At 45.5% G+C, this 71,502-nt stretch overlaps 2 protein-coding genes across 2 annotated transcripts; both read left to right on the top strand.

Moving 5' to 3' along the window:
* Positions 1–25,954: 25,954 nt before the first annotated feature.
* On the top strand, positions 25,955–32,124 carry CTU1 (cytosolic thiouridylase subunit 1). Its single transcript, XM_010586978.1, is given in 5 exon segments — positions 25,955–26,127; positions 26,599–26,995; positions 26,997–27,117; positions 31,578–31,655; positions 31,658–32,124. Coding segments are annotated over 5 exon segments (1,236 nt in total).
* A 19,508-nt stretch (positions 32,125–51,632) lies between these two features.
* KLK14 (kallikrein related peptidase 14) lies at positions 51,633–57,026 on the top strand. The gene is made up of 5 exons (XM_064293451.1): positions 51,633–51,672; positions 52,683–52,854; positions 54,873–55,126; positions 55,419–55,555; positions 56,498–57,026. The coding sequence occupies exons 1-5, from the start codon at positions 51,633–51,635 to the stop codon at positions 56,645–56,647; spliced, it is 753 nt and encodes a 250-aa protein (XP_064149521.1). The 3' UTR covers positions 56,648–57,026.
* The last annotated feature ends 14,476 nt before the right edge of the window (positions 57,027–71,502 follow it).

The following is a 71,502-nucleotide window of genomic DNA, read 5'->3' as shown; positions in this document are numbered from 1 at the left end:
TCCAAATTCAGAGTGCCAGCTCTAAGGGAAGGCTTTCTCTTTCTGTCAGCTCTGGAGGAAGGTCCTTGTCATCAATCTTCCCTTGGTCTAGGAGCTTCTCCATGTAGGTGCCTCAGGTCCCAAGGATGTGCTCTGCTCCTGGCACTGCTTTCTTAGTGGTATGAGGTCCCCCATGTCTCTCTGCCAGATTCTTTCTTTTATGTCTCGAAAGAGATTGGCTTAAGACAAAATTTAATCTTGTAGATTGAATCCTGCCTCATTAACATAACTGCCACTAATTACATCTCATTAACATCATACAGATAGGATTTACAACACATAGGAAAATCACATCAGATGACAAAATGGTGGACAATCACACAATACTGGGAATCATGGCCTGGCCAAATTGATACACATATTTTTGGGAGACACAATTCAATCCATGACAACCATGGACTGCCAGAAGAAGGAACAAGTCTGTCCTGGAAGAAATACAGCCAGAGTGCTGCTTGGTAGCAAAGATGGTGAGACTTTGTCTCACATAATTTGGACATGTTTTCAGGAGGGATCAGTCCCTGGAGAAGGACATCACGCTTGGTAAAGCAGAGGGTCAGCAAAGAAGAGGAAGACCCTAAATGCGATGGACTGACACAGTGGCTGCAAACAATGGGCTCAAACATAGCAACAATGGTGCAGGATGGTGCAGTACCAGTCAGTGTTCTGTTCTGCTGTGTATAGAATCACTATAAGTCAGAACTGACTCAACGGCACCTAACAACAACAACAACTGACCACGAGAAAATAAAATTCTGTTTGTTAAAGTCACCCACTTGCAGTATGTCTGTTATAACACTACTACATAACTAAGACAGAATTGGGTACCGAGAAGTGTGGGTGCTGCTCTAACAAATACCTACCATGTGGAAGTGGTTTTGGAACTGGTAATGCTTGGAGGCTGGAAGATTTTAAGATGTCTAATAGTAAAAGCCCAGAAACACTGGTGGTGTAATGGTTAAGTGCTACAGTTGCTAACCAAAAGGTCAGCAGTTCAAATCCATCAGGCACTCCTTGGAAACTCTATGGGGCAGTTCCACTCTGTCCTATAGGGTCACTATGAATCTGAATCAACTCAATGGCAATGGGTTTGGTTTTTAATAGCAAAAGCCTAGAACGCCTGGAAGAGACTGTTGGTAGAATTAAGGACATCAAAAGCAATTCTGGTGAGGGCTCAGAAGGAAGTGAGAAGAGCTATAGGAAAGTTTCTATGATCTTAGAGAACACGTATGTTGCCAGTAACAGAATGTTGCTAGAAATGTCAATGCTAAATGTGCTTCTGGTAAACACTTAGTTGAACAATGGAGGAAGGGTGATGCTTTTTATGCAGTAGCAAAGAACTAGTCTGAATTATGCTCAAATATTTGGTGGAAGGTAGAACTTATAAATGATGAGCTTGAATATCTGATTTAGGAGATCTTTAAGCAAGATTAAGTGAGTCGTGTGGTTTCTCCTTGCTGCTAATAGTAAAATGTGAGAGAAAAGAAATGGATTTAAAAATGAACTGTGCAAAATGAAAACAAAACTTAAAGATTTGTAAAATTCTGTTCTACAAACTAAGGACACGTGTCCTACAATGTTCACTAAGGGCATGGTTACACAATGTTTTCTTAAAGAGAATAAGCCTGGTGGGCCTAACCAACCACTACAGCAGAAAACCCATCAGCTTAGGCCGAAGGGGGCAGGGGACAGAGAAAGAACAAAAGGAAAGAACATTTTCTGCCTCTCAGAATTCTACAGGCAGGAAACAGGTCAAAGGAGCTACATTTGCTGTCCTCCAAAAAAAGAAAAGGACCATCCCCGAAGCAGCTAAGAGATCAGTAGAACTTTCGGAAAGAGCTTAGGAAGCAGGGCCTTCTCAGTTTCAAAGGGTGGGGCCATGGTCTCCTGGATCTTAAAAGGCGGGGCCTCCCAGATTTCAAAGAGCCGGATCTTCACCAACTCTGTTCTGGAGCATAGGGCTCCTGGTAAGGTGTGCCAGGGTGACGGGGCCATGCCCAGAGTTGAGGGAGTAGGACCGCCATGCCCAAGGGGCAGAAGAATGGGGCTTGCCAGGGCCAAGAGGGCAGAGTTGCCACTCAGATGGACTAGGAGAATGGGGTTTCCCAGAGTTGCCACCCCAGTGGGCCTGTAAGGTGGACCTGAAGCCCAGAGCCAAGGGGCTTCCACCCAGAATCCAGAGAGCATGGCCAACACCCAGAGTCTGGAGGGTGGAACTATTGCCCAGATGATCTCAGAAAACAGAGGATTATTTTCAAGACTTGAGAGCTAATGTAAATTGTTCTGCTGGGTTGTGGACTTGTTTGGTACTTGTTATTCCTTCTTGGACTCCAATTTCTCCCATTTGTAATGGAAATGTCTTCCTTGTGCCTGTTCTACCATTGTACTTTGGAAGTAGATAACTTCTATTCTAGATTTCACAGGTTCACAGATGAAGAGAAATTCTGTCCCAGGATGGAATACACCTAAAGTCTCACTCATATTTGATTCAGATGCTTCAGAAGATGAGATTTTGGACTTGGAGTTGATTTAAGACTTTTGGGATGATGTGATGGGGTGAATGTGTTTTGCATGTGACAAGTACATGAATTTTAGGGGGACAAAAGGTGAAATGTTATTGACTGAAATGTGTCCACCAAAATATGTGTTTTAAATTGTAATCTCTATGCCTATGGTTATAATTCCATTTGGGAATGGTTTGTCTTTGTTATGTTAATGAGGCAAGATTAGTGTAGGGTGTATGTTGAGTCAATCTCTTTTGAGATATAAGAGAGATTATATATCAGAGATGGTGGAAGAGAGATGCCAAGCCACATGAAAACTGCCCAGGAGCAGAAACTCACAGAGACAAGGACCTTCTTCCAGAGATGGCAAAGAGAAAAAGCCTTCCCCTAGAGCTGGCACCCTGAATTCACACTTCTAGCCTCCTAAACCATGAGAAAATAAAGTTCCACTTGTTAAAGCCACCCACTTGTGGTATTTTTGTTATAGCAGCATTAGATAACTAAGTCATTGATTCAGTGGTAGAATTCTTCCTTTCCATGTTGGAAACCTGGGTTCAATGCTTGGCCAATGCACCTCATGCGTAGCCACCAGCCATCTGTCAGTAGAGGCTTGTGTGTTTCTATGATGCTAAACAGGTTTCAGAATAGCTTCCAGACTAAGATGGACTAGGAAGAAAGGCCTGGCAATCTACTTCAAAAATAAGCCAATAGAAACCCTATGGATCACCAGGGTCTGATCTGCAACCAATCATGGGGATGGTGCAGGACCAGACAGCATTTCATTATGTTGCGCGTGGGGTTTCCACGAGTCAGGGCCCAACTCAACAGCAGCTAACAACAACAGTCCAGGGTCAGGAAAATGAACATGTCAGATACACTGGGTAGAACCCAGGGTCATCTGGAAGAAGGGAATATGGGGAGTGGTAGACCTGGATACTGATCTGGGCTTCTCTCTGTGTTCCTCCTCCTTGTTCCCCCATCCACCCTCAGAAATGTCCTGTGGACAATATCAGGCTATTGTCACCAGGTTCAGGGGCAGAGAAGATGAAGGCTATACGGTTTCCCTTTACTTTAAAACCAAACCAAACCCACTGCCATCGAGTGGATTCCAACTCCAAGAGACCCTATAGAACAGAGTAGAACTGCCCCATAGTGTTCCCAAGGAGAAGCTGGTGGATTTCAACTGCCGACCTTTTGGTTAACGGCCAAGCTCTTAACCTCTACACCAAACAGGGCCCCTTTATATACAGTGTCCCATTTCGTGCTTCCAACATCACTGACAGAGAAGGGTCATTCTCCTTATCTGGTTGAGGAGGTAGCTGACACTCAGAAGGGTGAGTGGTTATGGTAATGTCTTAGTTATCCAGTGCTGCTGTAACAGATATACCGCAAGTAGGTGGCTTTAACAAACATAAATTTATTTTCTCACTGTTTAAGAGACCAGAAGTCCGAATTCAGGGCACTGGCTCTAAAGGAAGACTTTCGCTCACCGTTGGCTCTGGGGGAAGGTCCTTGTTTCTTTTCAGCTTCTGTTTCTTGGTTCCTTGGAGATCTTATGTGGTGTGGGATCTGTCTTTCCCCAACTGCTCTTTTGCTCCTTGATTAAGCAGCTCTCTTATATCTCAAAAGAGACTGACTTAAGAAACAAAAGCATACTAATACTGCCTCACTAACATAACAAAAAAACCAACTCTAAATGGGGTTATAGCAATCTGTATAAGAATTAGGATTTACAACCTGTCATGGATTGAATTGTGTCCCCCAAAAATATCTGTCAACTAGGCTAGGTCATGATTCCCAGTATTGTATGATCGTATACTATTTTGTCACCTGATGAAATTTTCCTATGTATTGTAAATCCTATCACTATGATGTTAATGAGATGGATTAGTGGCAGTTATATTGATGAGATCTACAAGATTAGATAGTGTCTTAAGCCAATCTCTCTGAGATATAAAAGAGAGAAGCAAGCAGAGAGACAGGGTGACCTCATACAGCCGAGAAAGCAGCACAAGTAGCAGAGTGCGTCCTTTGGACCCGGGGTCCCTGTACAGAGAAGCTTATAGTCCAGGGGTATACTGATGACAAGGACCTTCCTCCAGAGCTGAGGTAGAACAGAAAGAATTCCCCTGGAGCTGATGCCCTGAATTTGGACTTGTAGCCTACTAGACTGTGACAGGATAATTTTCTTTGTTAAAGCCATCCACTTGTGGTATTTTTGTAACAGCAGCACTAGACGACTAAGACAACCCATATTTCTGGGCAACATAATTCAATCCATACCAGGTATTTAATAACCAAAGGTGGCCCCAAACAATTCCAGCCCTCCCTATACAAACATGGTGCTTGTCCCATTACAAGAGGGAGTTTCTTTCTCCTCCACTTGAATCTGGACTCGGTTGTGATGCTTTGATCAATAAAATATGGAGGGAAAGATGTTCTGACACTTCTGAGGCTCAGTCATTAAGAAGACCCGACAGTGGAAACAACCCAAGTGTCCACCAAAAGATGAACAGATACACAAGATGTGGAACATACATACAATGGAATATTACTCAGTCATAAAGAAAAACGAAGCCCTGGTACACATTACAACATAGGTAAACCTTGAAAACAGCATGCTGAGTGAAGTAAGTCAGGCACACAAGGACAAATTTTGCATGATGCCATTTATATGAAATACCTAGAAGAAGCAAATGCATAAAGGTAAAAGTTTATTAGTGGTTACCAGGGGCTGGAGGAAAAGGAGACACTGTAACAGTAGCCCACACAAGTTATAGCTAATAGGGAAAAGTTGGGAGTTGTCTGTTTCCTAGGATGGCCGTAACAAAATACAGGCAGTCCCGCATTACCAACTAATTCTGTTACTAAATCTGTCTTTAAGTTGAATTTGTATGTAAGTCAGAACAATTAGGCATAGTTCGTATCTAACATCAATGAGTCAAATGTTTGTCTTAGTATATAATGTGCCTTTTCTACTGATAAAAAACACTAAAGAAACAGTTCCAGATACACTAAAACATCTTTAACATAATGATACAGTTATAATGTTTTAATGCATATCGCAAAGTATCACCCTTTTTTTATTACCAACCATCGTATATACCTCAAATTTTTAATATAATAGGACTTACAGGACTTGGTTCCTAAGTACTGCTTCTATGTAAGTCGGACATTTGTAACCTGGGGACTGCCTGTGCCAAGGAGTGGTGGCTTTCAAAAACAGAAATTTATTGTCTCACAGTTCTGGAGATTGGAAGTTCGAACCAGATTCTCGGCCATGTTGATTCTTTCTGAGGCTCTGAGAGACAGAAACTGTTCCATGCCTCTGTCCTAACTTCTAATGGATCCCAGCAATCCTGGGCTTTCCTTGGCTTGCAGCTGTGTTGGCCTTCATTGTCACCTGGCTCTCTTTCCTCTGTCTATGCCTGTCTCTGTGTCTGTTCTTCTATTTTATAAGACACCACTCAAATGGGATTATGATCCACCCTACTTCAGCAGACATTGTCCCAGGGTCTCTCTGACCTGATAACAAGGGCAATTTGCCTGTTCACAGAGCCCTGTCTTCCAAGGGGAAATGGGTGTGGGCTGAGTGTTTCCAAGGAGAAGCTGATTGTGATGTCCCCACTTCTGTCCACCTGGTCTCCATATCCACACCTCAGTCCTCTCTTGAGAAGGGGGGGCTCAGTCAGCCCTGCTCTGCTAGTGGTCTCCACATCTGCAGAGAAACCCGGGTCTCAAATCAGAGTCGGTTACCTTAATTCTAACTCCAGGAATTTGAGGTCCATCACTGGGCTTCCCTGGAAAAGGGCAGGTGTGCTCACCTGGTGTAGTAGATCCAGATGAAGCCATAGGTGAGGAGGAAGCCAGCCCCCAACAGGGGCCAGGACCCCTCCTGCTTCACAGACACAGAACGGCAGCAAGAGGGTTTTCCTGGGGGAGGAAAAGGGAGGTGAGGCTCTGTCCCCTGGCCTCCACCCCTCCCACTGACCAAACAATCCCCTGACCAGGTTGCCTGCCCTCAGCACATGCCCAGCAACTCACTATACACAGAGAGGCTCAAAGAAATGTGCTGAGAGCCCACAGAGTTCTGAGCCAGGCAGGTGAATTCCTTTTCATCTTCAGCTTCCCCTTGGGGCAGCTTCAGGACCCCGGGCGCGGAGGGCTGGAAGGTGTTCAGGGATTTTCCCTCACAAGCCCAGCTCAGCGTGGCAGGGGGATTGCAGTCAGCTGTGCAGGCCAGAAGCAGAGGCTGGCCCACCAGGACAGGGGGCAATGAGCCCTTACTCAAGGTCTTCGGAGCTGTGGAGAGAGAGAGGGCAGAGGCTCAGCTAGGGAACGAGGGAACGAGCCTGGAGTGAATGGGGTGAGTGGGCAGGTCCAGGAGTGAGGGCAGTGACTAGGTGGGGTGAAAGAGAGATCAAGAGGCCAGGGATGATGGAGGTGAGAGGGCAGTCACTCCTTCACCTCCCACCCAAACAGAAACAGAGAACACATGACTAATGACACTTACACTCAGATATATACAACTCTGTAACCTGACCCAACAAATGCCAGTAAATTTCCATTAGTCCTTAAACTATCCCAAGCCAGATTAGGCCTGCCGCCACATGTGCAGAAGGGCCAGCTGTGACCACTAACTGACCCCAGCAGAGGATGTGACAACAGAAGGAATGAATCAGAGGGAAAATCATCACCCAGACCCGATTCTGAAGTCAGAGGTCTGACAAGAACCACATCACTTCCTGTTTTCCAGCTTACTTCTAGAATTTTCCCTCCCCAGTACACCTGTATGGTCGCCATCTTGCTGCCCAAATCACATGTAAGCCCTGCTTGCCCGTAGCTTGGTGAGCCAGACCTGAGGAACTTCCTCCCAACTCCTTGCTCTGCCCATTACAATAAAGTTACTTTCCCCTTCTCAAAGACCGGTGTCCAGATAATTGGCAAGTCTGAGCACACTGGACAAGGACCCACTTTCTAGGGTTCAGTAACAACTCTAGTTTAAAGATCCTGGAGTTCAAAATGGCTGAGGCACCCTGGAAGAGGAGAGGCTGAGCCAACATGGAAGGCAGAGAGGAGCTACTTACCTTCCAGCATCTCAGTTGGAGAGAAAGTGATGTGCAAAGACACTGAACAGCCTGGCAGACAAAGGGAACTGCACATATTTCTGTGGTCTAACAAAAAGGGCATGGAGGTTTTGGGACATGAGGAGCTGAGGGGTTGTGGCTTTGTCCTGGGGGCACTGGGGAGCTATGGGGGGGGCTTCGTGAGCAGGTGAGAGGTGGGGTCAGTGCTGAGTGTCAGGAAAATCTAGTCCTGTGCTTGAGGGGAACAGGTTGGAGATGAGAAAGCTGGGGAGGAAGATAAAGCAATGGGGAAGGCAGAAAAGGGCGAGGCCTTGTGGATGGAAAGAGGATTGGACAGGGCAGAAGGAGGATGAGGAAGGAGGTGGGATGTTTACGTGTGTTTTGTTGACTATGCAAAGGCATTCCACTCTGTGGATCATAACGAATTATGGATAACACTGTGAAGAAGGGGAATTTCAGAACACTTAATTTTGCTCATGAGGAACCTGTACATAGATCAGGAGGCAGTCGTTCAAACAGAACAAGGAGATATGGCATGGTTTAAAGTCAGGAAAGGTGTGCGTCAGGGTCGTATCCATTCCCCATACCTATTCAATCTGTGTGCTGAGCAAATAATCCGAGAAGCTGGACTGTATGAAGAAAAATGGAACATCAGGATTGGAGGAAGACCCATTAACAACCTGTGTTATGCAGGTGACATAACCTTGCTTACCAAAAGTGAAGGAGACTTAAAGCACTTACAGATGAAAATCAAAGACCACAGCCTTCCGTATGGACGACACCTCAACATAAAGAAAACGAAAATTCTCACAAGTGGACCAATAAGCAGCATCATGATAAATGGAGAAAATATTGAAGTTGTCAAGGACTTCATCTTGCTTGGATCCACAATCAACACCCATGGAAGCAGCAGTCAAGATATCAAAAGACCCATTGGATTGGGGAAATCTGCTGCAAAAGACCTCTTTAAAGTGTTGAAAACAAAGATGTCACCTTGAAGGCTAAGGTAAACCTGACCCAAGCCATGGTGTTTTCAACTGCCCTGTATGCATGCAAAAGCTGGACGATGAATAAAGAAGACTGAAGAATTGACACCTTTGAATTGTGGTGTTGGTGAAAAATATTGAATATACCATGGACTACCAAAAGAAAGAACAAATCTGTGTTGGAAGAAGTACATTCGGAATGCTCCTTAGAAGTGAGGGTGGCAAGACTATGTCTCATATACTTTGGGCATGTTATCAGGAGAGATCAGCCCTGGAGAAGAACATCATGCTTGGTAGAGTAGAGGGTCAGTGAAAAAGAGGAAGACCCTCAATTAGATGGATTGACACAGTGGCTGCAACAATGGGCTCAAGCATAACGATTGTGAGAATGACAAAGGATCAGGCAGTGTTTCATTCTCTTGTGCATAGGGTCACTATGAGTCAGAACCAACTCAACAGCACCTAACAACAACTATAGGAATCGAAGTTTACAGTTGTTGTTAGGTGCCAAGGTGTTGTCGAGTAGATTCCTATTCATGGCAACCACATGTCACAGAACAGGTGCCCTACAGGGTTTCCTAGGCTATCATGTGTACAAGAGCAGATCACCAGGGAGAGTGAGAAAAGGAGGCACCTGGGGTAAGTCACAGGATTCTCTCAGGGTAACTGGGGGGATGGAGGTGCCATGGCCAGAGATTTGGGGCTCGGGAGAGAAAGATGGAGGAGATATCAGGGTGAAACTCAAAGTGAAGCCAGAGGAATGGATAAGCCCACCTATGGTGAGTGCAGAGGGGGAAAGAGTGGCCCAGGGCACAGCTGGGAGCACTCATACTTGGGCAGATGGGTGGAGATTGAAACAACTTGGCCAGGGAGGGACAAGGTGTAGAAGACCAAGAGAGAGGTGACTTGCTAAGTCAAAGAAGCCAGACACAAAAGGTCACATATGGTATGATTTCATTTGTATTAAATGTCCAGAATAGTTAAATCCATAGAAACAGAAAGCAGACTGGTAGTTGGCCTGGCTGGGGAAGAAGGGGAAATAGGGACAATTGCTTAATGGGTAAGCGCTTTCTTTTTGTGTGATGTTTAAATGTTTCGAGAGGTGGTGGGTACACAACATTGTGAATGCACTAAATACCACGGAATTTTTCACTTTAAAATGGCTAATTTTATTTTATGAGAATTCAACTCATTGAAAAATATTAGACAGACAGAAAGAGAGAGAGATGGAGAGAAAGGGTGACAGATGGAAAGAGAGGAGAGAGAAAGGTGTGGCAGTCAAATTTGGCAATGAATTTGACAATAAAGAGGTAACAGTGAGCTGGAGACTGGAGTCCCCGTGTGGCAGAAACAGTTAAGTGCTTGACTACTAACTGAAAGGTTGGTATAGTTCGGAGTCACACAGAGGTGTCTCAGAAGAAATGTCTGGCAATCTGCTTCTGAAAGGTCACAGCCTTAAAAACCCTATGGAGCACAGTTCTACTCTGACACACAGGGCAACCAGATGGCAACTGGTTTTACTGGTTTAGTGACCTGGAGGAAACCCTGGTGGCGTAGTGGCTAAGTGCTACAGCTGTTAACCAAAGAGTAGGCAGTTCGAATCCTCAAGGCGCTCCTTGGAAACTCTATGGGGCAGTTCTACTCTGTCCTTTGGTGTCGCTGGCTATGAGTCAGAATTAACTCGATGGCAATGGGTTTGGTTTTGGTTTTAGTGAGCTGGAGAGAGTTGTGTGGGGGGAGGGGAGGAAGACAGGCCTGATTTAGGGGAAGGAGGAGAATGGGACCTGTAGGGGGCTTCTTCAGTCAGATTTAAACTTCATCTTATTTTAACTCTGATACAACTTCCCTTCCCTAAGCTGAAACAGATCCCACTCTTAGCCACATCCCAGCCCCCAAGAAAGACAGGTCATTCCTACCTGCACAGTTTCCCCAGGGAGTGTTGATGGTTACAAACTGTGGAGCATCTGTGATAGAAAAATGTGGTAGTTCCTACTTCAGTCGTTGGGTACAGTGTGGACATCGGCTTTTTTCTCCAGGAGGAACAGAACCTGAGAAGGGGTGGTGTGTGGTGATCTGAGGCCCTCCCCAGCCTGGGCTCTAGATCGAAAACATCAAGGATTCCGGACTCTGGCTCCTCTGAGGCTCCAGTGCCCCCTCAGGGACACAGACATCCTGTCCCAGCACTTACAGAAGACATTTAGCTGGACACTCCTCTCTGTGTTCACACCTGCTCCAGGTAGAGTTGCCTGACAGGTAAGCTTGGTGTTGTGGTATTGTGGTTGTGGGATGAGTGTCCAGAAGAAATTGGGGGGCCCCTCTCTCACAAGCCCACGGCACAGTGCAGTTCAAGTTTGCACGGCATCTGGACACCAGCGTCCTTGGGACGTAGATCTCAGGTTTCTGGGTCAGAGCTGAGGAAGAGAGAGAGGGGTTGACCTCAGTTATCTCCCTTCACTCCCAGGGTCCTGAATGCCTCCCCCAACCCTGGCTGAGGAGAAAATGCCCTCCTTTTCTGTGCCTTTATCCTACCTGTCACCAGCAGGAAGAGCTCCTTTACGAAAGTGTGTTTCATGTAATCACCTCTCTCCAATCGAAAGATGTATGTCCCCCTGTCCTCCATACGCACATTTCTGATGCTCAGGGAGCCGTCATAACTCTGGGGGTTCCCAAAGAATTGGAATCGGTCCCGGATTCCCTCCTGCACTGTTCGCTTGCCGTTGTTTGTAGCCACCAGGACTCTCTGTCCAGTAGCGGCCTCAGTGTTGTGCCAATAGCCATAAGCTGGGTCTGAGTCTGTCCAATGGTACCTGGGGTAGGAGACGATGCAGGGCACAAGGACACACAGGCCCTCCTGCACCGTCACCGATCCCAGTATTTCAATGTTACAGTCAGGATCCTGAGACAAAGCCCCTGGAGAGAAAGAGACTCCGACTCAGACTGTCCAGACTCACCCCTGGGCCCCTCTAGCCTCTGACCCCCTTCTTCTTGTTAGGTGCTGTTGAGTCGATTTCGACTCAGAGTGAGTCCATGTGACAGAGTAGAACTGCCTCATAGGGTTTTCTAGGCTGTAATTTTTATGGGAGCAGATCACAAGGTCTTTTCTCCCACAGAGCCACTGGGTGGGTTCAAACCCCTAACTTTTTGGTTAGCAGATGAATGCTTAACCGTTGTGCCACCAGAGCTCCTCATAGCAACCCTACGTGACAGAGTAGAACTGCCTCATAGAGTTTCCTTGGCTGTAATCTTTATGGGAGCAGATCATCAGGTCTTTTCTCCCACTGGGTGGTTTGAACAACCAGCCTTCCAGTTAGCAGTCAAGCACTTAACCGTTGCGCTACCTGGGCTCCTTGTCTGACCCCCTCACCTTCCCACAGCTTGAACAGTAGCAACACCAGCAGCAGCAGAAGCATCTCTTGAGCCAGAAGTGCCAGACCCTGGCCTGGGACAGTCTGATCTCCAGGGCTTCTCGGTCTGGGAAGAATCAGTGGAAAAACAGGCTAAACCTCAGTAGGAAGTTAGTGGGTGTGGACAGAATGGTAACTGTGCATAAAAGTGCAACTTCAGACTCACAGCTGCCAAAGATGGGGGGGTTATTGGAGGTCAGCCATTAACACTTCCTTAGTCCGCAGAGAGTCTCTGAGTGGTGCGAATGGTTAACTACTAACCAAAAGGGCTCCAGTCCACCCAGAGGTGCCTTGGAAGAAAGGCCTGGCAATCTACTTCTGACAAATCCGCCCTTGAAAACACTGTGGGGCACAGTTCTACTCTGACACACATGGGGCCGCCATGAGTCAAACTCAACTCAGTGGCAACTAGTAGGCTCTGCAGAACTTAGTGAGGTCTAGAGAAAGAAAAAGATTTACCAGAAGTCCTACTTGATGTGTCATTCATATTTGGAAGAGTTTATGAAAGATTGGAATTATTTCTGCCTTGCATATTCAGTAGAACATGCCAGTGACTTTTGTTTTTCCTGAGAAGTGATGTTGACTACTGAATCAATTCTTTTAAGGATACAGGGCTATTGGGGGTCTTCATTTCCTTTCGAGACTGCATTGATAAATTACATTTGGGCTTAATCTTCTGTTAAATCACGAATTTTTTACTTTGTTCTCGTTTTTTCTTTTCAAATCTCCCAGGTCACTTTTTAAAAAATTTTTTTTAATGTGATCAAATATGTATATCATAAACTTTGCCATTCAATCATTTTTAAGTGTGCAATACAGTGACATTAATTACATGCACAATGTTGGGAAACCATCGCCACTATTTGTTTCCAAAACGAAACATAAGCTCAGTACCCATTAAGCAATAACTCCTCATCCCTCCTTCCCCCACCCCCTGACAGCCACTGATAAACTTTTGTCTCTGCATATTTGCCTATTCTAGATATTTCATGTAAGTGGGATCATACAATATGCGTCTTTTTGTGTCTTGCTTATTTCACTTAGCATAACTTTTCAAGGTTCATCCGTGTCATATTGTAAAAATGGGAGTGTGGCAGCATCTGACTTCCTCTAACTTCAGGAGGTGGAGGAGAAAGATTCACCATCAAGATGACCATCCGGCCAAGGCTGATTCCTATGAAGAAGAGGTCAAACGTACCTCTGCCCTCCAAACTTTCTACAAATTTTGATACCAGCTGTCCCTTCCACATACTTTCTACTTCTCTGTTGGGTTGGTAATTAGTTGCAATGGCCAGACGGAACTCAGAGACAATACTCACAATTATGAGGTTTATTAGAGAAGCAACAGGTTACAATTCAGGATCAGGAATGACTCCAGATTCTTCAGTCAGGACAGCTTCTCAACCATGCCTGCAGCAGGCCTCTCCAGGGCCGTCAGCCTCTCAGCATCCCGGGCCCTCGGGCCTCTTGGGCCGGCCTGGCCTCTGCCCTGCTTGGGCAAGTGTTACAAAGCTCTTTAGTTCTGCCAGTAAGTGCCCAGAGCACCCCACTCTGCCAGTAAGCCTCGTCCCAAAGGCGGTCAGCCCTCTCGCTCCATGGGTCAGCACACACACTGTAGCCGCCCTGCCCTGGGGCCCAGGAAGCCCACCGTGCTGTCTCACACCAGTCTCCTAGTTCTGCTGCCAACATTTCTCCACCACTGCTTCTCGACATCTCACGCCATCTCCAGTGTTACAGCTCTCTCTGTTGTGTGGGTCTAGGAAGTTCTTAGCACAGGAATCTGAGGTCCAAAGGATGCACTCCACTCCCAGCTCTTTTTCTTGGTGGTAATGAGGCTCCCCTTTGCTCTGGGATTGGTTCTCTTTTAAGCCTACCAGGATGGCAAAACTGAACAATCTCCTTGTCAGGGTTCCATACAACTTATTTATATATTTCCACCCTTCAAGATTTCCATACACCTTATTTGCGTTATTAGCAGGCTATCCAATTCCCTTAGTGGGCTGCAAGCACCTTTTTTGCATAGTCCCACCCAATTATCACAAAACCAAGAATGACTGAAAGTGCCATATTAAGTAATTTACTGCACTGCATGTGTCAGAACTTGATTTCTTTTTATGGCTGAATAATATGTATATATATTTATATATCATATGTTATTTATCCATTCAGCTGTTAATGGGCACTTGGTTTGTTTCCACCTTTTGGCTATTGTGAATAGTGCTGCAACCAACATTGGTATACAGGTATCTCTTTGCATTCCTGCTTTCAGGTCATTTGAGTATATACCTAGGAATGAAATTGCTGGATCATATGGTAACTCTATGTTCAGCTTTTTGAGGAACCACCAAATTGTTTTCTGCAGTAGCGGCACCATTTTACATTCTTATCAGCAATCTATGATGGTTTTGATTTCTTCACAGCCTCACCAACACTTCTTATTTCCATTTTTCTGATTATAATCCCAGGTCACTTTTTATAAGTTGTTATTTTTTCTATTTTCACGTTTGTCTCTTGTCCCTTTAAATATAGTTATCATAGTTTACAATTTTTGTTCGATAATTTCGACAATGAAAATCTTTGTGGATCAGTTCCTATTATTTGGTTTTGCTGCTGCTTCTAATTCGTGCTGTCTCATTTCCTTCTGTGCTTGGTTCTCTTTGTACATGAGTCATTATGATTAAAATATCATTCTAGTACATAATTTTGGAAACTCTGGTGGCATAGTGGTTAAGAGCTACTGCTGCTAGCCAAAAGGTCAGCAGTTCGAATCCACCAGGGGCTCCTTGAAAACCTTATGGGGCAGTTCTACTCTGTCCTTTAGGATCACTATGAGTTGGCATCAACTCGATGGCAATGGGGTTTCCTTTCTTTCTTTTTTTTTTTTTAGGCAAGGAGAACTTCTCCAGAAAGGTTGTAAAGTTTCTTCTCCTTTCTACAGTCTTAAGGTAAGGTGGTTACACAAGGGGCCCTGATGGCGCAACGGCTAAATGCTCAGCTGCTAACCAAAATGTTGGCAGTTCAAACCCACCCAGTGGCTCCACAGAAGAAGGGACCTGGTGATCTGCGGCCATAAAGATTACAGCCCAGAAAACCCTACAGGGCATTTCTACTCTGTCACATGGACTCGCTATGAGTTGAAATCAACTCGACAGTACCTAACAATTTCTGTAACAAATTTAGGGATTTGCCAGCTTCCCAAATCTAGAGTACCTGGGGGAATGCAAAAATTGGAAGCAAGAAATATAGTGAGAGTTAGTGGAAAGGTGAATAGAGCAGGAAAGTGGAGCTGACAAAGGACTCTGAGTTCGGGAATAAGACTGAAGCCAGAGCGTGGGTAACTATGCCGTCCAGAATATCCTGGCTCTCTGGCTTCATATTTCTTGGATGCCCTATTTGGGGGATACATGTTGTAATTATCTATGTCCATAGAAGGAGCCCTGGTGGTAAAGTGGTTGATTGCTTGGCTGCTAACCAAAAAGTCAGCAATTACAGCTTCTTCCGTAAAGAGTACAGCCTTGGAAACCCTATAGGGCAGTTCTACTCTGAGAAAAGATAAGAAAAATTGCTGCTTTGTTGCAGTTATCAGAAATTGGGTGGATTCCAATTGACAAAAGAGCTGCGAACAAGTTCTTTCTACTGTAGGGAAATTTTAAGAAATCACAACGAGACACAACTGAAATGGTTATAATTGGTCAGTTGAGTAGAGACTTTGTGATTTCCAAAGCCAGTTAATAAAATCTTTAAGAGCTAAAATTAGATTGGGAAAAATATGAGAAATAGTAAAAGTTGAATAAAAACTTAGAATGTTTAAACAGACTTTCCACAACCATTATGTTTTATGGTATACAGGCTTAAGATAATTTCCAAAAACTTTTAGGTAACTTAATGATATTAAATTGAGTTAATAGATATTTATTATAAATTAACCTCAAACACTTTTGCTTTTTATGCCACAAGAGAAAGAATATATATATGTCTGCAAATGAATGAGTTCATTTTTGCCATTTTAAAGAGATATGCAACAAAGACAATATTTAAGAGGTTTATTAAAAATAAATTTATTCAATAATCGTCAAAAATTTTATCTGACTGAAATTTAGTGGTTTAATTTATGACAGTTTTAGAAGCTTCGATGTTAAACAGCGTATAAAACAAAGAATTAGGTTTCTCGCTGTTAAAATAACAAAATTTTCTTTGATTTCTGAGTTGAAAGATTAATTTATTTGTCTAATCTAAGACAAAGGTTTGGCCTCTCATTAGAATAAGATTCCTGAGTCAAAAATCAAGCCACATGGCTTTAGGGGAAAAAAAAGTTAAGGTCTTTACCTTTAAGATCTTTGGTTAAATAAAGTATTGTTTCACGGTAACTTATGATAAACTCCTCACGGCTTTGAAACATCATGGAAAGCCACAAAAATTTTTTTATAAAGAAATAGAGTTAAAAAGGTTTATTTAACATGTTCTACATTATATGGAATGTGTTGTCAAAATCAAGAGAAGAGCCTGATTCTCTTTGAGTTAAAATTTATATGTTAGTATTTTCTCTTATGTTTTTGCCTAATGTTAGACAAAAAATACATAATATCATATCATTTTATTATTATTTCTTTATTGTCAACTTGGTCACAACGTTAATTTTATTTTATTTTAATCTAGCATCATCAAAGCCAATGGTTTGATTGGGGAATACACATCATTTACCTATGAAGTTTTTGTTTTGTTTTGTTTTTTAATGCAGGTATTTAGAGACTTGATAATCTTGGTATATTCTTGGTATAGCCTGTCTATATGATATTTGGTCTCAAGGTATTATGTATTACATCTAAATTTCTTTCAAAATATGGTGAGTGGTTATATTTATAAATATTTTTGCCTTGGTGTTCTTCACTCTCCTTTGCTCCAGGTGGGTTGAGACCAATTGATGCATCTTAGATGGCTGCTTGCTAGCATTTAAGACCCCAGGCACCACTCTTCAAAGTGGGATGCAGAATGTTTTCTTAATAAATTTTACTATGCCAGTTGACTTAGATGTCCCCTGAAACCATGGTTCCCAGACCCCTACCCCTGCTACGCTGGCCTTCGAAGCATTCAGTTTATTCAGGAAACTGCTTTGTTTTTGGTTTAGTCCAGTTGTGCTGACCTCCCCTGTATTGTGTGCTGTCTTTCCCTTCACCTAAAGTAGTTCTTATCTACTATCTAATTAGTGAATACCCCTCTCCCACCGTCCCTCCCTCCCCCCTCTCGAAACCACAAAAGAATGTTTTCTTCTCAGTTTAAACTATTTCTCAAGTTCTTATAATAGTGGTCTTATACAATATTTGTCCTTTTGCAACTGACTAATTTCACTCAGCATAATGCCTTCCAGGTTCCTCCATGTTATGAAATGTTTCACAGATTCCTCACTTTTTTTTATCGATGCGTAGTATTCCATTGTGTGAATATACCATAATTTATTTATCCATTCATTCGTTGATGGGCACCTTGGTTGCTTCCATCTTCTTGCTATTGTAAACAGTGCTGCAATAAACATGGGTGTGCATATATCTGTTCATGTAAAGGCTCTTATTTCTCTAGGATATATTCCAAGGAGTGGGATTGCTGGATCATTTGGTAGTTCTATTTCTAACTTTTTAAGGAAGTGCCAAATCGAATTCCAAAGTGGTTATACCATTTGACATTCCCACCAGCAGTGTATAAGTGTTCCAATCTCTCCACAGCCTCTCCAACATTGATTATTTTGTGTTTTTTGGATGAATGCCAGCCTTGTTGGAGTGAGATGAAATCTCATTGTCGTTTTGATCTGCATTTTTCTAATGGCTAATGATCGTGAACGTTTCCTCGTGTATCTGTTAGCTACCTGAATGTCTTCTTTACTGTGGTATCTATTCATATCTTTTACCCATTTTTTAATTGGGTTATTTGTTTTTTGCAGCTGAGTTTTTGCAGTATCATGTAGATTTTAGAGATCAGGCACTGATCAGAAATGTCATAGCTAAAAACTTTTTCCCAGTCTGTAGGTAGTCTTTTTACTCTTCTGATGAAGTGTTTGGATGAGCATAAGTGTTTGATTTTTAGGAGCTCCCACTTATCTAGTTTTTCTTCTACATTCCTTATAATGTTTTCTATACTATTTATGCCATGTATTAGGCCTCCTAAAGTTGTCCCTACTTTTTCCGTGATCTTTATCATTTTAGATTTTATATTTAGGTCTTTGATCCATTTTGACCTCGTTTTTTTGCATGGAGTGAGGTATGGGTCTTGTTTCATTTTTTTGCAGATGGATATCCAGTTATGCCAGCACCATTTGTTAAAAAGACTGTCTTTTCCCCATTTAACTGTTTTGGGGCCTTTGTCAAATATCAGCTGCTCATATGTGGATGGATTTATGTCTGGATTCTCAATTCTGTTCCATTGGTCCATGTATCTGTTGTTGTACAAGTACCAGGCTGTTTTGACTACTGTGGTGGTGTAATAGGGTCTAAAATTAGATAGAGTAAGGCCTCCCACTTTGTTCTTCTTTTTCAGTAATGCCTTGTTTAATCCGGGGCCTCTTTCCCTTCCATATGAAATTGGTGATTTGTTTCTCCATGTTATTAAAGAATGTCCTTGGGATTTTGATCAGAATTGCATTAAATGTATAGATCGCTTTTGGTAGAACAGACATTTTTATAATGTTAAGTCTTCCTACCCACGAGCAAGGTATGTTCTTCCACTTTTGTAAGTCTCTTTTGGTTTCTTGCAGAAGTGTACTGTAGTTTTCTTTGTATAAGTCTTTTACATCTCTGGTAAGATTTATTCCTAAGTATTTTATCTTCTTGGGGGCTACTGTAAATGGCATTGATTTGGTGGTTTCCTCTTCAATGTTCTTTTTGTTGGTGTAGAGGAATCCAACCGATTTTTGTATGTTTACCTTGTTTCCCTATACTCTGCTGAACTCTTCTATTAGTTTCAGTAGTTTTCTGGAGGATTCCTTAGGGTTTTCTGTGTATAAGATCATGTCATCTGCAAATAGAGATACTTTTACTCCTTCCTTACCAATCTGGATGCCCTTTATTTCTTTACCTAGTCTAATTGCTCTGGCTAGGACTTCCAGCACAATGTTGAATAAGAGTGGTGATAAAGGGCATCTTTGTCTGGTGCCCGACTTCAGTGGGAAAGTTTTCAGGCTCTCTCCATTTCGGGTGATGTTGGCTGTTGGCTTTGTATAAATGCCCTTTAATATGTTGAGAAATTTTCCTTCTATTCCTATTTTGCTGGGAGTTTTTATCATGAATGAGTGTTGAACTTTGTCAAATGTCTTTTCTGCATCAATTGATAAAATCATGTGATTCTTGTCTTTTGTTTTATTTATGTGGTGGATTACATTAATTGTTTTTCTAACGTTGAACCATCCCTGCATACCTGGTATGAACCGCACTTGGTCACAGTGAATTATTTTTTTCATAGGTTGTGGAATTCTATTGGCTAGAATTTTGTTGAGGATTTTTGCATCTACACTCATGAGGGATATAGATCTATAATTTCCTTTTCTTGTGGTTTCTTTACCTGGTTTTGGTATTAGGGATATGGTGGCTTCATAGAAGGAGTTTGGTAGTATTCCATCCTTTCCTATGCTCTGAAATACCTTTAGTAGTAGTGGTGTTAACTCTTCTCTGAAAGTTTGGTAGAACTCTGCAGTGAAGCCGTCCGGACCAGGGCTTTTTTTAATTGGGAGTTTTTCTCTTCTTTTGTTATTGGTCTATTTAGTTGTTCTACCTCTGTTTGTGTTAGTTTAGGTAGGTACTGTGTTTCTAGGAATTCATCCATTTCTTCTAGGTTTTCAAATTTGTTTGAGTGTAGTTTTTCATAGTAATCTGAAATGATTCTTTTAATTTCCATTGGGTCTGTTGTAATATCGCCCATCTCATTTCTTATTCGGGTTATTTGTGTCCTCTCCTGTTTTTCTTTTGTCAGTTTGGCCAGTGGTTTATCAATTTTGTTGATTTTTTTCAAAAAACCAGGTTTTGGTCTTGTTAATTCTTTCAATTGTTTTTCTGTTTTCTATTTCATTTAGTTCAGCTCTAATTTTTATTATTTCTTTTCTCCTGGTGCCTGTGGGTTTCTTTTGTTGCTCTCTTTCTGTTTGTTCAAGTTGTAGGGATAGTTCTTTGATTTTGGCCCTTTCTTCTTTTTCGATGTGTGCATTTATTGATATAAATTGGCTCTGAGCACCACTTTTGCTGTGTCCCAAAGGTTCTGATAGGAGGGGTTTTCATTCTCATTGGATTCTCTGAATTTCTTTATTCCATCCTTAATGTCTTCTATAATCCAGTCTGTTTTGAGCAGAGGATTGTTCACTTTCCAAGTGTTTGTTTTCTTTTCCCTGCTTTTCCTGTTATTGATTTCCACTTTTATGGCCTTATGGTCAGAGGAGATGCTTTGTAATATTTCAATGTTTTGGACTCTGCTAAGGCTTGCTTTATGACCTCATATGTGGTCTATTCTAGAGAATGTCCCATGTGCACTAGAAAAGAAAGTATACTTGGTTGCTGTTGAGTGGAGTGTTCTGTATATGTCTACGAGGTCAAGTTGGTTGATTGTGGCATTTAGATCTTCCATATCTTTATTGAGCTTCTTTCTGGATGTCCTGTCCTTCACCGAAAGTGGTGTGTTGAAGTCTCCTACTATTATTGTGGAGCTGTCTATCTCACTTTTCAATGCTGATAGTTTGTTTTATGTATCTTGCAGCCCTGTCATTGGGTGCATAAATATTTAATATGGTTATATCTTCTTGGTGTACTGTCCCTTTAATCCTTATATAGTGTCCTTCCTTATCCTTTCTGATGGATTTAACTTTAAAGTCTCTTTTGTCAGAAATTAATATTGCCACTCCTGCTGTTTTTTGATTGTTGTTTGCTTGATATATTTTTTTCCATCCGTTGAGTTTGTTTGTTTGTGTCTCTTGTAGGCAGCATATTTACAGATCTCGTTTTTTAATCCATTCTGCCACTCCCTGTCTCTTTATTGGTGCAGTTAGTCCATTTACATTCAGGGTAATTATGGCTAGGTCATAAAAAAGAAAAAAAAATTTTTTTTTTCTTTTTATGAACTTAGTGTTATCATTTTGATGTCTTTTTTTGTGTGTTGTTGACAGTTTCTTTCTCCCATTTAATTTTTTGTGCTGAGTGGATTATATATTGTCCTTTCCTCATATTTATTGTTTTTTATTTTGTTTCTGCTGAGTCTGTATTTTTTTCTTGTATTTTATTTTGATGATAGGATAGTTTGTCTCCTTTGTGATTACCTTATCATTTACCCCTATTTCTCTAAATTCAAACCTTACTTTTATTTCTTTGTATCGCCGTATCTTCCTCTCCGTATAGAAGGTGCATGGTTACATTTCTTAGTCCCTCTTTATTATTCTATTGTTGTCTCCTTTTATGTAATAACATTGCTGTTACCCTGTTTGGGCTTTTATATATATATGTAATATTGCTTTGTTTCTTTGGATTTCCCTGTCTGGGTTGACTTCTGGTTGTTCTGCCCAGTGTTCTAGCCTTGGGTTGATACCCGATATTATTGATTTTCTAACCAAAGAACTCCCTTTAGTATTTCTTGTAGTTTTGGTTTGGTTTTTACAAATTCCCTAAACTTGTGTTTATCTGTAAATGTCTTAATTTCACCTTCATATTTAAGAGACAGTTTTGCTGGATATATGAGTCTTGGCAGGCAGTTTTTTTCCTTCAGTTTTTTAAATGTCATCCCATTGCCTTCTTGCCTGCATGGTTTCTGCCAAGTAGTCTGAGCTTATTCTTATTGGCTCTTCTTTGTAGATGACTTTTTGTTTATCCCTCGCTGCTCTTATAATTCTCTCTATATCTTTGGTCTTGGCAAGTTTGATTATAACATGTCTTAGTGACTTTCTTTTAAGATCTACCTTATGTGAAGTTTGATGAGCATCTCGGATAGATATCTTCTCATCTTTCACGATATCAGGGAAGTTTTCTGCCAGCAAATCTTCAACAATTCTCTGTGTGTTTTCTGTTATCCCTCCCTGTTCTGGTACTCCAATCACTCGTAGGTTATTTCTCTTGATAGAGTCCCACATGATTCTTTAGGTTTCTTCATTTTTTTTTAATTCTTTTATCTGATTTTTCTTCAGATATTTTAGTACCAAGTGATTTATCTTCAAGTTCAGAAATTCTAGCTTCTACTTGCTCAATTCTGCTCCTCTGACTTTCTATTGAGTTGTCTACTTCTGTAATTTTATTGTTAACCTTCTGTATTTCTGATTGCTGCCTGTTTATGGATTTCTCCAGCTTATTAAACTTTTTATTATGTTCCTGAATAATCTTTCTAATTTCTTCAGTTGCTTTATCTGTGTGCTTCTTGGCTTGTTCTGCATATTGTCTCATTTCCTTCCTGATGTCTTGAAGGGTTCTGTATATTAAGCTTTTGTATTCCACATCTGGTAATTCCAGGAATGCACTTTCATCTAGAAAATCCCTGAATTTGTTTCAAGAGCCTGTTGAGGTGATCATGGTCTGTTTCTTTATGTGACTTGATATTAACTGTTGTCTCTGAGCCATCTATAAGTTATTGTATTAGTTTATGCTTACTTATTGTGTTATAGCTTCTTGCTTTGTTTTGTTTTGGTATACCCCTATGGGTTGCTTGCCGTCTCAAGATCTTTAATTTAATCACACATGCAAAGCCCCTATTGCCATGTAAGGTAACATACTCACAGGTTCCAGAGATTAGGACATTGATATCTTTGGGGGCCATTTTCAGCCCACCGAGAGTGTTGAGACCCTTGTGGAAATCCGAATATATCGGCCAAGAGAAGCCAGGCTTGGGGTGATCTATCCTTAGGAATGGTTGTGAATTTGGCTGAAAAAACGTGTATCTGGACTTGGAGGCAGGGGGTGGGCACAAGTCAGAAAGTGGTTGTTTAGGGTGCTGGGTATTCCTGGCTGGTTGGTCCTTGGTGAATTTGTGGGCTTCAGATCTGTTTTTCAGTCTCTCTGTTCCAGATGTTTGATGTTATGGGTTGTTATGTTCAAGTCCTAACCCCTGTTACCTGTGAGTGTCACCATTATTTGGAAATAGCATCTTTAAAGATGTAATTAGTTATGTTCACATGAGGTCATACTGGAGTCCATACATTCTAGGACCACGATCTGTCGCCCTGCACCTTATAGTTTTAGGATATCTGAGAGTCTGGTCCCTTCCACCTTGAGAAATTTTGAGCCCCTATGTTGTGGGTATCTGGGTTCTGGGGCCCCTGAGTCTCCATGGTCTGGTTTCTGGGCCTGGGATGTCCAGGTTCCAGCATCTCTGATATCTAAGTCTTTGAATCCCTCTGTCCCAGAGGTTTGAGTCTCTGAGGGCCTCCAGAGCCCTTGTTCGTGGGTGGGTGAGTATCTCAGGTCCCTGGGTCTTGGAAGGTCTGTAGTGCCCTCCTTCTCTTGACTACTTAGATTTCAAGTGCCCGAGTTTAGACCCCTTGATCTCAGAGCCCTTGGGCTCCAGGGGAGGGACTGAGGGGGGACAGAGGTGGCGGAACAAGTCTGAGTCTTTCAACCCTCCGATCCAGGGGATCTGGGTCTCCAGGTCGCCAGGCCCCTGGGTCACTGGGACTCATGGCCTCCATGACCTTGGCCCTAGAAGCTTCTGGGTCTCAGGAGTCTGAGCTTTTAAATCTCACAGTCTCAGAAGCAGGAATCTCTAGGGTCTCCTGGCCTGGTCAAGACCTGTCTCGCCTACCACCCATTCTAGTGCTCCACCTTCTGCAGCACGAAGTGGACCCTCACTACCATAGGCCTGCACAGTAGACCTCAATTGTACTCACTAGACAGCAGGAAGCGCTTGCTTGCAGAGACCTTTAACCGCTCACGTGCATTATTACCCTCCCCATGCAGGGTGCACCATAGGTTCATTTGGAATCCCTCCTCCAGAAACCTTGGCCCTGCACATGTGCCAGTTACCCAGTCACACTGGCCACTGATCCCTGCAATGCTACTTTAAAGGGTGGGAGTCATAGGCTCTATAACCCCTTTAAAAAAAAAAAGAAAGAAAGAAAGAAACCATAGTGGTCCACAAAATCAGAAAATCCGGATCCAGCCATTTCATCTGTCAATGTGCATGGTGACAGCGCCCTGCCAAAACAATATCTTGGCCACAACACGTGCTCGTGCACAGGCACAGAAAGAAAATAGGGAAGTAAGGCCTCTATTAGTGCATTTTGGGAGTTGTAGGCAGTGAGTGGACTGGTCACTCCTGATAACATGTCAACAGCACATGAGAGGAAGTCTCGCCACCCTTCCTTCTAAGGAATATGCTGGCTGTACTTCTTCCAAGACAGATTTGTTAATTCTTCTGGCAGTCCACGGTAGATTGAATATTCTTCGCCAACACCACAATTCAATGCCATCAACTCTTCAGTGTTCCTTATTCATTCTCCAGTCGCTGGAGAAAGACATCATGCTTGGTAAACTAGAGGGTCAGCAAAAAAGAGGAAGACCCTCAAGGAGATGGATTGACACAGTGGCTGCAACAATAGGCTCGAGCATAGCAATGGTTGTGAGGATGGCACAGGACCAGACAATGTTTCATTCTTCATTCTGTTATACATAGTGTCACTATGAGTCAGAAGTAACTCAATAGGCACCTAACAAGACAAAGCATCTGGTGGCACAGTGGCTAAAACACTAGACTGCTAACTGGAAGGTTGCCAAGGCAAAACCACCAGCTGCTCTGTGGGAGAAAGATGTTGGCAGTTTGCTTCCCTATAGACTTACAGCCTTGGGAACCTCATGGCAGGAGTTAAAACACTCTGTCCTGCAAGGTAGGTAGGAGTCAGAATGTACTCCCATGGGTTTTGTTTTTTTTTTAGGCGGAAGAGCACTAAGGCAGGGTGGATGGGCTGCAGGCCACAAGGATTCCTGGGAGTTGTAAGCCAAACGTCCCAGGAAACCCAAGAGCTCTGGCAGGGCTGTCGCACAGGCTTCTGGGAGATATAGGCAAGATAGCCCCACTGCTTTCTGGGAGTTGTAGTCTCCTGAGCCACTTCCGGACTAGGCTTCCGCGTGTTACGCAAGGCGGAGTCCAGAGGTCCCAGGTCAGTATCTTCTGACGGGCTCACTCGTGGATCCCGATCCTTAACTGGAGCGTGGCTCTTGGGTTGAGGGTTTTTCTCTGTGCTTCTCCAACGCCTGTGTCTTGTCAGGCTTCTTGTGGAAGGCTCTCCTGGCTGATGACCTCTCTTTAGAAACTGCTGTTCTGCCTGACGCCTGCCCGCCTACTACTTTCTCCAGGGCAAGATATGACCATCTCCTTGTCTTCAAGCCCAGTCGGTTACGTCCGGCCGGCCCTTCCTCTGTTCTAGAATCTTTGTCCCGATGGAAAGATGTCACACACAACCCATTCTCTGACAAGACTGCAATCCAGAGGCCTCCTCGGCTCCAAGTTCAGCCTTACGGTCACATTTATTGTTCTCATCCTACAGATATTTACTGAGCGCTCACTCTGTGCCAGTCCGTGTGGGGCAGGAGGAGACAGTGGTGGACGAGCCTGACCCACCCCCTACTTCTAGAGAGCTCAGAGGGAGAGGCAGACCTATCACCAGTGGCAGCCGGAGCCAGGGGCAGGGTTGGACTGGAGGCATCCTCGCAGCTGCAGGAGCCCACAGAAGGCGCCTGACCCACCCGGGGGGGTGTCCATAAGGTCTTTGAGGGGAAGGCGCCCAACAGTCACTTCACAGCTGACATGCCCAAATGGCATCTTTTGTCCCCAACCTGCAGTCCCAGCCTTCCCCCCTCACTAAATGGTCCTGCCATCCTGGGTGTTCAGCCGAGAGGGGTCAAGGGCAGGCTGATCTCTGTCTTGAAGAAGCCACAGAATCTTGTGAAAGAGACTGAAGGATGGGAGATTCTGACAGCAGAGAAGGGTTGAGCTCAATGTTCGGGGCCCACGTACCCCCACCCCGAAAACAGGGAGCAACCCGGGTTGGCTTCCTTGGAGGTGTGATACAGGCTGCCTGGGTCTTCGTGGAGGTGATCACCTGCTTTTGGAGGATGCAATCGAGCCCATTCCTGGAGACAGTGCCCCACCCCAAAGTGAAATATGATTGGTCTTTCCTGTTTACCTCCTCCCTGTCCTTAGAGTCCCTGACCTTTCTCTAGCTCTCTGAACAGCCCTGAAGGCCCAGGTCACCCTGCCCTTCTGATCAGGGCTGTAATAGGGGGGCCTCCCTGGAGGCCTCCCTGGTGCTTAATAACCATCCCCGGTCCTCTAGATGGAGTACAGTATGCGCTCAACCTAATTCTGGTTCTCTTTCTCTTTCCCCCAAAAACCGGCTCCTTAGCCCCCTTCTCTCTATGGCGCCTGCTGGTGCAATCCAAAAAGCCTCCCTGGAAGCAGGGGTTCTCAGTAAACCGGAACCCATGTATAACCTGTCCCACTCCGGAAGAAGCCTGCTCTTCCCACACCGACCTCTCCAGGGTCTACTCAGGCCAAGGGTGCTATCCAGGTGGACCTTCCAGAAACAGGGAACCCACAATCCTGAATCCACTGTAACCTGCCCCCTCCTCTCCCTGTTCAGGAGAAGCCTACTTCTCCCGCCCCTTGCCCCCCCCTCCCCCCCGCCACGCGCCGCCCTCCGCCGCCCGCGTTCAGTTCAAGCGCTGTGCGGCGCCTGCTTCTGTGTCACCTTCGAGGCCAAGGTGCTACACACTGTGCTGGCAGGCTGCCTGCTGCCCCCCGGGGCCGTGGTCGCCCTGGGCGCCTCGGGCGGCAAGTACTCCACGGTTCTGGCGCACGTGCTGCAAGAGCTTGGGCCGCGCCTGGGCGTACCGCTGCGCCTCGTGGCGGTGGACGAGGGCATCGGCGGCTACCGGGATGCGGTGCTGGAGGCCGTGCGGCGCTAGGCAGAGCGCTGGGAGCTCCCACTCACCATCGTGGCCTACACGGACCTCTTCGGGGGGTGGACGATGGACGCCAGTTGCGCACAGTACGGCAGAGTTGGGCCGAAGCTGCGCCTGCTGCACCTTCTGCGGGGTGCTAAGGCGCCGGGCACTGGAAGAAGGTGCGTGCCGCTTGGGAGCCACGCACATCGTGACAGGCGAGTGCACGCGCCCAAGAGAAGGTGGTGGGAAGGAGTGGGACGCATGCGCAGGCTAGGGGTGCCCGCCCACCTTCTTAAGAGGCTTATTGGAGGGGAGTTGAGCACATGCCCAAGAAATGGTAAAGGATACCCAGTTGTTGTTAGGTGCCCTGAGTTGGTTCTGACTCCAAGCGACCCCATGCACGACAGAACAAAACACTGCCGGCTTCTGCATCATCCTCACAATGGGTGCTGTGCTTGAGCTCGTTGTTGCTGCCATAGTGTCAATCCATTTCGTTGAGGGCCTTCCTCCTTTTCGCTGACCCTCTACTTTACCAAGTATGATGTCTTTTTCCAAGGACTGGTCCCTCCCGATAACATGTCCAAAGTATGTGAGACGTACTGTCCCCATCCTTGCCTCTAAGGAGTATTCTTGCTCTACTTCTAAAAGATTTGTTTCGGTCTTTTGATAGTCTGTGGTATATTCAGTATTCTTCGCCAAAACCATAATTTGAAGACATCCATTCTTCAGTCTTCCTTATTTGTTGTTCAGCTTTCACATGGGTATGAAGTGACCGAAAACACCATGGCTTGGGCAAGGCACACCCTAGTCCTTGAAGTGACATCTTTGCTTTTTAACACTTTCTAGAGGTCTTTTGCATCAGATTTGCCAATGCAGTGAATTGTTTGATTTCTTGACTGAGGCTTCCATGGGTGTTGATCGTGGATCCAATTAAAATGAAATCCTTGACAAGTTCGATCTTTCCTCTGTTTATGATGATGTTGCTTATTGGTAAAGTTGTGAGGATTTTCATTTTCTTTATGTGGAGCTGTAATCCTGCTGATGACTGTAGCCTTTGATCTTCATCAGTAAGTGCTTTAAGTCTTCTTCACCATCAGCAAGCAAGGTTGTGTCACCTGCATATTGCGTGATGTTAACAAGTCTTCCTCCAATCCTGCTGCCACTTTCTTCTTCATATGGTCCAACTTCTTAGATTATTTGGTCAGCATACAGATTGAATAGGTATGGTGAAAGGATACAACCCTGACACACACCTTCCCTGACTTTAAACCATGCAGTATCCCCCTTGTTCTGTTTGAACAACTGCCACTTGGTCTATGTACAGGCTCCACATAAGCACAACTAAGTGTTCTGGAATTCCCATTCTTTGCAATGTTATCCATAATTTGTTATGATCCACACAGTCGAATGCCTTTGCATAGTCAATAAAACACATAAACATCTTTCTGGTATTCTCTGCTTTCAGCCATAATCCATCTAACGTCAGCAGTGATATCCCTCACCCATGTCGTCTTTGGAATCCAGCTTGAATTTCTGGCAGTTCCCTGTCAATGTATTGCTGCAACCATTTTTGAATGATCTTCAGGAAAATTTTATTTGTGTGTGATATTAATGATATTGTTTGATAATTTCCACATTCTGTTGGATCACCTTTCTTTGGAATGAGTACAAAGATGGATCTCTTCCAGTCCGTTGGCCAGGTAGCTGTCTTCTAAATTTCTTGGCATAGATGAGTGAGTGTTTCCAGCACTGCATCTGTTTGTTCAGGCCCTGGGCATGTCTCGAGGGGAGAATCCTGACAAGGAGAAGGGCGAATGTGTATGCTCCAGTTTGGAGCTGGAGCCTGCTGAAGGTTCGAGACCAGGCAAGAGGATGTGCCTTGGTTTTAGGCCACTATCAGATCTACACGGATTGACAAGTAGAGGGCGTTGGGGTTAGTCTCTGGGGATTAGGTCTTTCATTCTTTACTTTTTTCTAATTTCTCTAACATTCTTTGTCTTTCATGGTTCCTGGCTGCCTCCCTTCAGAATCCATCTGTCTCTCTGAGAAGCATCTCTGTCTTACTCCTTCTCTTTGTTGGCCTCTCATCTCTTATGTGTTGTTGTTCCAACTTGTCACGACCCCATGTGACAGAGTATAACTGCCCCATAGGGTTTTCTAGGCTGTAATCTTTACAGAAGGAACCCTGGTGGCACAGTGGTTAAGCAATCGGCTGTTAACCGAAAGATGTGTGGTTCCAACCCTGAAGCTGCGCCAAAGGAGAAAGATGTGGCAGTCTGCTTCCGTAAAGATTTACAGCCTTGGAAACCCTATGGGGTTTTAGTTGGAAATGGGCTCGATGGCAAAGGTTTATTTATTTATTTAGGTTAATCTCTATGCGAGCAAATCACCAGGTCTTTCTCCCAGGGAGCCGCTAGGTGGATTCTAACCACCAGCTTTTCAGTTAACAGCTGAGTAGCTTAACCATTGTGCCACCAGGGCATTCTCTTTACTTCATCCATTTCTTCAACAGTTACTGAGTATCTGCTTTGTGCCACATCCAAGCTGTGTGGCCAATTGCTTAACCTCCATTTTCTCGTTTCTAAAAGGGGAATATCAATGGTACTCTGCTTATGGACTTGTTATGACAATTGTGGAGGTTAGTAGTCCAACATGGGTCTCACTGGGCTAAAATCAAGGTGTCGGCAGGGCTATGTTCCTTCTAGAGGCTCTAGGGGAGAACCTGTTCCCTTGACTTTCCAGCTTCTAGATGCCACCTACATTCTTTGGCTCATGGTCCCCTTTCTCCATCTTCAAAACAGCAATGGCAAGTAGAGTCCTTCTCATATCACATTGTTCTAGGACAAGGCTTCCCAGCTTGGGACCAAGTCCCGTTTTAGGTTCTTGCCTTCTACCGACCAAGAATGACAACAAGAGGCTCAGAAGTTCCACACAAAGGTTTATTAGTGACAGAGAAAAAAAGAGCTCTTGAGGGAGGGACGGAGAGGGGCTTCTGCCTGTGCTAGCCTCCAATCTCTCCCTGAATGGAGGTTTTCTTGGAGATTATAAGGGTTTTAGGCAGGAAGGATCTCATGTTTTATTCATTGCTTTCTGGGGAAAAAGGTGGGGCTTTCTGAGAAATAGAGGGATTAAAAAAATTAGGTGCGTTCACATCTGGAATCCAAGGTGGAGTCAGTTTGGACAATGTCACGTTGCACTGCACAGTCTCAGTGGCCACTTGACAAGACTGTAAGGTCGCACCCGTTCTCACTGCGCATGTCCCGGGGATCAGCTGATTCTGTTCATCTTTGGAAAGCAGCTTGTAGGGAAGATATGTGGAACTTCATGCCTAAGAGTCCAGGTGGGTCATCTTGTAACAGCATCCCCTGTGGTGGGGTCCTGAAAAAACAACTTACAAGAGAGAGATGCAGGACGCCACCCCCATAGTAGGGTCCTGAAAAACAACTTGAGAGAGATATGCAGGATGCCACCTTCATAGTGGAGTCCTGAAACACAACTTGGGAAAGAGATATGTAATACTTTGTACATCACGGGCTGCGTGTGTGGGTTGTCTTGTAACATCCCCCATGGGATAGATTCCCAGATCTACAGGCCTGTTGTTCTGGCCTTGAGGCTTTCCAGCCTTCTGTCCCTGTCTCTACGTAACTCTGACCTTGCTTCCATCTCCACATCTCCAATTCTGACTCTTCTGCCTCCCTCTTCCACTTTATGAACTCTGTGATTACATTTAAGTTCCCTGGATGATGCAAACAGTTTGCTCTCAACTACTATCCTGAAGATTGGTGGTTTGAGCCCACCCAGTGGCACCACAGAACAAAGGGCTGGTGATCTGCTTCTGTAAAGATAACAGCCAAGAAAATCTATGGAGCAGTTTACCCTGTAGCACATGGGCTCACCATGAATCCGAATCAACTCAATGGCAGTGGGGTTTCGGTTTTTTGGGGGAGTGATTACACTGGGCCCACCTGGAGAATCCAGACTGATTACCCTATTTTAAAGTCAGTTGATTAACATCCTTAATTCTCTTTTGCTGTTCAACCTAACAGATTCACAGGTTCCGGGGATTAGGAGTGAACACGGTTTTTTTGGGGGGTGGGGCGGGGGGATGGGGCATTATTCTGCTTATCACAACAACCCTCTTGAGACCCTCCATTAAATACCGTTTTTACTTCTGTACAGTTTGAACTGGGGCTAAAACGGTATTTGCAGAGTAAAGCACTTTTGCTCCCTATGTGGAAGCGCACCTTAGCATAGGGCTTGGTACACAGTAGGTGGGCAATAAATGGGTGTACCCTAATAGCTCTACTGCAGCCTGTGTATGTGCTCTTCTCTCGTTTCTTGCTGTACTCACTTCCAGCTTCCACTTGGCTGCCCCACGGGTGCCCACGCACCGTGACCCCGGCCCCTAGGTCCCACCTGCTCCCGGTCTTTGTATCCGGGTTGTACCATGGGGCTTGGGCGTCTCCATGACTCCCATCCCCCACGCCCACCTACTCCCCATTTCTATGTGCTGTTCACGCCAGGTATGTGGAGGGGTCTGTCCATGACTCGCACCCCCCTGCCCCCACTGCTCCCCATCTCTGTGTCCTGGCCTCCTCATGGTGCCCGGGGGTCTCTTTGACCAGCAGCCGCCTCCTCCCGCGCCCACCTCACGCGCTCCGGTCTCTCCCCGCAGGCCACAACGCCCACGACATGGCGGAGACCGTGCTCATGAACTTCCTGCGGGGCGACACTGGGCGGCTGGCGCGGGGCGGCACCTGGGCTCGCCCGGCGAGGAGGCCGCGCTGCCCCGCTGCAGCCCTCTGCAGCTCGCCTCGGAGAAGGAGGTGGTGCTGTACGCGCACTTCCACCGCCTGGACTACTACTCCGAGGAGTGTGTGAACGCGCCCGAGGCCTTCCGCGGGCACGCTGGAGACCTGCTCAAGCCCCTGGAGGTGGTGTGGTCGTCAGTGGTGCTGGACCTCGTGCACTCGGCTGAGCACCTAACGCTGGCACCCACCGCGCAACCCGCACCGCCCGGTGCATGGACCCGCTGCGTGAGGCTGGCCAGCCGCCCGCTCTGCCAGGCCTGCGCGCTGCTTGACGGGCTGGACCGCGGCGGGCCATCTGCAAAGCCCGCAGGGGTTGCCACGGGCCGGACCCCGGACCCCTCCTTCCGCGATCCTCCCCGCCTTCTAGTGCCTGGGGTGCTCCGGCAGGGGTCCCCATGCTTGGGACGGTGATGGCCGCCTGTGAGCACTGCAGATAAACTCGAATTTCCTCTTCCCGGCTGTAGGGAGACAAGATTTCATCATGGCCGCACTATGGCAATCCCTTTGCCATGGTCAAGTCGATGAGAACTGGCCCGGGTCTTAGAACAACTCTCGGCCTTGGATCCCAGAATAACAGCTCCCGTTAGCCTTGAGGGCATGAGAAGAAGCCGCCCTCGCTGAGTTTGACTTTGTTTAACGCTTGGGTCTTAGAAAAACAGCTGGGTGCATCTTTCGTTTTTGTTCCCCTTTAAATTTCTCTGTTTCTTTGGCTCAGCGCGGGGAAATACTCCAGCCACTGGAAAGCAGCTGCTTGCCGGTGTAAGTAAGTTTCCCTGAATAAATGTAAGAACCTGGAAAGGGCTACGTGTAGGTTTTCAGATTATCTGCCAGGACGCACAGTGAGGGTCTTTCTTTGCTGAGGCTGTCCTCCAACACCGGATTCCATGTTGACAGGAGATAGGGACCAGTTACTTGTAAACACAGCAGAGTTCTGGGTCTGAAAAAGGAGGGAGCTGGGGCCCAGACTCCTAGATCTGAGGGAGGAGGGGGCCTGGGGGCCTGAACTCTTGGGTCTGAGGGAGAAGGGGCTGGAGCCTTGGCTCCTGGGGTGGAGGGAGGAGGGGACCTGGGGGCCTGAACTCTTGGGTCTGAGGGAGGAGGAGTTTGGGCCCTGGACTCCTGGGTCTGAGGGAGGAAGGACGGGCAGGAGGCCTGGACTCCTGGATCTGAGGGAAGAGGTCTGGATTCCTGGGCCTGAGAGGGGAGGGGGCTGGGACATCGGACTCCTGGGTCTGCGGAGGAGGGGGTTAAACAACCTTGGATTCCTGAGTGAGTGGGGATTAGGGAACTGCTTGCCTAGTGCCTCTGCTGGGTTCCAGGCACTCAAGATGGTCCTCACCCTTCTTAAGCATTTCTGTGTCTGATATGTCCTATTTGCTTATAGTGGGGGTGAGCTAAATCACCTTAATGGCCACACCCCCTTTACTGTAATCACCCAGACTGTTCCTCGAGAACTTCTCAGGCAGTAGGTGCTGAGTTGAGCTCTTTCCATGCACCATGTCTTTTCATCCCTGCCACGACCTTATTGGCTGCAGCTACAGTAACCAGCCCAAGGTCACCCAGGTAGAGACGGACTGAACAGGGTCTTCATGGCTCCAGAGCTCTTGGAGATTGTAGCATTGCCCCTCCCTGACCCCTGTCCTCTCCAACACCCACCTGACTCTCCTGGTGTCTTCTTGTGATGGGTGAGGAGCAGCTGGCTTCCCTGACCTCAGGCTTTGGAGGCTGACTGGGTGAGTCAGGGTCAGTGACAACCTCTCTGGTTGTCCGTTTCCTCCTTTGAAAATGGAATCAAAAGCCACCGTCAAAGCATCAAAGCACTAGTGATAAAGTGCTCAGTGTGGTGGTGCAGTGGTTAAGTGCTCAGCTGCTAACTGAAAGGTCATCGGTTTGAACCCACCTGCTGGGTTCAAACTCTGAGGGAGAAAGATGTGGCAGTCTGCTTCCGTAAAGATTTACAGCCTAGGAAACCCTACCAGGTAGTTCTCTGTCCTGTAGGGTCACTAAGAGTCAGAATCGACTCAACGGCAGTGAATTTGGTTTGGTTTCACCTTGGTTGTCCATGTTAAGGTTTGGCCACCGTGGGGCTCTAGGTTTCAAGGTTGCTGCCTTGTTTCAGGAAGGTGTGAGCCCAGAAGTTTCTCGCCTGACCCATGGAGAGAGAGACTAGGTTTTCTCAGCCCCACCTCCAAGCTCTTGTTGGGCTGTTCCCTTGTCGGGAATGCCCTGCCTCTCCCATCTTCCTGCTCAAATCCTCCCAGAAGCCTTCCCTGGTTCTCTGCTCCCACCCCACACAGGCCAGAACTTAGGACTCTCCCAGATCCCAGCCCTTCAGACCTGCCTTCATGTGTGACTACCCAGACTCTTTAGGTCTCGTGTTTTTCCTAATTTGATTGGGCTGGAGGGACCAGATCCCCTGTCTCCCCTATGAAGTAATCAAGCATCAAGTTAATTACTCATCCAGCAAACATTTATTGAACTTCTGTGTCCCAGCCTGAGATGTAGCAGTGAACAAAAGACAAAAGCCTTGTCCTCAGGGAGCTCACAGTCTGGGAGAAACAAACAATAAGTAAATACAAGTCAGGTCGTGACATGTGCTGAGGAGCCCTGGTGGGGCGTTTGGCTACTAATGGAAAGGCTGGCAGTTCAAATCAACCCAGTGGCTCCTCAGGAGAAAGGTCTGGCAATCTGCTTCCTTAGAGATTACAGCCTAGAAAACCCTATGGGGCAGTTCTGCTCTGTCATATAGGGTCACTGTGAGTCGGAATCCACTCGACAGCACCCAACAACAGTGACAAGTGCTACAAATAAAAATAAAGCAGGATAAGCGGAGAGAGATAGGAAGAGCTAGGTTCCATGAGGGGGTCAGGGAAGGGCCTCTGAGCTGGTGGCATTGGAGTAGAGACCTGAATAATTCAAAGGAGCAAATCATGAAGCTTTCTTGTTAGTTGCTGACTCCAACTCACGGTGATCTTATGTGTAACAGCATAAAAGATTTCCCGGTCCTGCGCCATCTTCCTGGTGGTTGCTGTTTGAGTCCATTGTTGTGGCTATCATGTCAGGCCACCTCATGGAAGGTTCCCCCGTTTCCTCTAACCCTCTATCAAGCAGAATGTCTTTTTCTAGCGATTGGGAAGCTCTCACTTTCCAGGCAGAGGGAACTGCCATTGCAAAAACCCTGAGGTGGAAATAAGCTTGGCCATCACAGAGTGGACCAGGCCGAGAGAAGCAAGAAAGGAGATTATGCTGCAGCCAGGGATAGTTATGCAGGGGCTAGAAGAGGTGGGAAGGACTTGGGTTTTCTTCTAAGAACAGTGGTAAATCATTGGAAAGGCTTGGGCCAGAGTGTGTCACAATCTGATTGCCAGCTATGGGGTCGCTATGAGTTGGAACTGGCTGGACAGCAAGGGCTTAGTTTGGGGGGGACTGTGAGAATGGCCTGTAGGGGGCACAAGATGATCATGGTCAATTTCTGGGATGCTTCTTCTATGCTCCAGGCACTGTGCTGAGTAGTCCTCCCATATTAGCACATGAATATATGGTTGTTAGCTAAGCAGTGGCTGCCAAGCAAAAGGTCGGCAGCTCAAACCCACCAGCCACTCTAAGGGAGAAAGATGTGGCAGTCTGCTTCTGTAAAGATTAAAAACCCAAAAACCAAACCTGTTGCTGTCAAGTCGATTCCGACTCCTAGTGACCCTGTAGGATAGAGTAGAACTGCCCCATAGGGTTTCTAAGGAGCGCCTGGTGGATTTGAACTGCTGGCCTTTTGGTTAGCAACCATAGCTCTTAACCACTAGTTCTACTCCATCCTATAAGGCAACAGGTTTGTTTTTTTGATGTTGTTGGGGGCCACCAAGTCAATTCTAGGTGGGTCCAAACCGCCAACCTTTCAGTTAGCAGCTGAGTGCTTAATTGTTGCACCACTAGGGCTTCTTTCATGGATATGAAGGATGGATTTTTATGTTCAGTTTTACAAAGGATAAACTTGTGTCCCAGGGAGGTGAAGCGATTTGCCCAAGGTCATACAGCAGCAACTCAGTAAAAGGTCAGCAGTTCAAACCCACCAGCCGCTCCACAGAAGAAAAGACCTAGCAGTCTACTCCCCTAAAGATTAAAGCCTAGGAGACCCTATGGGGGCAGTTCTACTGTCATATGTATAGGCTCGCTGTGAGTCAGAATCAACTGGAGGGCACAAAACATTAGCCTGAACCTTCTACCCTCCTGATGGTGAGTTGTTGTTGTTAGGTGCCATCAAGTCAGTTCTGACTCAAAGCGATCCTGTGTACAACAGAACGAAACACTGCCCAGTCCTGTGCAACCCTCACCATCATTGTTATGCACAATCCCATTTGTCTTAGATTGAATTGTGTCCCCTAAAAATGTTTGTCAATTGGGAAGAGCTAGATGGTGCCCAGCTACCACCGATCACTGCCCTGACAGGGAACACAACAGAGAATCCCTGATGGAGCAGGTGAATAGTGGGATGCAGATCTCAAATTCTCGTAAAAAGACCAGACTTAATGGTCTGACTGAGACTAGAGGGATCCTGGATGTCATGGTCCCAGGACCCTTTTTTAGCCCAAGACTGGAACCATTCCCAAAGCTAACTCTTCAGACAGGGATTGGACTGGACTATAAGATAGATAATGATACCGGTGAGGAGTAGACTTCTTGGCTTAAGTAGACACATGAGACTACGTGGGCAACTCCTGTCTGGAGGCTAGATGAGAAGGAAGAGGGGGGACAGGAGCTGGTTGAATGGACACAGGGAATAGACAGTGGAGAGGAAGAATGTGCTGTCTCATTAGGGGGAGAGCAGCTAGGAGTACATAGCAAGGTGTGTATAACTTTTTATGTGAGAGACTGACTAGACTTGTAAACTTTCACTTAAAGCACAATAAATTAAAAAAAAAATGTGTGTCAACTCAGCTAGGCCATGATTTCCAGTATTGTATGATTGTTTACCGTTTTGTCATCTGATGTGATTTTCCTATGTGTTGTAAATCCTTCTGTGATGTTAATGAGGTAGGATTAGGGGCAGTTATATTGATGCAGGACTCAATCCATAAGATTAGATTTTGTCTAAAGCCAATCTCTTCTGAGATATGAAAGAAAGAAGAGAGCAGAGAAACATGGGGATCTCATACCACCAAGAAACAGGAGCCAGGAGAATAGCATGTCTTTTGGACCTGGCTGTACTTCTTTCAAGACAGATTTGTTCATTTCTTTTGGCAGTCCATGGTATAGCCAATATTCTTCGCCAACACCAGAATTCAAAGGTGTCAGTTCTTCTTCGGCCTTCCTTATTCATTGTCCAGCTTTCACATACATATGAGGTGATTGAAAATACCATGGCTTGTGTCAGGCCCACCTTAGTCCTCAAAGTGACATCTTTGCTTTTTAACACTTTAAAGAGGTCTCTTGCAACAGCTTTACCCAATGCAATACATTGTTTTATTTCTCGACTGCTACTTCCATGGTCGTTGATTGTGATCCAAGTAAAATGAAATCCTTAACAACTTAAATCTTGTCTCTGTTTATTGTGGTGTTGCTTATTGGTCCAGTTGTGAAGACTTTGTTTTCTTTATATTGAAGGCTGTAGTCTTTGGTCTTCATCAGTAAGTGCTTCAAGTCCTCTTCACTTTCAGCAAGCAAGGTTGTGTCATCTGCATATTGCAGGTTGTTAATGAGTCTTCCTTCATATAATCTAGCTTCTCAGATTATTTGCTCAGCATACAAACTGAATAAGTACAGTGAAAGGATACAACCTTGACATACACTTTTCTTGACTTTAAACCACACAGTATCCCCTTGTTCTGTTCTGTTTCAACGACTGCCTCTTGGTCTAAGTACAGGTTCCTCATGAGCACTACTAAGTGTTCTGAAATTCCCAATCTTTTTCATGTTGTTATGATCCATACAGTCAAATGCCTTTGCATAGTCAATAAAAACACAGATAAGCATCTTTCTGGTATTTTCTGCTTTCAGAAAATGTCAATGCTAATGTCAATGATCCATCTGACATTAGCAGTTATATCCCTTGTTCCACATGCCCTTCTGAATCGGGCTTGAATTTCCGGCAGTTCCCTGTCGATACACTGCTGCAACCGCTTTTGAATGCTCTTCAGCAAAGTTTTACTTGTGTGTGATATTAATGATATTGTTTGATAATTTCTGCATTCTGTTGGATCACCTTTCTTTGGAATGGGTACAAATATGGATTTCTTCCAGTCAGTTGGCCAGGTAGCTGTCTTCCAAACTTCTTGGCATAGACGAGTGAGCGCTTTCAGCGCTGCACCAGTTTGTTGAAACATTTCAGTTGCAATTTGGTCAATTCCTGGAGTAATGGTGAGAGGGAACTCTCAAGAGCTGGAGAAGGTGGTGTTCCTAGTTCTGGCCACAAGGAGTCACTGTGACCACGCCTGTGAATCAAATGGTCTAGCTATGATTAACAATCAGTTGATTCTAAGTAAAAGGACCACCTTCAATCAGCTGAAGATGTGAAGAGCAAAAACTGAAGTTTCTGGAAAAGAGGAAGATTCTGCCTCAAGATTGTGACATAGATACTCTGCCGAAGTTTTCAGCCTACCAGGCCTACAGATTTCAAGCACAAAACTGCCGGAGTTTACAGCCTGCCGGCTGGCCTACAAATCCTCAACTTGCCAGCCCCTAAAATCACGAGTCAATTTCTTAAAATAAATCTATCTCCTTCTATACGTGTGTGTGTGTTGTTGTTGTTAGGTGTCGCCGAGTCAATTCTGACTCATGACGACACCATGTGTTGCAGAATAGAACTGCCCCCCATAGGGATTTCTTGGCTATAATCTCTACAGAAGCAGATAGTCAGGCCTTTCTCCTGTGGGGCCACTGAGTGGGTTTGAACCACCAACCTTTAGGTTAGCAGCTGAGCACTTACGTATATTTATAGGTATATAAAAAAAAACCTGTTGCCCTCGAGTTGATTCCGACTCGTAGAGACCCTATAGGACAGCAGAACTGCCCCATAGGGTTTCCAAGGAGCAGCTGGTGGATTCAAACTGCCAATCTTTTGGTTAGCAGCTGTAGCTCTTAACCACTGCTATAAGGAGTCGGTGGCACAGTGCTTAAACACTCGGCTGCGAACCAAAAGGCCAGTGGTTTGAACTCATCAGCCACTCTGCGGCAGTCTGCTTCCATAAAGATTACAGCTTAGGAAATCCTGTGTGACAGTTCTACTCTGTTCTATAGGGTCACTATGAGGCGGAATCAACTCAACAGCAATGGTTTTATGGGTATATTTATATATCCATCCTGTTGGTTCTGTTTCTCTGGAGATCTCTGACTAATACAGACAAGGTAGTTCAGGAAGGCCTCAAGAAGGATGGCGTTTGAACCAAGGCCGAGGCAAGGTGGGGAAGTAAGCTCTGCAGATTGCAGGAAGAGTGTTCCAGGCAGAAGGAACAGCAAGCACAAACTTTCTGAGGCAGGACCATGCCTGGCACATTGAAGGAAAAGCTGGAGTGGAGGGAGAGTGGAGGAAGGGGATAAAAAGGGCCACATTACATAGGCTCCAACTTGGATTTTGAGTGAGATGGAAGCCATGGAGGTTTCTGAGCAGAGGAGTGATAGGATACTCCCTTTATTCATTCAACAACATTTCCTGACGCCTCCCAGGGCCAGGCCCTGCATGAGCACTGGGGAAACAGGGCTGAGTCAGCCCCGATCGCTGCCCTCAATGGGCTCGCCTCATGTGGGGAGGCAGGCAGGGACACAGGCAGGTCAAAGCCCAGTGTGGGACGTGCCACAGTGTGGGTTAGTCAGGGCACGGGGAGCCCCGAGGTGGGATGCCCAACTCTGTGTAGGGCTTCATGAGATCCTCCTTGAAGGATGTAGTGTTTAAACCAAGACCCAGGAGATGTGTAACAGTTCACCCCACAGAGGGCTGGGAGACAGATGCATGCACCACGCACAGAGAACAGTAGGTGCAAAGGCCTGCAGTCATGGGGCTCAGTGTGCCTTTGAGAATGGCACAAACAGGTAAGTGCTGGACTACTAACTGAAAGGCTGTGGTTCAAACCCTCCCAGAGGCAACTTGGAAGAAAGGCCTGGCAATCTGCTTCTGAAGGATCACAGCCTTGAAAACCTTATGGAGCACAGTTCTGCTCTGCACACCTGGGGTCACCATGATTCGGAATTGACTAGATGCCAACTAACAACAACAGTGCCACATGGACAGAGACGAGCAGGAGAGGATGGCCAGGCCTCCGTGAAGGGTCAGAATCCTGCGCTAAGGGGCAGGGACTTTCTGCTGGATGTGATGGGGACCTAGGAAGGGCCTAGAGTAGACAGGGCTAGCTCTGGGTGTCAGAAAGATCCTTTATAGGCCAGGAGAAGGCTAGGGCGATGGTCCATGAAAAAGATGCAGTAGTCAAAACCAAGGCAGTGGCAATGAGGTTGGAATGGTGGCAAAAGGTATGAGGGATAATTAAGAAGTATTCACCTTGAGTTGGAAATCCTACTCAACGCTAGGGTGTGTTTTGTTAGTATAGGAGCTACCACATAAACTCAAAGGCTGTGGAAATACTAGAAAAGTCTGTCCTGAGAGACTTGACAAATATAAAGGTGCCTGCCATTTAGGCAGAAGGCCATGGTAAACATAGGGAGATTATTTTGCAGAGGGGGAAAGCCATAGTAAATGTAGAGCAGGCATGGCTGAGACAGGAAGCCCTAGTTAACAATCCTCTACATAAACACAAACCAGTTGCCATGCAGTCAGTTCTGACTCACGGAGACCCCATGTGCATCAGAATAGAACTGCACTCCATAGGGTTTTCAATGGCTGTGATCTTTTGGACACTGATCACCAGGTCTTTCTTCCAAGGTACCTCTGGGTGGACTTGAGCCTCCAGCCTTTCAGTTAGCAGCCAAGTGTGTTAACCATTTGCACCACCAAAGGACTCCAGATAAACACACACACGCACACACAAAAACCCAAACCAGTTACCATCAAGTCAATCCCAACTCATGACAACTCTATGTGTATCAGAGTAGAACTGCAGTCCATTTTCATGGCTGTGATCTTTCGGAAGCGCACTACCAGGCCTAACTTCCAAGGCACCTTTGCTTATGTTCGAACCACCAAACTTTTGGTTAGTAGCCCAGGACTTAACAATTTATGCCACCCAGAGACTCCTCCACCTAAGTGCAAAGGACTTTCTCTTCTTATTGAATGTGGCAGTGGGTCTCTGAAGGGACCAGGGCTGAAGAGTTTGAAACTCCAGCACCCCATCCCCCGGGGTAGGAAGGATTCCCCCCGAAGGAGTTAGGAGCCCAGTCTCAGAAAGACAGACTTCCCCATCTGTAATTCAAAGCTCCTTTCACCTGTATGTATCTCTCCTAGGACTGGGAAATTGAACAGCATATTGGATTTGAAGAGACAGAGGCATTGGTGCAGAAATTTGGGAGATAATAAGGCTCTGAGATAATCTTGCTTGTTCAACCAGCTTCCATAGAGCCCCTGCCACGTACCAGACACTAGTCTAGGTATTGGGGACTCAACAGTGAACAGGATAGACAAGGTCCTTGCCTTGAAGTCCAGGTTCTAGTGAGAGAGACATTTCTCCATTCCATGAACATTTATTGAAAGCACTTGCTGTGTGCCCCACACTGTTCAAGGAACTAGAGAACACAGAAGTGAGTGAAATGGTCAAAAATCCCTGCCTTCTTGGAGCTGGCGCTCAAACTGGGAAGATGGGGTGGGGAGTGTGTCATATATTTGATAGTATGATGGTGACATATAAAAGTGAGAAAGTAGCTATCAGTGCCATAGAGAAAAAAAAATAATGATGAAGGAAGCAAACTTATAAAATAGTTGTAGATTTTTAAAAGGCATAGAAAGGAAAGCAACAAGGGACTGAGATAGAAACTAAAAGGGAATGTCCACTCCAGAAAGGTGATTACGGGTAGTTAGGTTGTTAGGAGGTCCCTGCATAGTGCAAATGGTTTGTGTTCAACTACTAGCCTAAAGGTTGGCGGTTCAAACCCACCCAGTGGTCCCGGTGAAGAAAGGCCGGGTGATCTGCTTCCATAAAGATTACAGCCAAGAAAACCCTACGGAGCTCAGTTCTACTCTGTAATACATGGGGTCGCCGTGAGTCAGAAGTCACTCAGCAGCAAGGGGTTTTGTTTTCAGGTAGTTAGGAGGGAGGAAGCTCCCCACATAAAGAATTTAGCACAGTGCCTGGCTGGGCTAATCCCACAAAGAACGTGACATTTAGGCTGAAGGGTGGAAAGGAGCCAACCACAGGCAGGGTGTCAGGAAGAGTGTCCCTAGCAGAGGGAACAGAAAGGACAGAGGCCCTGAGGTGGGAAAGTGCCCACCGTGTAGAGGACTTCAAAGAAGTCCAGCAAGGCTGAGGCACAGTGCACTACGGGGTGATGAGGTTGGAGAGATGGACGTAAGCCAGGCATGAAGTGCCTTGGAGGTGTTTAGATTTTATTATAATTGCAGCAGGGAGTCACACATCGGTTTTATGCAGGTTTTAACACGACAGTGTTTACGTTTTAAGAACACGTTGGTGGCTGAGTGAAAGCTGGACTTGGCGGGGTGGGGAGTGAGGTTTGGCTGTGGAAGCAGAGAGACCAGTCTGGATGTCGTTGCAGCTGTCCAGGTGAGAGATGAGGGTGGCCTGGACAAGGGTGGGTGGAATGGAGGTAAGTGGGTGGATTTGCTGTCTATTTGGGAGCTAAGGTGACAAGAACTGCCAAAATAGGAGGTAAGAGCAAAGAAAGAATCAAGGACCACTCCCAGCTTTTTGACTCAAGCAACTGGGTGGATGATGGTGGCATTTACTAAGATGGTGGCGGGGGCCGGGGGAGGCAATGGGAGCAGACTATGGAGCTTAAAAAGGAATAAATGGGAGATAACAGAGATGAACAGAGGTGGGACAGAGCTACTGAGATGTTCACTCAACATCAGGGGTGCCCAGGTGTGCACACAGAGGCTACATGGCACATAGGTGATGGACAGCAACTGACATGCAAGCAGAGACAGGTGTTGAGTCAGAGGCACCTGAGAAGTGACCCAGGGAGAGTTTGGGTAATCAAAGAGACACACGAGTTCAGCCGCACGAGGCATCGAGTCAGGCGAGCTGAGGTTCGAATCCCAGCCTTGCCACCTGCTCACCCTGCAACACTGGGCAACTGACCTCATTTCTGTTTCCTCATTTGTAAAATGGGGGTGACCGTGCATCCATCTCAGACTCGATGGGAGAATGAAATGAGATGTGGCACGTGGTATGCATTGGAGCCCGGGTGGTGCAAGCAGTTTGCCATCAGCTGCTAACCTGAAGGTTGGCGGTTCCAACCCACCAGTGCTGCCGTGGAAGTAAAGGGCTGGTAAACTGCTTGGGTAAAGATTACTGTTGTGTGCTGTCAAGTCAACTCCGACTCATAGCGACCCCATAGGGCAGAGTAGGACAGCTTCATAGGGTTTCCTAGGCTGTAATCTTTACGAGAGCAGATTGCCAGGTCTTTTCTCCCTCAGAGTTGCTAACCGACCTTACAGTTCTCAGCTGAGCGCTTAATTGTTGTGCCACTGGGACTCCTCCATAAAGATCACAGCCATTGAAAACTCTGTGGAGCAGTTCCACCCTGTAACATATGGGGTCACCATAAGTCAGGGGCTGAGTGGCTCCATGGCAGCTAACAAAAACACTAACCTGTTACCTTTGAGTCACTTCTGACTCACAGTGACCCTACAAGACAGAGTAGAACAGTCCTATAGGGTTTCCAAGGGCCTAATCTTTTTTTTTTTTAATCTTTATGGGCGCAGACTGCCACATCTTTCTCTTCTGCAGCAGCTGGCGGGTTCAAACTGCCAACCTTTTAGTTAGCAGTGGAGCACTTTTCCACCACCACTCCAGGGCGCAACAAAAGACAGAGGTGAGAGGGTCCTTGTGGAATGTGCTCATTTCACAATCTTCATCCTCTACACCCTCCTGCCAGACTATTCTAGGGGATGGAGACCCAGCAGGGAACTCCCTGCCCAGACACAGAAACAGATCTGGAGACGGAGTGGCATGGTGTTTAAAAGCCCGATGACGTGGATTCAAATCCCAGCTCTGCCACTTATGCAAGTTACTTGTGTCTAAGCCTTGGTTTCCTCACCTATAATGTGGCGCTAATGAGAGTCCCCAACCTTATAAAGCTATTGCAAGGATTAACCGTGATAATGCATGTAAAGCCCTTGGCAACCTGCCTGGCACTGTGCAGATCAGGTCTGGCTTTTATTATAAATGGAGACAGAGAGTGGCACTTGTCACAAGGAGTCAGGAGGCCTAGGAAGAAAGGACACCCTTCTCCCACGTTCCCGTCTCAAAGTGCCACAATTTCCGCACCAGCAGAGACCACCTTCCCACCATCTGTTCCCATGGTCACACCCTGGCCCCTATCTCCATCCAGAAGAGCTCCACCTCTGAAACCACAAAATCCCACATCCCACTCCCTGACCACAGCCTCCCATGCTTCCAGCACTGTGGGTGGCTCCTCCATACCTGTTCTTCCACCTCAAAGACATCTTGACCCTCCTCAGGAAGCCTATCCACCAAATCCCTTCTGTCTTCCCATTTGTCACACTTACACTGTCCACTTCTTTATCCTGGTGGCTGTGGTTGCCCACGAGTCAATCCCATCTCTTGGTGACCCCGTGTGTGCAGAGTAGAACTGCTACATAGGATTTCCAAGGCTCTGGCCATTTGGAAGAAGATTGCCAGACCTGTCTTCCAAGGTGTCTCTGGGTGGGTTCAAACTGCCCATCTTTTGGCTAGCAGTCGAGCACTTAACCATATGCGCCACTCAGCTGTCTTTATCTGAGCTATCTTCAACTCACCTGCTTCAGCATCCTTCCCACAATCATCCAGTCCCACGGGTGCCTTGTCTTTGCCTACAGCCAGGCTGCTGAAGAAAAAAATACATATATTATTCAACCGCAGAGATGGTGTGTCTTTAAATCCATGGTCACCAACTTCACCTGGGCACCTTCTTGTCCATCCTCGGCCTTCCAACCCCACCCTCCCAGATGCCCCTTGAGATGAGGTGGCCTCCACCTCCCCTGAGGAAACAGAAGCCATCTGACAGGCCCTCCCTCAATTTCCTGCTGCTGGATCCACACCCCACCTGCAACCTGACCCACCCTTTCCTTCTTCCTTCCTGGGACAGTGAAGGAGGCATCTTCCCTCCTGTCTGGGGCTAATCCCACCACTCCGACAGTTGCACCACCCACTGCTTTGTTTGCCAGCATTTCTATCTCTGTGGTTGCTAAGAGCTTGCTGCCTGGGTTCAAATCATGGCGCCACCACTGAGTGTTGTGTAACCTTGGAGAAGTGACTTAACTTCTCTGTCTTGGCTTCCTTATCTGTAAAATGGGGATTATAAGGCTGCCTTTCTCATGGAACTGTTGGAAGGATGCAGTGAATTCATTCATTCATGTGAAGGGCTTTAAAGTTGTGTTAGATGCACAAGTCAGTGCTCAAATAAAAATGGCAGCTGTCTTGGGACACAACAGAGAGAGGACTTAAGAGCATGGGTGGTAGATTCAGACGGTCCTAGAGTTTGTATCCTGCCTCCTGCACTTACTAGCTGTGTGACTTTACGCACACTCTCAGCCTCAGTTGTCCTAGTCTGTAAAATGGGGACAAGACAGTGTTTTGGAGTCTGGTCTTTCCATGACCTCCCTGCCCCATCACTTTCTACTCTCCCCCTCACTGTGTTTCAGTCACCTTGGCCTCCTCACTGGTCTTCAGACACAACAGGCCCCCCTCTCACCTCAGGGCCTTTGCACTTACTGTTCTGTCTTTCTGGAACAGTCTTTCTCTAGATATTTCCATGGCTCACTGCCTGAATTCCTTTAGGTCTTTGCTCAAAGGTCACCTCGATCAGACTTCCCTGACCCTATCCCCTCCTTGCTTTATTTTCTGTCACAGCGCTCATAACTATTATATACTGCATTTATTTGCTTTATTTCTTGATTGCTTCCCATACTAGAATGTAAATATCAGTAAGAAAGGGGTTTTTGTCTATTTTATTCATTGTCGTATCACCATTGCTTAGAACTGTGACTGATCCATGGTAGGTGCCCAATAAATATTTGAGTAGAAGGCGGGGGGGGGGGATTAGGGAGAGAGGAAGAAAGCAAATAAGGGAAGAAGGAATGAAGGAAGAGAGGGAGGGGGAAGGCAGGAAAAAGAAAAGAAAGGGAAGGAAGGGAAAGAGGGAGGGAGGGAAGAAAAGAAAGGAGAGAGAAGAAGAAAAAGGAAGGAGGGTGAAGAAAGAAAGGAAAGGGGGAGGGAAGGAGGGAAGCAGTGGATCCACATAAAGAATTAAACACAGAACCTGGCTGGACTAAAAAAAAAAAAAAAATTTTTTTAAGCCCCCAATAAATGCGAGCTGCTCATTTTGTTCTATACTATCCAGTTTTATCTTTCTCATAAGCAGCCTTCATTGGCCAAACACCCTTTCTTCTCCCCCTCGCATTTAAGACATGTCTTCACCCCTCCACTCACTGCCCAGGCTTCCATCCTGTCCCCCTCCACCCACCACCGCCCCCCCCCCCACACAAGGATTTTCTCCAAGGCCACCAGTCACTGTCCTTACTCCAGTGGATTCGGCAGGCTCCTAGGGACGTTTGACCCTGACACTGTAACCTGTTGCCATCAAGCCAATTCCAACTCATAGCAACCCTATGGGACAGAATAGAACTGCCCCATAGCTTTAATTTTTATGGAATCAGACTGCCACATCTTTCTCCCGCGGAGCAGCAGGTGGGTTCAGTTAACAGCTTAGTGCTTAACAACTGCACCTCCAGGGCTCCTTACCCTGATGCCACTCCCTCATTAAAATATGCTTTTGGCTTCCCTATCTCTTCAATCTTTCTCTCTTGGTAGCTTCTTCCCATCCTCTAATCTACGGGCCTTTCTTGGGGTCCTGGGCAGATACCCCTTGTCTTCTGACTCTATACATTCTCCTTGAGTGAACTCAATACTCCCTGGTTTCTGGTGGCATTTCCACTGATGCTGCCTGATCCTTGTCTCTAACAAGACAGCTCTCTAAGATGTTGTTGTTAGCTACTATTGAGTTGACCCTTGACTCATGGTGACTCCGTGCGCAACAGGATTGAACTATCACGATCCATAGGGTTTTCGTTGGCTAATTATTGAGTAGATTGCCAGACCTTTCTTCCTAGTCTGTCTTAGTCTGCAAGCTCTGCTGAAACCTGTTCAGCATCATAGCAACATACAAGCCTCCACTGACAGGTGGGTAGTGGCTGTACATGAGGTGCATTGGCCAGGAATCAAACCTGGGTCTTCCACATGGAAGGCAGGCATTCTACCACTGAAGCACCAATGTTCCCCTCTCCTAGACTACAGACCTGAATTCCCAATGAGTACCCTGAAGGGCTCCTCTCTTCCCTACTCGGAACCTCCTCCATCACCCTCAGGGCAAAATTCAAGCCCCTGCGTCATTAGGTCCCTGCTTGGCTTGGCCACTTCTCCTTACTAGCTCTCTGAACCCTGTCGCCATCCTCTTGCTCACAGGCTGCTACCTTGGAGCACTCACCTTCCTTCCACCCCCACCACACACCATTCCCCTGTTGAACTCCTTCTCATCTGAAGGCCTCAGCTTAGACAGCCCGCCCTCTGGGAACCCTTTCTCCACTCTTGGGGCTCCATCAGGCACCTCTATGTCCCCTATCAGTGCACACATCACACCAGATTGAGTTCTCTGTTGCCCTGTTGGCTGTCCCACAAGGCTGTGAGTCCCTTCAGGTCAGGGACTCTGGCCATACGTTCATTAACTCATCAATTCATTCATTGATTCATTCAACCAATATTTATTGTGCACCCAGAACATGAAATGGGCAGAGTGACGGCAAGATGCCGGAGAAGTTTGGAGTCTGATGGGAAGGGAAAGAAGAAACCCTGCAATGATAGTGTGAGATGTTAAAGGCAGTGATGGGGACCGTAGTTAAAAAAAAAAATCTAGTTGCTACTGAGTAGACTCTGACTCATGGCAGCCCAGTGTATGTCAGAGCAGAAGTATATTCCATAGAGTTTTCAAGCACTGATTTTTTAAAAGTAGATTATCAGGGCTTTCTTCCCAAGTGCCCCTGGGTAGACTCGAACCTCCAACCTTTCTGTTAGCAGTGGAGCATGTTAATCATTTGCACCACCCAGGGACTGTAAGGCAGTTAACTGAGCCTTATTCATTGTTGCATCCCAGTGTTTTTATCGGGCTCCGTTGGGTTCACCAAAGCCTTCTCCTTGAGCAGGGTGTTCTATTTAGGAAGAAGAAAACCTTGTGTTTACCAGGAAATTATTTTCTGTTTTGTCTGGCTTTTAACTTTTTGTGTTGAAATAACTCTAGACTCACAGGGAGTTGCACAAATAGTACGGACAGTCCCAGATAATCTTCACTAAATGGGGACATTTCATATAACTGTAATCCAAGGAGCCCTGATGGAGCGATGGTTAAGAGCTCGGCTGCTAACTGAAAGGTTGGTGGTTCAAATCCACCCAGTAGCTCCATGGAAGAAAGACTTGGCGATCTACTTCCCTAAAGATTGCAGCCTAGAAAACCCTATGGGGTAGTTCTACTCTGTCACATGAGGTCACTATGAGTTGAAAATCAATTTAATGGCACCTAACAACAATGTCAGAAACGGGACATTGACCTGGGTGCAATACTGCTAACCAGGCTACAGATCTTATTCTGTGCTCTTTTTTTTTTTTTGGTAGTTCTTAGGTTATAAATCTCTCTCCCTCAGCATTTTGAAGGCATTTTTTCCATTGTCTTCTGGCTTCCAACTTGGCTGCTGAGAAGTCTCATACTATTATGATTCCCAAGTCTTTGTACGTGACCTTTTAAAAACTCTGAAAGCTTTTAGGATTTTGTCTTGGTCTTCATCTTCTTCATCATCTCCTTCTCCTCCTCCTCCTCTTCCTTCTACTTCTTCCTCTTCCTCCTCCTCTTCTTCAACTTCGTTATCTTTTTCATCTTCTCTCCCTCCTTCTTTAAAATTTCACAATTACATGCCTTGGTCTGTTTTTATTTATTATCTTGGTCATTCCACGGATACTTTTAACCCAGAAAGTCACATCCTTCCAATCTAAGTGTTCTTGATTTTTTTTTCTTATAATCTCTCTTTTATTTTCTCTTTTTGGAACCCTTAGTATCCAGCTGTCCTCTAATTTTCTTATTTATGTTCACCATTTTTACATATATTTATTTGTGTGTGTGGATGTGTGTATGCAGGCACACACGTTTCTATGCAATTTTATCACACGTATAGATTTGTGTCACCACCACCACAATCAAGATACAGAGCTGTTTGTCATCACAGACAAACTCCCCTGTGCTACCCCATCCTTTTGCTAAAAACAAACAAACCAGTTGCCATCTAGTCGACTCCGACTCATGGCAACCTCATGTGTCATAGTAGAACTGCGCTCCACAGAGTTTTCGGTGGCTGATTTTTTGGAAGTAGATCACTAGGCCTTTTTTTCCAGGTGCCTTTAAGTGGATTTGAACAGCCAACCCTTCAGTTAGCAGCCGAGCACTTAACCATTTACACCACCCAGGGACCCTTTATCTCTAGGCTAAAAAAAAAAAAAAACTACCAGAGGATTATTTTTTAAAAGAGGGTGTTTTGTGTTCATAGAGGTCCTCAGTTTGTGCATTTTGCTTTCCTGGTTTATCAGTGCCTAGACCAAGGCAGAAACCTTAAGTAGTGGGACCCATTAAAGGCACCAGTTCCCAGTAAACAAATATGCACATGGGGAGGGGTAAGTGTGTAGATTCAGACGCCGGAGCTCAGACAGTGAGCCCTCAATGTAAACACAGACCTGGGCTAAGAACCAGCTCAGACAGAAGGCCAAGGCAGGTGTCCAGGCAGGGAAGGGCCAGGGCAGGTACAGCTGGGAGGAAAGTGGTTTGGGAGTCAGTCCAGGGGTGAGCCAGGGAGAGTGCGGGAGACAGGCCTCCTGAGTCACTGCGTGGTCTGGGGCTGCCAAGACCCAGAGACAAATGACAGTCATTAGGGAATTTAAGAGGCTGGGGGAGGGGCTGAGAATGGCAGGCCCTCCCCTCAAGTTAAGATGGGACCTCTAGCCCCAGGGCCCCACCTTCTGTTATCTGGCATCCTTCCCCAACTCATCCACTCTATCTCTCCTGTTCCATCTATGTCTCTGTCCCCCTCTTTCTAGGTCTCTGTCTCCCTCTCTGAGTCTCTGTCTGGTCCTCTTTCTGGGTCTCTGTCCCCTTTTCTGGGTATCTGTCCCCCTCTCTGGGTCTCTGTACCCCTCTCCCTGGGCCTCTGTCCTCCCTCCTGCTGAGTCTCTGTCCCTCTGACTCTGGGTCTCTGTCCCCCTGTCTCTGGGTCTCCACCCCCCCTTTCTGGGTCACTGTCCACCCCCGCCCCCCGAGTTTTTAGTCCCCTCTCTCTCTCTCTTTCTAGGTCTCCATCTCTTATCCATCTTGCCCAACTCTCCCCATCCCCTTTGCAGAGCCCGAGTTAAGGAACATAGTTCTGGCACTGACTGTTTTCCTCCCTGCCAGACCCCTGCTCCGCCACCTCTCAGGACTCTGAGGACCACAGAATGAGAAAGCCTAGAAGACAGGGCTGCCCGGTGCCAGGGGCCTCCTGCCTCTGTCTCCTGCTCTTTCTCATCCCGAACCCCTGCCTCTTCCATCTCTGCCTCCTTGTCTCCTTTCTCTCAGCCTAGGTCTCCTCTGTCTGTATCCCCATCACCTCCTCTTTATCCATCTCTCCCTCTCTCTGTCTCCTTGTTCAGCATCTGTATCTTCCTCCTCCGTCTCTTCCTTCGTATCATCACTTCTTTCTATCACCTCCTTCCATCATCATTGCTGATATTCTGTATGGGTGTGTGTGGGGGGTATCTCTACTTCTTTTATCTCTGTCCACCTTTTTCCCTTTCTCTGTGTCTGTTTCTTTCCTATCTTCACCTCCTTCCCTCTATTTTTCTCTCCCTCCACCTCACCACCCTCATCTCACCATGCTTTCTTCTTCCTCTTTTCTGTTTCTCCCCACTCTGCCTCCTGTTTCCCCATTTGTATCCATCTTTCTTCTCTTTCTCTAGTTCAGTCTAGAACATTAAGTCCACATCTCAGCCAGCCCAGTATCTTTCTATGTCTGTCCACTCGTCTCTCTCTACCTTTTATACCTCTCTCTCTGTGCCTGTACTTCCTTTACTTTCTCTGTCTCTCCACCTTCATATTTCAGTTCTCTTTCATTTTCCTCCCCCACCCCACCTCTCCCTGTGTCTCCCTCCCTCAGTCCCTTCCAGCACCTTCCTCTGAGTCTGAGTCTCCACAGTGTCAGGAATCCACCACTACTGACTGGGAGCCCTCCCCTGTCTACTCTGCCCTGCAGTGCCCCTCCCTGGATTCCTCTCAGATGATAACACCTTCACCAGGCATGTTTTCATTAACAATTGTGGCTGCTTTTCTGGTTAGAGAAGGGAGGGAGAGGATGGGACCAATGAGCCTTAGAATGGGAATTTGGCAATAAAAAAAAAAAAACCAAGTCAGGAGAAGGGTGGGGTAGGGGGGATGGGGCAGGGCTAGCTGCCCAGACCAGGGATAAAAGGACTCTGTGTAGCTAGGGAAGAGAGACACCACTTCCATTTCTTCCACACATCAAGGCAGGTGGGACCTGACCCTTGCTCAACATCTTCCTTTTAACCACTGAGGAGCCCCCTGGGCCCCACCCTCCTGGTCTCTGTCCTCTACCTCTCCCTGACTGTCTGAGGGTCTTGTGGACAGCTCTGGCTGTCTCTGTCTTTCAGCCTGATTCTCTTGCAACCTCTTCCTCTATTACCTTCTCTCTGCATTTTCCAGAACCTGTCCCCCACCCCCACTCCAGAATGTTCTTCCTGCTGACTGCACTTCAAATCTTAGCTATAGGTAAGAGAGCAATGAGCAGGGGGTGGGGTGGGGGGTGTCCCTGGGGAACCAGGATGTTTATAAGTAGACTGGTGAGAACAAGTAGGTTGGGGATCATGGCTGATGAAGGTGGTGGGGACAAAGTCCTGAGTTGTAAAGATATCAGCATTGGGCGGTCCACAGGAGACAACTGTCAAGGAGAAATAAATGAGGAATTGTGGAAAACTATGGGGTCCTGAGTGGGTCATATTGGAAAGGAGGACCACAGGGCACTTCTTGACTGTGCTACAGAAGAACTAATATGGAAAGATGGAATGTTGTCAGAAGTGATGGTGGAGGGGGCCAGGAGGGGAGGGGAGTATGGGAGAGGATGTGATACGATGGTTGGAATGGGTGAGTGGTGAGATAATGGATTTGGGGGGTTTACATTGATTTGGAAACGTTATGGGAGGGACAAAAAACTCCTTGGGTATGTTGGGGAAGGACTAATGAAGGAAAACATGGCATACTGATAAAACTGGTCATAGTAAGTATGGGAGACTAGAGTCAAGGGTAGTAGTTGTAGCAAGGACCTGGATGGGGGGACTGTGGGAAAAAAATAATAGATGTTGTGGTGGTGATTGGAAACTCTGGTGGCTTAGTGGTGAAGTGCTATGGCTGCTCACCAAAAGGTCAACAGTTCAAATCCACCAGGCACTCCTTGGAAACTCTATGGGGGCAGTTCTGTTCTGTCCTATAGGGTCGCTATGAGTCAGAATCGACTCAACAGCAGCGGGTTTGGTTTTTGGCGGTATGGTGGTAATTATGGTGGTGGTGGTGGTAAAGGAGGTCTGGAGATTCCTTGATTGTATAGGGCAATAATGGTGTAATGTTGGGCATATCTCCCATTGGGTCGGACAGATAAAGGTGGATGGTTTGGGGGCTAAGTCAAAATGAAGGGGATTTATGAGTAATGAATTCCTAGAGGGTTGGGAAGTACAGCATTTGTTCATCTGCTTTACCCACTCCACCCCACTTCTGCATATTTCTAGCCATGGTACAGAGCCAAGAGGATGAGAACAAGATAATTGGTGGCTATGCATGCACCCGGAACTCCCAACCATGGCAGGCGGCCCTACTGGCAGGCCCCGAGCGTCGCTTCCTCTGTGGAGGGGTCCTGCTGTCAGACCAGTGGGCCATCACTGCTGCTCACTGTGCCCGACCGTGAGTGACCCCTCCCCTCTGCTTGACCCAAGTGCATTCCAGAGTCTAGAACCCTAGAGCTCAGCTGAAAATCTGGAGTCCTGTTTAGAACCCAGTGTAGAACCTAGGTCATTGTTCAGGGTCTAGATAAGAGTCTAGTACCAAGAACACAGCTCAGAACATGGAATCCAGCCACAAATCTTGAACTTGGTTTAGATTCTGAAAGCAGATAGACAGCTTAGAACCCATAGGCCAGCCTAGAGTCTCTCACAGAACCTAGAACCTAACACATAACCTGGAGATCCATCCAGACCCCAAGTACTACATAAAGACTAAGATTTGGGGCCCATTACAGATTGGTAGTTGAATTCAGGGCACAGGCTACAATCAGAAACTTAGAACCCTTCTCAGAACACCGCCTAGAACCCAGAGCCCAGTTCAGAACCTGCAATCCAGCCATAAATTCAGAAGGGACAGGGAGCTCCTAGAATGTGTTGGGGGAATCCAACTGGAACACACAACTCAGAGCTTAGACTAGAGAATAGAACCTTCAGCTCATTCCACAACCAAGATTAAATTCAGAGTCAAATCTACAGTCCTTCTTTGAACAATCTAGAACCCAGTTCTAAAACTCAGGATGCAGACAATGATCTGAAGCCACATATAAAACCCATGGCCCACCCTGGATTCTATGCCTAAACCTAGAACCCAGACCCCAGCCTAGGAGTCAAAGACCAGACTAAAGCCCAGAACTTACCCAGTGACTATAAACCCAGATCTAATGCCTTAACCTGAAGTTCAGTGTAGAAGCCAGAGCCCAGGTTTCATCCCAATGTCTAGAAAACAAAGCCCAGAGTACAAACCAGCATCTGGAACAAAACTTGAATCCAAGCCATAACCTGGAGATCTGCCTAGAACCTAGAGCCCAACCTGAAGTCAAGAGCTCAGATCAGAGTCTAGAGTGAAGAATTGAGACTCGAACCTGTAATTCAATCTGAAACAGAGCCCCGCTTAAAATCAAGAGCTCAGACTGATGTTTCGAACCCTGAGCCCACCTGGAGCACAGAGCTCAAACGATTGTCAGGTCATAAACCAGAGCTGAAGCTAGAACCCAGAGCTCAATCTAGAAACTGGAATTCATATCAGTATCTAGAATCTAGGGTCCAGGTCATAATAATCCATTGCTCAATATAGAATCTGTGGCCTACCTTAAAACTTAAAGCTCAAACCAATGTCTCAAACCCAGAATCAAGCCATAACACAGAGCTCAAAATAGAACACTCATCCCACTCTAAAACTGAAAACTCACACCAGTATCTAGAATTTATGCCATAATTCAGACTCATTCTAGAACCCTGATCCTAGCCTACAATCAAAAGCTCAGAATGTCTAGAACCCAGAGCCCAGGCCATAATAGAGATGATGCTGCCCTGGAGCCCACTCCAGAATATCAATTCTGATTAGAGTCTAGAGTCGTAGTCCGGAGTCTCACCTATAAGTCAAAGCATATAACCCAACACAGACTCTGGAGCTGAACCAAGAACTCACAGCCATTGTTTTAGACCCAAGCCAGGAGCCAGAGCACAACTCAAGGGGGGGGGCAGGAAAGGAAGGTAGGGTTGAGCCAAGAGAGAATGTCCAGACTATGGGAAAGGGCACAGGAGACCAAGAAATGCTCAGCCTGCAGTCAAAGAGATGTTGTTGTTGTTGGGTGCCATCGAGCTGATTCCAACTCAGAGCAACCCCATATGGGTCAGAGTAGAACTGCCCCATAAGGTTTCCTTGGCTGTGATCTTTATGGAAGGAGATTGTCAGGCCTTTCTCCTGGGGAGCTGCTGGGCGGGTTTGAACTGACAACTTTTCGGTTAGCAGCCGAGCACTTAACCATCGCACCACCAGGGTTCCTTACAGTCAGAGGAAAGCAGGTTAGACTTGGAGAAAACTCATCCACAGGGATGGGGATGGGGATGGTGCTGGAGGGTGGGGAGGGTTCTCCGGGTCATCCCACGAGCAGGACTACTCTTGGGGTCCTGGGCCAGGATCCTTCGGGTAGCCCTGGGCAAGAACAACCTGAACAGATGGGAAGCCACACAACAGGTGTTGCGTGTGGTTCGCCAAGTGCCACACCCTCAATACAACTCCCAGACCCACAACAATGACCTGATGATGCTACGGCTGCAGCGACCTGCCCGCCTGGGGAGGGCAGTGGCGCCCATCACAGTGGCCCAGTCCTGTGCCAGCCCTGGGACCACCTGCCTTGTGTCAGGCTGGGGCACCACATCCAGCCCCATTGGTGAGGACCCAGATTCCTGCATCCTGGGAAGGAGAGGGCTGGGGCCTGGGCTCCTGGGTTTGAGGGAAGAGGGGGCTGGGGACCCAGACTCCTCAGCCTGGAGGAGGAAGGGCTGAGGGTCTGGACTCCTGGGTCTGAAGGAGGAGGCACTGGGAGCCTGGGCTTCTGGGCCTGGAGAAGGAGGGGCTGGGGGCCTGGGCTCCTGGGTCTGAGGGAGGAGGGGACTAGGGGCCCAGACTCCTGGGTCCTATCAGAAGACAGACCTGGTGATAACCCCTCAGCACCTCCCCAGCCAGGTACCCCGGCTCTCTGCAGTGTGTGAACATCAGCATCTTCTCTGATCAGGAGTGCCGGCAAGCCTATTCCGGGGCAATCACTCCTGGCATGGTTTGTGCAGGGGCCCCCCAGGGAGGCAAGGACGCATGTCAGGTGAGGCTCAGGGTGGAAGCTGGAGAAGGGGGTGTTGTTTGGAGGTGGGATGTAGACACCAAAGTGTCTCAGGAACATGAAAGTCAGCAGAGGTCCAGAGAGGGAGGGAAAACCCAAGGACTGCTGAGAGCAATTGTAATAGCCAGTCTAAGCTGCTTCCTAGCTGTACAAGATTGGGTAATGGGCCTAATGCCTTTAGGCCTCAGTTTTCTCATCTGTCAAGTGGGGATAGAGTCTCTTAGGGTAGCTGGTGGAATTAGATGAGATGATCCATCAAAGGAGTATAAGGCAGAGCCTTCACATAGCTCTAATGACTGCTGTCATCATCGTCATTATTGCATGTGGGTATATGGAAAACTACAAGGAGCCCTGGTAGTATAGTGGTTAAAGCTCTCAGCTGTTAACTTAAAGCTCAGCAGTTCAAACCCACCAGCCATTCTTGGGGAGAAAAATGTGGCAGTCTGCTTCCATGAAGATTTACAGTCTTGGAAACCCTATGGGGCAGTTCTCCTCTATCCTATAGGGTGGCTATGGGTCAGAATTGACCCAATGGCAATGGGTAGGGTAGGTAGGTATATGGAAAACTGGGCTTGGGTCTTCTAAAAATCTTAATCCAGCCCTGAGAGAGGCAGAGACAGGGAGATATAAAGAGGGACAGTTTCTCAGAGATAGAGCTATAAGAAGAGGGGACCAGGGAGACCCAAAGACAGAGACAGGCACAGAGATGGAGAGACACAGAGAGGGAGCAGGAACCAGTGGAGAGGGACAGACTGACCCTCCCACCGCCAGGCTGAGATTACTGAGCTGGGCAGGATGGCCTCCTGGAGGCCCTGCCCAGCATCTCAGCCCTCTCCCCCATCTCTGCCTCCTATCATCGGCTTCTCACACCCATGGCTCTAGCCATCTGTCAATGGTGTCTTTATGTCTGTCCCTCCTTCTCAGGGTGACTCTGGGGGACCCCTGGTGTGTGGAGGACAGCTCCAGGGCCTCGTATCCTGGGGGATGGAGAGCTGTGCCCTGCGTGGTTACCCAGGGGTCTACACCAACCTGTGCCAATACCAAAACTGGATCCAGGAAACGATGCGGGACTAGTGATCATTGGTGTGGCCTTGCCTGTGGCCACCAGCTTCCTCTTGTGTTTTCCCTGAACCCCTCCTCCCTCAGACTCAGGAGTCCTGCCTCCAGCCCCCTGCTCGCTCAGACCCAGGAGTCCAGGGCCCTAGCCCCCTCCTCTCTCAGGCCTGGGGTCCAGGCCCCAGTCCCCTCTCTCCCTCAAACCCAGGAGTCCAGGCCCCAGTCCCTCCTCCTTCAGACCCAGGAATCCAGGCCCCCAGCACCCTCCTCCCCCAGACCCAGGAGTCCTGGCCCCAGTCCCCTCCTTCCTCAGACCCAGAAGTCCAGACGCTACCCTCCTGGTCCTTACGTCTGGGTCAGAACTCTCATTTCTCAAAGAAGTTTCTTCAGGTTTTCTCTCTCCACCCATTCCCCCTAACCCCATATGACGCCATTATTCAAGACCCCTTAGGCACAGAGGGCAGGGATGTAAAGGCTCTTGAATGGCATCATATTCCAAAGCAGACACTTTTCAAAACTCTCAATGCCTTTACAAAGCAGATCGTAATAATAATAAATTGAATAATCCCAAATTTCATTCCTTCATTCATTTCATTCTTTCATCAAACACCAAACACATGCACAACAGCCCCATCATGCCCAGTCAGGAGCTGCATACATTCCAACAAGTGGCTGACCCTGTGTGTCCTATACCCTGGAGTTCTGCTTCCTCCACCATCGTTGAATCTGGTGGCTAAGAAGGAAATGCCCCAGCCTTGCTGTGACTTCCTGCAGGGCTGCCCCTGCTCCCAGCCTCCTCTCTGGGTCCTTTGAGCAGGGGCTTCTGAGATCCAGAGTAAGGAGGGCAAGAACCTGCCTTGTTTCAACACAACAGAGTGCCAGACAGAGCAGGAGAAAAATGTAGAACAGAACTCAGAGCCACTGTTAACCCAAAACTGAAACCATTCCCGTAACCCTCTCTTCAGACAAAGGTTAGACAGGACTATAAAACAAAAGATAATACATGTGAGGAGTGTGCTTCTTAGTTCAATCAGATCTACGAGACCAAATGGGCAGCTCCTGTCCGGAGGCAGGATGAGAAGGCAGGAAGGGACAAGAACTGGTTGAATAAACACAGGGAACCCAGAGTGGAAAGGGGGAGTGTGCTGTCACAATATGTGTCTATATGTTTAAATGTCACAATATGCATCTAAATGTTTAAATGAGAAATTAACTTGAGCTGTAAACTTTCGCCTAAAGCGCACACATACACACACACACACACACAAAAGAACCTGCCTAGTTTCCTGGAAAACATTATGCAAATAGAGAGGGTTCCCCACCCCACAACCTGATTTCAGGTGAACAGAGTTGAGTTAAGCACACATTTGAGTCATCAGACCTCAGGTGAGGAGAGTTAAGCACACTTTTGTGTTCAACTCCTGACAAAGCCCTGCTCTCATCTTCTTTATTTCCACCCTTCCTCCCTGGCTCCATCCCCCTCCCTCCCCACAGGCACCAACTGGAATGCCCTCAAATATCCTGTATCCCTTGGAAAACATGTCGCATTGTGCTGTTTCAAATTTGTATGAAGCCATTATGTTATGATTCTCATTCTCTTTCTTATTCTCGTTCATCAGTGGCTATTCATAGGGTATCTACTCCACACCAGGCACTGTTCTATCTGTTGGGTACCTAGGAGCCCTCCGAAGAAAAACAAACCCATTGCCATCCAGTTGATTCCGACTCATAGTGACTCTATAGGACAGAGTAGAACAGCCCCATAGGATTTCCAAGGAGTGCCTGGTGAATTCAAACCACCTTCCTTTTGGTTAGCAGCCCGGCTCTTAACCACTGTGCCACAGGGCAAGTCCCCAGGTGATCCAAATAGTTAATGTGCTCTGCTGCTAACCGAATGGCTGGAGGTTTGAATCCACCCAGAGGCACCTCAGAAGAAAGGCCTGGTGGCCTATTTCTAAAAAATCAGCCTTTGAAAACCCTATGGAGCACAGTTATACTCTGACGCACATGGGGTCACCTTAAGTCAGAGTCAATTCCAGGCAAGGGGTTTTGTATGCACCAGGCATTGTTCTAGGTGTGGGGGATATAGCTGTGGACAAAGCAGACAAAAGCCCTGCCCTCACAGAGCTTACATTCTAGCAGGGGGAGATAGACAAGAAAGAAACTTCCACATAAACCAGAGACTCCACCAGCCTGAGACCAGAAGAACTAGATGGTGCCTGGCCACCACCTATGACTACCCAGACAGGGAACACAACAGAGAGTCCTGGATAGAGCGGGAGAAAAGTGTGGAGCCAAACTCAAATTCACACAAAAAGACCAGACTGAATGGTCTGACAGAAACGGGAGGAACCCCTAAAACTATGGCCCCGGCCACACTGTTAACCCAGAACTGAAACCGTTCCCAAAATCCACTCTTCAGACAAAGATTAGACAGGACTATAAAACAAAAATTAATACACATGAGAAGTGTCTTCGTAGTTCAATCAGATATATGAGACCGAATGGGCAGCTCCTGTCCAGAGGCAGGATGAGAAGGCAGGAAGGGACGGGAACTGGTCAAATGGCCACAGGAACCTGGGGTGGAAAGGGGGAGTGTGCTGTCACATTGTGGGGATTGCAACTAATGTCACAAAACAATATGTATATAAATTTTTGAATGAGAAATTAACTTGATCTGTAAACTTTCACCTAAAACACGATAAAAAAATATTTAAAAAAGAAACAATAAACTTATTTTAAAAGTATAGCGTTCCTATGAGTAAAAAGTCGATGAGCCTGGGCTGGGGCCAGGCCCACTGTGTACCAGAGCTGGTTTGTACCAGTTCTCAAGAGCCTGTTGGCAAATCTCCGGGAATTCTGAGAGCCGGCGACTGATTCATGGCGACGCCATGCGTGTCAGAGCAGAATTGCTCCATAGAGCTTTCAAGGCTGTGATCCTTTAAAAGCAGATCACCAGGCCCTTCTTCCAAAATGCCTCTGGGTGGACTTGAACCTCCAGCCTTTCAGTTAGCAGCCAAGCACATTAACCATTTGCACCGCCCGGGGCCTCTTGTTAAAACACAGACACTATTAAAGATGAGATTATATGAAAGATTGCCAGGAAATGGACCTGTCCCTTCTGTGCTAAGGTCACACATACACACACACCTTGGCTCTCATATATGGCAGCCATATAAAACCCATGGAGAAGGAGGCTAAAGGATGTACTTGGGTAGCTTTGGACTCCCAATGAGATGAAGATACAGCCCATGCTATAATTCTCACCCTCCACCCTTCTATAAAGCCAAAACCCAAATCAGTAGTCCTCCAGTAAACTCCAATTCATGGTCACCCCATGTATGTCATAGTAGAACTGCACTCCACAGGGTTTGTAACATCTGGGTTTTCAAAAGTAGATCTCGAGGCCTTTCTTTGGAAGTGTCTCAGGGTGGACTTGAACCTCCAACCTTTCAGTTAGCAGCCAAGCATGTTAACTATTTGCACCACCCAAGGAGTCCTCATCCTTCTATGTTGTTGTTGTTAGGTGCCGTGGAATCAATTCCAACTCACAGCGACCCCATGTACCATAGAACGAAACACTGCCTGGTCCAGCGCCATCCTCACAATCATTGCTATGCTTAAGCCTATTGTTGCAGCCAGTGTCAAACCATCTTGTTGAGATTCTTCCTCTTTTTCACTGACCCTCTACCAAGCATGATATCCTTCTCCAGCGACTGATCCCTCCTGATGACATGTCCAAACGATGTGAGTTGAAGTCACGCCATCCTTGCTTCTAAGAAGCTTTCTGGCTGTACTTCTTCCAAGACAGATTTATTCATTCATCCTTCTATAAAGCTAAGCAAAAGTAGTTTAAAGATTATTTTAACATGATTTCCAACCCATAGTTCCAGCTGTGGTCATTGAATACTGTATTTTATTGATGCTAAGACACACTTTCTTTTCGTATTTTTAACACCTCTGAAATCAGGAGGCATCTGACAACTAACTGATAGTGTCTTAGATTGTGTCATAATTTAATTGGCGACTTTTTTTCTTAGTATTATGCAAAATTATATTGCGAATATAACCAATGGTGTCTCTGATTCAGTGGAAATGGCATGAAGGAAGGCGAGGATAGGTGAGGAGTCAGGTTGTGATAACAAGTAGGCGATCTGAGGAGTCCCTGGGTGCTGCAGACGGTTAACCAAAAGGTTGGAGGTTCGAGTCCACCCTTCGAAGAAAGGCCTGGAGATCTACTTCCAAAAAATCAGCCATTGAAAACCCTACGGAGCACAGTTCTACTCTAACACACATGGGGTCACCATGAGTTGGAATCAACTCTACAGCAACTGATTTATTCCACTGAACACAGTTTTCATAATCAATTCATGTTACTGTTTGCTCATCTAGCCTATCGCTCCTAACTGCTGCAGTATTCACTGGACCTGTACTGGCTAATATGGTGACCATTAGCCTCATAAGCAAAATTCTAAATTCCATTCCTTAGTTGCACTCACTGCATTCCAGGTGTTCAATAACCACAGGTGGCTAGTGTAGATATAGAATAGTTCCATCATCACAGAAAGCTTTATTGGACAGCGCTACCCTAGACTGATATACCATAGACTGCCAAAAGAATGAGCAAATCTGTCTCGGAAGATGTACAGCCAGAATGCTCCTTAGAAGCAAGGATGGCTAGACTCTGTCTCACACACTTTGGACATATATCAGGAGTGATCAGTCCCTGGAGAAGGACATCATGCTTGGTAAAGTAGAGGGTCAGCAAACAAGAGGAAGACCCTCAACGAGATGGACTGGCACAGTGGCTGCAACAATGGGCTCAAGCATAACAGAGATTATGAGGATGGTGCAGGTCCGGGCAGTGTTTGATTCTGTTATACACAGGCTTACTGTGAGTCAGAGCCGACTCAATGGCACCTAACAACAACAACAACAACCCTAGACTATACCCTTGCTTCTCATATTATAGTTCATGGAAACAATAACATTGGCATCATCAGAATCTTAGAAGTACGGTCTCAGACCCCACCCCAGACTAAGTGAATCAGAATCAGTATTAAAAAAAAAATTTTAAAGCATTGAAAATACCCACAACAAAACATTCACCAGCTGAAAAATTTCTGCATGTCTAATGAAGTGACATGGATTACATTTTCCATGTTGCACAACCATTATCACTGTTCTTTCCCAAATTATTCCATCACCATAAACATAAAGGATCCCTGGTGGTACAGTGGTTAAGCACTTGGCTGCTATCCAAAAGGTCAGTGGTTTGAAATTACCCGTCACTCTGTGGGAGAAATACGTGGCAGTCTGATTGTGTAAAGATTTACAGTCTTGAAACCCTATGGAGCAGTTCTACTGTGTCCTATAGGGTTGCTACAGGGTAACTATGAGTAGAAATCAACTCCACAGCAATGGATTTCATTTTGTTATTAACACAAACTCAATGTTCCCTAAGCAAAAACTCTCAGAATCTGCATTTTAACAAGATCCCCAGGGGACTCAATACACACTAAAGTTTGAGAAGCACTCCATGTCAAATGACCTAATTCCCCAGTGATGGGCAACTAGGTTCTCTCCACAACCCCCATCAATGGCACAAAGACTATTTTCAGACATGCCTCTTATCTGCCTTCTCTGGAATATCACACAGAAATCAATGGACCCAAAGACCTATTCTTAATCAATTTCCAAGTACTGACAGGTTTGTGTCCAGAAAAGAAGGGTTCCTATCTCCCCGATCCTTCAACAATGCCTGCAATTCATTCATTCATTCAACAAATATTCATCAAATCCTGTTATGTGTCAGGTACTGTTCTAGGAACAAAACAGATAAACACCTCTGCCCTCAGGGAGCTCACATTCTAGAGGTGAGGCAAACGAGAAATAAGTGAATAAGTAAAATACAAAGTGTAGCAAATGGGAGTGAGTGCACAGAGAAAAGTAAAACAGGATAATGGGATAGTGTCAGAGGGGGTTGCAATTTTAAGTAGGCTAGTCAAGAAAGTCTTCATGGAGAAGATGGCAAGAACTGAAGGACCCAGGAAGATATCTGGGGGAAGAGGGATCCAGGTAGTGGGAAAAACAAGTACGAAAGTCCTGAGATGGGAGCGTGCCTGGTATGAGATGGGCAGGAGAAGAGAGGATAAGAAGAGAGGTCATATGAGTATCAGAGGGCCAGATGGTGTAGACTCTTGTATGCCACCATAAGGAAGCTTGACTTTATCTGAGTGAGGTGGAAACCTCTGGAAGATTTTGAAAAGAAGAGTGACGTGCTTTGGCTTGCATTTTATGGCTTTTGTGTTTTGTTTTGTTTTGCTTTTATTGTACTTTAGATGATGTTTACAGAGCAAATTAGTTTCTCATTAAACAATTAATACACATATTGTTTTGTGACATTGATGTCAATCCCACAACATGTCAACACTCTCCCCTTCTTGGCCTTGAGTTCCCTATTACCAGCTTTACTGTCCCCTCCTGCCTTTTCTACCCTGCCCTTGAGCTGGCATACCCATTTAGCCTCATTTTGTTTTACGGGTCTGTCTAAACTTTGGCTGAAGGGTGAACCTCAAGAGTGACTTCAGTACTGATTTAAGAGGGTGTCCGGGGGCCGTACTCTCGGGGTTTCTCCAGTCTGTCAGACCAGTAAGTCCAGTCCTCTTTTTTTTTTTTGTCAATTAGAATTTTGTTCTACATTTTCCTCCAGCTCTTCCTTACTAATTTGGATGCCCTTTATTTCTTTTTCTTGCCTCGCTCTATTGTGATCCCTGTCAGAGTAGTAGATGGTGGTAGGCAGGCACCATCTAGTTGTGCTGGACTCAGTCTGGTGGAGGCTACGGTAGTTGTGGTCCATTACTCCTTTGGACTAATCTTTCCCTTGTATCTTTGGTCTTCTTCATTCTCCCTTGCTCCAGATAGGATGGAACCAGTGGAGTAACTTAGATGACTGCTCACAAGCTTTTAAGACCCCAGGTGCTACTCACCAAAGTAAGATGTAGAACATTTTCTTTATAAACTGTTATGCCAATTGAGCTAGATGTTCCCCGAGACCATGATCCCCAACTCTCAGCCCAGCAATTCCATCCTTCAGGGAGTTTGGATATGTCTATGAAGCTTCCATGACCTTGCCTTGGTCAAGTTACGCTGACTTCCCCAGTACTGTGTACTGTCTTAGCCTTCACCAAAGTCACCACTTATCTACTTAGACAGTAGTGTTTTTCCCTCCCCACACCTCCCCCCCAGTAACCACCAAAGATTGTTTCTTTCTGTGTGTAAACCTTTTCATGAGTTTTTGTAATAGTGGCCTCACACAGTATTTGTCCTTTTGTGATTTCACTCAGCATAATGCCCTCCAGATTCATTCATATTGTGAGATGTTTTGCAGATTTATCATTTTTCTTTACTATTGCAGAGTATTCCATTGTGTGTATGTACCATAGTTTGTTTACTTAGGTTGCTTCCATCTTTTTTCTATTGTGAATAATGCTGCAGTGAACATGGGTAGGCATATGTCTATTCCTGTGACAACTCTTATTTCTCTAGGATATAGTCCTAGGAGCGGAATAGCTGAATCGTGTGGTATTTTATGTCAAGCTTTTTAAGGAAGTGCCATATCATTTTCCAAAATGGTTGTAACATTTTACATTCCTCCCAGCAGTGCATAAGAGTTTCAAGCTCCCCATAGCCTTTCCCACATTTGTTATTTTCTGTTTATTTGATTTGTACCAGTAATGTCAGGGTGCAATGGTGTCTCGCTGTAGTTTTTATTTGGATTTCTCTAATGGCTAGTGACCATGAGCACTTTCTCATGTGTCTGTTAGCCACCTGAATGTCTTCCTTGGTGAAGTGTCTGTTAATATCCTTTGCCCATTTTTAAATTGGATTATTTGTCTTTTTATTGTAGAGATGTTGGATTTTCCTATAAGTTTTAGAGATTAAAACTTTGGTAGATTTGTCATAGCCAAATTTTTTTTCCCCAGTCTGTAGGTTCTGTTTTTACACTTTTGGTGAAGTCTTTTGATGAGCAACCAAAACCAAACCAAACCCACTGCCATCGAGTTGATTCCAACTCATAGAGACTGTATAGGACAGAGTAGAACTGCCCCATAGAGTTTCCAAGGAGCACCTGGTGGGTTCAAACTGCTGACCTTTTGGTTAGCAGCCGTAGCACTTAACAACTAGGCCACTAGAGTTTCCTTTTTATGAGCACAAGTGTTTAATTTTTAGAAGATCCCAGTTATTTAGCTTATCTTCTGGTGTTTGTGTATTGTTAGTTATGGTTTGTATGCTATTTATGCCATGTAGTAGGGCCTCTAGCACAGACTCTGTTTGTTTTTCTATGATCTTTATAGTATTGGATTTTATATTTAGGTCTTTGATCCATTCTGAGTTAGTTTTTCTGTATGTTGTGAGGTATGGGTCCTATTTCATTTTGTTACAGATGGACATCGAGTTTTGCCAGCACCGTTTGTTATAAAGACCGTCTTTTCCCCCATTTGATGGATTTGGGGCCTTTATTGAAGATCAGGTGTCCATAGGTGGTTGAATTTACATCTGGGTTCTCAATTCTGTTCCATTGATCAGTATGTCTGTTTTATCAGTACCAGCTGTTTTCACTACCGTAGCTGTTCTGAGGTCAGGTAGTTCGGGTCCTCCTACTTTATTCTTTTTATTCAACAGTGCTTTACTTATCCACAGCCTTTTTCCTTTCCATATAAAGTTAATGATTAGTTTTTCCGTCTCTTTAAAGAGTGCTGTTGGTACTTGGATTAAGATTGCATTGTATTCATAGATTGCTTTGGGTAGAATTCACATTTTCACAATGTTAAGTCTACCTATCCATGACCATGGTATGTTTTCCTATTTATGTAAGTCTCATTTTGTTCATTGCAGTAATGTTTTGTAGTTTTCTTTGTATAGGTCTTTTAAATCCCTGGTTAGAAATCTTTTCTTTTTTTTTTAGGGCCCCCTATAAATGGTATTGCTTTCCTGGTTTTCTTTTCATAGTTTTCTTTATTTGTGTATAGGAATCCAACTGATTTTTGTGTATTTATCTTGTATCCTGCTACTCTGCTGAATCTTTCTATTAGTTCAGGTAGTTTTCTTGTGGAGTCCTTTGGGTTCTTTATGTATATTATATCACCTGCAAATAGGGATAGTTTTACTTCTTCCTTACCAATTTGGATGCCCTTTATTTCTTTTTCTTTCCTTACTCCTCTAGCTAGGATTTCCAACACAATGTTAAATAAGAGTGGTGATAAAGGGCGTCCTGCTCTCAGGGGGAATGTTTTCAGCCTCTCTCCATTAAGAATGATGCTGGCTGTTGGTTTTGTATAGCTGGCCTTTATTATGTCAAGGAATTTCCTGTCTATACCTATTTCATTAAAGTTTCTATCAAGAGTGGATGTTGGACTTTATCAAATGCGTTTTCTGTGTCTATTGAGATGATCATGTGATTCTTTTGTTTTATATATGTGGTGGATTACATTGATTGATTTTCTAATGTTGAACCATCTTTGTTTACCTGGTATGAATCTCACTTGGTCGTGGTTTGTTTTTTTTTTTTTTTTTAACATGATGCTGAATTCTATTGGCTAGAATTTTGTTGAGAATTTTTGCACATCTATTTATGAGCGTCATTTGTCCATAATTTTCTTTTTTTGTGGTGTCTTTGCTTGGTTTTGGTATCAGGGTTATGCTGGCTTCATAGAATGAATTTAGAAGTATCCCTTCCCATGTTCTGGAATAGTTTGAGTAGTACTCATGCAAGCTCTTCTCTGAATTTTTGGTAGAGTTCTCCAGTGAAGCCATCTGGGCCAGGGCTTTTTTGTTGTTAGGAGTTTTTTTTATTATTATCTTTTCAATCTCTTCTCTTATTATGGGTCTGTTCAGATTTTCAACCTCAGTTTGTGTTAGTTTAGGTAACTAGCATGTTTCTAGAAATTTGTCCATTTCTTATACTAGGTTTTCAAATTTGTTGGAGTATAGTTTTCATAGTACTCTGTTATGATCCTTCTTATTTCAGTTGAGTCTGTTGTAATGTCCTTCCTTTCAATTCTTATTTGGGTTATTTGCATCCTTTCTCATTTTTCTTTTTTCAATTTGGCCAGTGTTTGGTCAATTTTGTTGATCCTTTCAAAGAATCAACTTTTGGTTTTGTTGATTCTTTCTGTTGTTTTTCTATCCTCTGTTTCATTTATTTCTGCTCTGGTCTTTATCATTTTCTTTCTTCTGGTGGCTGTGAGCTTCTTTTTCTGTTCTCTCTATTTGTTTGAGTTGCATAGCTAATGTGTTTATTTTGTCTCTTTCTTCTTTTTTGATGTATGCATTTATTGCTATAAATTGACCTCTGAGCACTGCCTTTGCTGTTTCCCAGAGGTTTTAGTATGATGTATTTTCATTCTTACATGATTCTAGTAATTTTTTTATTCCATCTTTGATTTTTTTTCTATTACCCAGTGGTTTTTAATCAAGATGTTATTCAGTTTCCATGTATTTGACTTTTTTCCCTTGTTCTTCCTGTTATTAATTTCTACTTTTATGATATTGTGGTCAGAGAACATGCTTTGTATTATCTCAATGTTTTGGATTTTGTTGAGGGTTGCTTTGTGGCCTAAGATGTGGTCTATTCTGCAGAACGTTCCATGAGAAGAATGTGTACTTTGTTGCTGTTGGGTGGAGTGTTTTATATATGTCTACAAGGTCAAGTTGGCTGATAGTAGCCTTTAGATCCTCTGCATCTTTGTTGGGTTTCTTTTTAGATAGTCTGTCCTTTACCAAGGTGTATTGAAATCTCCTATTATTATTGTGGAACTGTCAGTTTGTCTTTTCAGTGCTGTTAGAGTTTGCTAGATGTGTTGCAGAGCCCTGTCATTGTGTGCATATTTATTATGGTTATGTCCTCATGGTGGATTGTCCCTTTAATCATTATATAATGTTCTTCTTTGTCTTTTATGAAAACCCTGGTGGCATAGTGGTTAAGAGCTATCTCTGCTAACCAAAAGGTTGGCAATTCTAATCCACCAGGCACTCCTTGGAAACTCTATGGGGCAATTCCTATAGGGTCGCTATGAATCAGAATCGACTCGACAGCAACAGGTTTTGGTTTTGTCTTTTATGGTGGATTTTGTTTTAAAGTGTATTTTATCTGAGATTAGTAGTGTCACTCCTGATCTTTTTTGGTTGCTGTTTGCTTGATATATTTGTCCACCCTTTGATTTTTAGTATATTTATGTCTTTGTTTCTAAAGTGTGTCTCTTGTAGACAGCATAATGATGGATCCTGTTTTTTAATCCATTCTGTCACTCTCTGTCACCTTATGGGTGCATTTAAGCCATTTATGTTCAGTGTGATTATTGATAGCTGTGTTTATTGCTGTCATTTTGTAGTTTTGTGTGTGTGAGTAGTGCGTACATTTTCTTTGTTCCTCTTACTCTTCTGTGCTGAATTCCTTTGTTTGTGGGGTTTTTTTGCTTTTTTGGTTTCATTCATTTTTGTAGATTTTGGGTTTATTGAGACTTTATGTTTTTCTTCTTTATTTTGATGAGTAGACTTGTTAATTTTCTTTGTGGTTACCTTGAAATTTACCCCTATATTCCTAAATTTAAAGCAGTCTTTTATTAATTGATATCACCTTGACTTCCTCTCCATTAGAAAGTTCTATACCTATACCATTTATTCCCTCTTTTATTGTTCTGACATTGTTGACATTTACAGATTGACCTCTCCGGTTCCCTGTTGTAAATTTTTTAGTTTTGTTTTATCTTTAAGAGTTCATTATCTAGGTTGATACCTGGCTAATGCTGTCTTATGTCCTAGATTCAGGCTGTTGTCTGATGTTGTTGGTTCTCTAACCGAAGGACTTCCTTTAATAATTCTTGTAAATTTGGTTTAGTTTTTACATATTCCCTTAATTTCTGCTTGTCTGGAAATGTCCTAATGTCACCATCATATTTGAGCAAGAGTTTTGCAGGACAGATTATTCTTGGTTGGCAGTTTTTTTTTCCTTCCAATATTTTATATATGTCACCCCATTGCCTTCTTCCCTGATGGTTTCTGCTGAGTAATCAGAGTTTAGTCTTATTGTTTCCCCTTTGTTTTTGTTTGTTTGTTTGCTTTTTATTGTGCTTTAAGTGAAAGTTTACAATTCAAGTCAGTTTCTTATACAAAAGCTTATACACACGTTGTTATATGACCCTAGTTGCTCTCCCTATAATATGACAGCACACTCCTCTTCTCCACCCTGCATTTCCCATGTCCATTCAACCAGCTCCTGGCCCCCTCTGCCTTCTCATCTTACCTCCAGACAGGAGCTGCCCACTTAGTCTCATGTGTCTACTTGAGTTAAGAAACACACTCCTCACTAGCATCATTTTGTCTTATAGTCCAGTCTAATCTTTGTCTGAAGATTTGGCTTTGAGAATGGTTTTAGTTTTAGGCTAACAGAGAGCCCAGGAGCCATTATTATTTCCCCTTTGTATGAGACTTTGCATTTTTCTCGAGTTGCTCTCAAGATTTTTTCTTTATCTTCAGTTTTAACGATTGTGATTATGATATATCCTGGTGATTTTCCTTTGGGGTCTATCCTATATGGGGTTCATTGAGCTTCATGAATGGTTGGCTTTTTTTCTTTCATGATATTAGGGAAGTTTTCTGTCAGCAAATCTTCAATGGTCCTCTCTGTGTTTTCCATTTACTTCCCCTGTTCTGGAACTTGGATCACATGCAAATTTTTGTTTTTGATTGTATCCCACATTGTTCTCAGGGTTTCTTCGTCTTACTTCATTCTTTTCTCTGATTTTTCCTCAAACCGGTATCCAAGGATTTGTCTTCAATTTAGCTGATGTTGCCTTCCAGTGTTTCAAATTTGCTCCTAAAACTTTCTATTGCAATGTCCATTTCTGAAATCTTGTGGTTTATCTTTTGGGTTTCTAATTGCTGATCTTGTGTGATTCCTAGTTGTTCATTTATTTTGGAATTTTGTCCCTGTGCTATGTTCCTGAATTCTTCCATTGCTTTGTCTGTGTTTTCTCTGATTTTGTCTGTATTTTCCATGATTTTATCTATTTTTTTTTCCTTATTTTTCTCTGCATTTTCCTTCATCTGTTGGAGAACTCTGAATATTAGAGTTTCAAATTCCCTATCAGGTAGTTTCAGTGCCTTTTCTTCTACCAGATCATCTGGTGTTTTATTTTATGTCACATTCTGGAGCCATCCTATCTTGTGTTTTATGCTTTGATAGTGTCTGTTGTCTTTGGGACATTCAGGAATTACTTTCTTGTTTATTGATTGTAGAATTGTTTGTTTTGTTCTGCTTTTTTTTGTTTTATTTGGTTATGTCTGGGCAGGCGGGTTGGGTGTGCTTTGTTGCTTGTTCACCTATGGGCACAATACTTCCCACCACTTTGTCCAGGTGGGCAGGGCCAGTCATTCAGCTATGGTGCAGCAGGGCAGGACCAGTGGGGTTGGAGGGGCAGGGATAGTATTTTATGGCACAAACGGGCTGACAGGCAGGGCGGGAGGCAGTGCGTGGCAGGGGCTGGAGACCACATTGGTGCTGCTCTGGGGCTCAAGGATCAGCACCCAGTGAAGATAGGCATGAGAGAAAGGAAAGGATGTGCTGTGCAAAGTTGGTCAGTGAGTGAAAGGAGAGAAAGGAGAGAAACAAAATCAAAAAGAAAAAAATGAAGGAATAGAGAAAACAGAAAAAAACTAAATAAAATGGTGGCATGGTAGGATTCAGTGGGGGTGGGGCAGACCCAGCAAGACCCTGTGCTCGTGGCCCTCTACCTTAGCAGTGTGGCTCAACCTGCGTAGAAAGGGTGTGGGCAGCGCACAGGGCTAGGTGGGTGGGAGAAAGGAAAGGAAAGAGAGAGAAGACACCAACAAAGAAACAGACAAAAATAAATACATAAGAAATAATTTAAAAAAAGAAAAATTATGTATAGTGGTGGGGGAGCCAGCTGTTGGGGGTGGGGCAGAATTGGGGTGGCAGCAAGCTGATGTCTCTCTCTCCAGATGGATGGCACAGCACAGCCTGTCAGGAAGGGGAAGAGGCAGCACAGGGCCTAGGCGGGAGGGAGAAAGAAAAAGGAGAAGTGAAAAATACAAAGTATAGAAATTACAGCTCTGAGGGAGCCGGCCTGTGGGGACGGCACAGATCCAGGTAGGCTGTGTGCCAGAGGCTCTCTAGCCAAGCAGTACAACACAGCCTGCCAAGAAGGGAGAGGGGCCTTTCAGAGCTAGGTGGGTTGGAGAAAGGAAAGGAAGGAAGGGGGAGAAACAGAAAAAAATACAATTAACAAAAAGAAAAAAACAATAAATTAATAGTGCTGAGGGCGGCAGGGCCAAGATGGCAGAGTAGTCAGATGCTTTCTGTGGTCCCTCATACAACAAAGTGAATCTATTATATATGACAATCTAGGAGCCCTGAACATCAAAGACAAAGTTGAGGAATCAGACTGAGCAACAGGGGGAGGGAGAGATGGATCAGAAGCAGTGAGGAGTGCCCAGACCTGACCTGGCCTGCACCAGCACCCTGCAGTCTGGATCAGCTGGCATGCATGGTGAGGCAAGCAGTGGCACTGAGGACGCATTTTCCACATTGGGAGAGACAGAGCAGCAGAGAGTCTGCTTCACCCTCCTGAACCAGTGAGAAATGGCTCTCAATTGGTGAAAGATAAGTACAAGCGTCTAACCTGCTAAGTAGATTTAAAAAAAAAAAATCTTTTGGGAAGTATCTCTCTTTCATTTACCTGTCCCTTCCCCCACTTTGCTCCAGGTCCTAGTCCTGCTTCAGTGATTGCTGCACTCAGTGGGCCAGAAGTAGGACCCATCATGCACCCTGAGCCATCCTCTAGTCTTGGAGA

This window comes from Loxodonta africana, chromosome 11 (assembly GCF_030014295.1).
Source record: "Loxodonta africana isolate mLoxAfr1 chromosome 11, mLoxAfr1.hap2, whole genome shotgun sequence".
In the NCBI taxonomy this organism is placed as follows: Eukaryota; Metazoa; Chordata; class Mammalia; order Proboscidea; family Elephantidae; genus Loxodonta; species Loxodonta africana.
This window is presented reverse-complemented; position numbering and strand designations above follow the sequence as displayed.

Coding starts and splice junctions, on each gene's coding strand:
- KLK14 (XM_064293451.1), top strand. CDS start 51,633: ATGTTCTTCCTGCTGACTGCACTTCAAATCTTAGCTATAG. Junction 51,673..52,682: donor ACTTCAAATCTTAGCTATAG/GTAAGAGAGCAA, acceptor GCATATTTCTAG/CCATGGTACAGAGCCAAGAG. Junction 52,855..54,872: donor GCTGCTCACTGTGCCCGACC/GTGAGTGACCCC, acceptor GTCCTGGGCCAG/GATCCTTCGGGTAGCCCTGG.